This window comes from Lissotriton vulgaris, chromosome 7 (genome assembly GCF_964263255.1).
Source record: "Lissotriton vulgaris chromosome 7, aLisVul1.2, whole genome shotgun sequence".
Lineage (NCBI taxonomy): Eukaryota > Metazoa > Chordata > Amphibia > Caudata > Salamandridae > Lissotriton > Lissotriton vulgaris.
In genome coordinates, this window is record NC_141695.1 from 80,871,432 (window position 1) to 80,943,520 (window position 72,089).

The window sequence follows — 72,089 nt, forward strand, 5'->3', positions numbered from 1 at the left end:
CTCCGTGGCCGGCCCACGTGGTTATAGGCCCGTATTTGTATACTGACATTTTCACAATAAAGGTTTTTAAAACAAAACACGGTAGTAGTATTTACATTGGTAAAGTTTTTACTTTTAGTCACTGTTTTCGAATCAGTAAAAGGCAAGTGAAATAAAGCAGTCCAATTACATGACGGATAAAAGGTATAATATGTAGGAACGCAGTAAAGATAAATGGTCAAGGGCAGTTGTGTTTTTCATTTCTGCAACATAAAGTGATCGATAAGAATCTGATAATCAGGCGTATCGGCGACTAAGACAGCAGGCCGAATCTCTTTTACTCAACGGCTCCGTCATGGAAGGAAGAAACGCCCTTTTTCTCGAAAAAGGAATATATTTTACTTGCAGGACAGTTGTAAATTTTCCGGGAAAGTACATTAGCCTGGAATATTATAACATATGTTTAAAAAAAAAGAATGTTCGAAAACAATAAAAAGCGTAATTTTTAGGTCATATGACCAAGCTTTTCATCATTAAAATAACAAAAGTAAAATGAACCAATGAAAAGTTTTATTAACAAGTCACATGACCTGTTATGCTTACGTTACGCGCTGCGCGCCGCGCCTCGGATCACTTCCGGGTGTGCTAACGCGGCGTGTCATATAACGCATTACGCGACAACGTAGGTCAAGAATATAGTCAAAATGTCTCCACCAACCAGCGTTCGGAACACAACCCCTTTCAGCAGTCCAAAAAGTTCTGTTAAATGACAACAGAGGGGACAGGCAACAAGAACCATCAGTCAAAGAGGGGAGGGCAAGTTCTTCTCTTCCGGGTCATGATGGGGCGCTACCGGAACTGATCGAATTGGTAGTCTACAGTGTTTCTGGATGTTTCAGACTAAAGCTGGCGTCAGCATGAGAGCACTACCATCTCGTAGCTCCGTCGTGGCCATTCCACGAGCAATCATGGCAGCCGCTCCCCACCAGAAGCCTGCGGGAGTCGGAGGCCCCCAAGACTTTTGTAGAATCTTCACGGCTGAGGGGACGCTTTTCGAGAATGGAGCCCAAGCCCTATCAGGCAAGCGTCCGAGTTCAAAGGTGTCCCAGGGCCATTTTAGTGGACCAGGCCCAAAACCGAAGAGCCGGCCGCCATTTTGAGAGTCCTGTGGCAGCCGCCTATCGCTGCACCGCAAGAGCGGGAGCAACTCAACTACATGATGAGCGAGACGCTGTAGTCGCAAGAGCGGGCGGTAAACAGCTGAATGGCGGAAGAGGCACAGTGTAGCAAAAGCGGGCGGAATGGCAACTGAAACGGTAAAGGGGCGCCCCACTACAGCGTGTCTTCAGGTCAAACGGATTGTGGGACAAGGTCCAGAATTGAAGAGTCATCAAAAGGCAAAAAGTTCCGCCGGACCCCGGGAGCCGGCCGCCTATGTCGGGGGCGATCTCAGGCTACACCAGTGCTATAAGACTTGGGGAGGGTGTCGGAGCCAAGCGTCTTCTCCGAGTCCATGGCCATCACACCTCCCCTCAGGGGCCTCCGTCAAGCTGTTTAGGAAGGAAACATATCACATTGTTTTCTAATGCAGTCAGGTCCACAAACGACACTCACTTCACTTTGAGAATAGTGAAGCTGCAGTAGGTGGAAATAAGCTTCAGACAGTGTTACAAGCACTGCTCAGAACTCTTAACTATGGCACCCAACATCCAGAACTTATGCTATTTGAGAATGGCAGTGACATTGAAGCAACTCAGGGACCAAAACCATTAACGTACTTTCACGTATGAAAATCTTACTTGGGGAGGGGGCAGGAGCGAAGCGCCCCCTCCCAGTCCGCGCCACCACACCGTATGTTGAAAATCTGAAGCCATCGTTCTACAAAGTCAACCAACCTTGGATTGAAAAATCTAGAAAAATGTACAAACTGAAAACCAGTTTTGGTCTGCATAGCATCAGTAGCAACGCTTGCTATCAGAGTGCATGAGTTTCATGCTCGATCGATTGAGCTAGCCGGGTCGGGCAATAAAAAGTATAAAATAGTTATGTAAATAGTTATTTAATAAAATGTTTTACCCTGTTTCTTTGCTGGTGTGTTGTCTATATTTTTAATATTTGCATAGGGTTTGTCGTTATTTTGGGCGGGGTGGGTGACGGAGTCGAGCTGTCTTGCAGCCCTCATGGTGTGGAGCTCAGTTCATCTCAATATTTTCGTATTTCTCATGAAGGGTTGTTCCTAATATTTCTATTTTAGCGAGGTCAAAAAGAGATCCAATTAGTGGCCTACTGATTTTGCTCGATTACTTTTATTTTTTTACACGATTTTTCACTATCTGCAAAGACTAAACAGAGTATTGCGACTTTGTGCTTGTTTGTAAATAGAGAATGATCCAAAGAGAACCAATTCTAAAACAGTAAATGCTTGGATAACAATCAATCAAATGGAGAGACAAGCAGGCACGACGGATTACAACGGGGGCAAAGGCCTGCGTTAACTACCGTTCACTATCTGCAAAGAGAGAGTACTACTAAGAGAAAAGAGGGGAGGGGGGGGGGGCAGCGTTCAAAGCACATCAGCGTGCATAAATACGAAAATGTTTTTATCTATCACGTACTTGACATTTTAAAGCTTTTCATATTTGCTATTAAAAAACCAATGAAATTCACAGAAAAAACCATAGGTTATAGTGGATATATAGTTAGGAATTTGCATTTACAAAACCTTGAAAATTCAATGAAAAAACCATTGGTTTTAGGCCATATATAGTTAGGGATTTGCATTTACAAAACCTTATTTTACTCGCATAAAACCATTGAAATTCCATATATAGTTAGATGCGCTAACTATATATCGCACACCCGCAATCCACTGCTGATGATGTCACATATTACATCATTCATGACATGGTCAGTGACATCACTGATGACATCACTGATGACAACTCAAATGACATCACTGATGACATCTCAAATGACATCACTGATGACATCACTGATGACAACTCAAATGACATCACTGACAACATCACAGATGACATCATTCATGTGTTAATACGATGAACCTCTACAGACTCTGATATATCCTTAGATACACTCAGTGAAAACAGACACTCACAGATTGTCACTCATCCATGGAGTTACTCATACACCTAGACAGTCATGCAAAGAATCAATCACACCTCCAATTCCTCAACTATACAGTTATACACACCTTACTTATTGAAACATATTCTAACACATATTTACTCTCTTATATAATCCCTAATAAAAGTTCACAATGATCCATACAGTCACTCACACATTCACTGGCTCTAATGCACAGTTATTTATATATGTCAACTCTCACATGGAGTGTGTTTTACATATGTACTTACTTTGACATGTAGCACTGAGATATCCATTCACTCACCAATACACTCATGCACACAGTCAACCGCCCATACAGCTGTTTCTACATGCACTTTTGAAACCATACATCTAGTGAATCAACTGCTCACACATCTATGCACAGAGTCACACACCTCCCAGCCACCCCCACACACACACTTACTCTCCCATAGAAATACTTAGGCAACCAATCAATAACCCATATAGTTACTCATATAGCTACTGATTAACACATGCAGCACTTCATAGAACAACAGATATAATGATGCACAAATTAATACAGTTTAATCACTAACCCATGCACTCAGTGAGACACATTTAATCACTCCCTCATACAATCAGTCATGCACCTACTAAATCCTTCATCCAGACATTTATACATCCACTCATTCTTCAATATGTAAGACATATTTTAACTTTACAGAAACATACAGTCACTGGATGTTGTGATCAGTGATGTCATCAGTGATGTCACTGACCATGTCATGAATGATGTAATATGTGACATCATCAGCAGTGGATTGCGGGTGCGCGATATATAGTTAGCGCATCTAACTATATATGGAATTTCAATAGTTTTATGCGAGTAAAATAAGGTTTTGTAAATGCAAATCCCTAACTATATATGGCCTAAAACCAATGGTTTTTTCATTGAATTTTCAAGGTTTTGTAAATGCAAATTCCTAACTATACATCCACTATAACCTATGGTTTTTTCTGTGATATATATATATATATATATATAGAGAGGACCAGAAAACGCTTCTTCTGGAGTGCTGGGACCCGTGGGAGTTAGCGCAAATGCTGGCGAAGCAGTCCGGTAATTTCAATAATCCAATGGAAAACAGGTTAACGTTGCGCTCTCAGGAAAAAGACAAAGCAAATCCAAAGTGTAATAGTAGCAGTTTATTACACAACGCGTTTCAGCATAAAAGCCTTGTTCACGTGTAACATCAACACAAGTGACACCGGTATTTAAACATGAGTTTTCGCGCTATATCCAATCAACAACATAAGTGTAGGACTAATCCCCATGTGAGAAAGCTGAATGGCAGACATGTTGGAAAGGTCTAATAGTCCACTTAACAACTGAGTGTTATCTGCAGATATCATGTGTATGAGGATAAAATACAACATGATCACGGTGTGTTATAGCCCATTCAGATATCAAGCAAAAGAAGGGTATAAATATTTTGCGCGTGATATCAGTCAACAAAAGTGGCAGTATAGCAATATTGTGACTCCACAAAAGTATAAAACATATGGCAGACATCTTATGCTATGACTCCTTTGGGCTGCCTATAATATGTATAACCCTGATTCTTCTTCTGTCTTATGTCTCATGACATAATTTTATTATGCAGTGGATCTTATATACTTTATTTATGTTTTTTGTTCCACAGGAGGAAAGGTTGGGTCTATCTATGAATTCACCAGCACAGACTCAGTCTCCCTTTGCACTCCTGGAATCACTTTTTTTGCACCATGGGACTCACGATTTGTAGATTTATTTTTCTCCGGTCAGCTAACGCACTTTATCCTGTATTTTACCATCATGCATAAGTAAGAATTTGTGTACTATCTTGGCTACATGTTTTGGACTAATATAATACTGAGGTTCCATGACACTATCTCCTTGCCAGTCATAATAGGTGACTGTGAATTGTGTATTTCACATAGATTGTTGACGTTTCGGCCTACACAGAGGCCTTGATCACATGACGCACGCTGGGGAAAAGGCAATTTTTAAAGTGCTAGTGCTAAGTGGGAATACATTCCGATTGGTAGGTTTTTGGCCACGTGTTGCATACCATCATAGACATGGACAACAGATTGTAGGTTACAAACATCTCGGGATAATCCCAGAGTTAGCGCCATATTGTAACGGTCCACACTATAATATTAAAGTGCAAATGCAATTACTTTTATGTAAACAATGTTCCACAAGAATCACTGGATAAATCCAAATGTGAAAACCAATATCGTTGTGCAAAGTGCAATATGTGTCATGAGGATCATACTCAATATATATACAATACACATCCTGTACAAAGTCATGTATAACACCCAATTTTTGAACCAATATATACAAATATAAATTCATAAATAATATATCATAAATAAATAAATATATATGTTAAAATCATGACTGTACAGTATATTGCAAATAAATATACATATAAACACAGCACCATTGATGCGGGATGAGATCTATAGTGAACAAGAATAATGTCATAGCATAAATGCTTTCCCTAATACTAAGATCGCAGCATCCCATTGTTAATGCACAAATTTGTTTACACATGTGTATACACTGAGCCGGAAGGTTCACGGGCAGAGGAGATGTTGACCCCACCAAAGGAGGGGAAACCATCGCAGCCTCTGCCCTGCGACACTTCACTGTGCTCTCAAATTGCCTGGTTGGACCATACCTGAACCCGGATGTACTACGTGACTAGTGAGAGATAAGAGGACTAATATGTGCACTAGTTTTTATGTGAAAATTTTCAAGTTTTTTTGTGGATATGTGACATTGTTTTCTCCAACTCTTACTCTATAGAGCTTGCTGGCTGGTTCCTTTAAAAGTGAAAAAAGCTCTTAGTACATCCAAGTGCAACCTAAGCCTAGGCTGCACTCCACTTATGAACCATCCAACCCTCTAAGCTATATACTGTTAAGGCCAGAAACCGCAATGACAAGACAGACAGATACACCTACATTGTCCATTTGGAAGCATCAGGCTGCTCTACAGGGGAAGCATAAAACAGTGCACGACAGTATGTTAGTGTCATAAACACGTATAAAAATCTTCAGTGGAATTCAATCCCCCCGGAGCCCGGCAATCCATTTCCAGTATGTACCTGGTTTCTAACTTTCTCAAGGCCCCATCCCTGTCCCCTCCTCTCCTAAGAGGACCAACACAGTCAATAGCATAGTAGCGCAACAGGGAACTGTCATTGTTATGGTGTTCCTTGAAGTGGCGGGCCACCGGATATGCTGGATCACTTGTATTGATGGCCCTAATGTGCTGGAGTATCCTCTTGTGCACCTGCAATTTGGTACTGCCAACATAACGCAGGGCACACGGACACTCCAGCACGTACACCACATACTCACTTTTACACGTAAGCTGTTTTTTAATCTTGCGTGCAACAGAAGTGAATGGGATAGCATATTCGGTTTTATTCAATCCATGCTGGCAAGCCTTGCAGGATGAACACTTCCTGAAGCCCTTACTTTTCCCTAGCCAATTTTTACTGGTCAGGACTTCTGGGCTGGATTTGACTAGGGCATTCTGCATTGAATATGCTCGCCTGTATGTGATGGATGGGGTATTAGGTATTCTATCCCCTATCACTGGGTCACATTTCACCAGATTCCAATGTTTGGAAACTATTTTCCCCAGCGCTCCATGTTGCCTATTAAAGGCCCAAATCAATCTGACTGGTTGATCATTAGTGGTGGTGGACTTTTTGTGGACTTTAGGCTGAAGGGCATGGTTGCGTGGAATGGCATTAGCTTTGGTTATGGCTTTATCCACTATTGCGGCCTTATACCCCCTAGCCAGGAATCTAGACCTGCTGGCTTGCTGAGCCAGATTGCACTGGGCTTCTGTACTGCTCAATCGTCTTATACGCAACATTTCTCCATACGGAATGCTGCGTATAAGGTGAGCAGGGTGATGGCTGCTGGCGTGGAGAATCGTATTTCCAGCCGTCTCCTTACGATACAACCTTGTTTCTAGATTTGTTGCTCCTGGTGTAACTGTCATGTCGAGGAAGTGCACCTGATCCCTGCTGATGGTAGAGGTAAAGTGCAGATTGTAATCATTCCTATTGATGAGGTCAACAAAGTGCTCAGCCTCTTGGCGAGTGCCCTTCCAGACTAGGAACACGTCGTCTATATAACGATACCACCTAACAATAGATTGTCTGGAAATGTCAGCGTGCGTGCCATGGAGGACCTGTCTCTCCCAGTAGCCCATGTGAAGACAGGCATAACTGGGAGAGAAACAGGCCCCCATGGCCACACCCCTGACCTGCTGGTAATATCTATTGTTAAACAAGAAAAAATTGTGGTGTAAACAAAATGAAATCATCGAAAGTAACATGCGGTTATGGTCAGCCATGATTATTGGTCTCAATCCTAGGTAGAATTCTATGGCTCTCAATCCGTCTTGGTGATTAATACTGGTATATAAAGACGTGACATCTAATGTAATGAGCCACAGATCCATACCCCACTCTATATCCTGTATCTTTCTTACAAAATCATTGGAATCTTGCACATAAGATGGTAACTCCTGAACAAATTCCTGCAAGAAAGAGTCCACATACACTGTTGTTTTCTCTAATAAACCCCCGCACGCTGCAATTATCGGTCTTCCCGGGGGTTTATTTGGATTCTTGTGGACCTTCGGGATAAGGTATAAGACTGGCATGACTGGATGGTTATTCTTTAGATATTTAAGCTCATCCATGCTCAGTAGACCAAAGGACCTCCACCCCATAAGCAATGAGTGGAAGTCTTCCTGAGCTTTTTTGACCAACGAAATGTCACTATGTCTGTAGCAGTTCAGATCATTCAGTTGGGAGAGAGCTTCTTCTAGGTATAGTTTTCGTGGCCACAAAACTATATTCCCTCCCTTGTCAGACTGTCTGACAATAACATTTTCATTGGCCTGAATTTTTTGGATAAGACGCATGTATTGATCATTTTGTGTGAGTTTTTTCCGTTTGGAATTGAGCACCTTGGCGTGTAATGACTTAATGTCTTTGACAACTGCATCGTGGAAGATATCGAGATTGTCATAAATCATAACCGGTGTAAACGTTGAGCGTGGTTAAAAGACGTTAGCCCACCCACCCTGCTGGGCTCACCTCCAGATGTAGTTTGGGATGATGACTGCTCCAATCTGAGAGACTCTAGGGCTTCCAAACCTGGCAAATCACGGGCTTGTAATCCCTCATCTCCGGCTTCAACCCGCGTAACACTGCTACGTGTTTTTCCTCCAGCAAAATGTTTCTGTAATTTGATTTTCCGGACAAATTTGTAAAGATCAATTCTTGTGTCTGCATAATTCAGATCGCATGGAGGACAAAACGTGAGACCTTTAGATAGGATGTTGAGCTCAGAATCGGACAGAACCATGTCAGTCAGGTTAATAATGGAGGGGGCAACGTCCTTAGCTCCAGATAGCAGGTTCACTTCCTGTTCCATCTCTTTGCACTCTTTTTCTTCCTCTTCTGCTGATTTGGCTCTTGCTCTGGATCTGGCCTTGCGACGTTGGTAGCGTTTTGCGTTGATTTTTTTGTTCCTGAGCGTGACTGCGTTCTTGGGCGTAGGGTCCCTCGCCAGTCTTTCCTCACACAGTCCAATTCCTCTGCTGGCGTGAGCTTTGTAAACCCCAATTGCCTTCCTGATTGTACAGAATTGGAGTCTGAGTCGCTATTCATGCTTGAACTCAAGTTGGACTCCGAGGAGTCATCCTGCTGTGCTGTTCCCTGTGCTTGGTTTGAGCGATCCGCTGTGGCTGCAATTTTTTGGCCCCGTGAGGCTTTGATAGCGTCATATTTTTTCGCAAAAGTAAAGATGCGACCTTCCGCATAGTCTGCCTTGTCACGTTGGAATTTCCAGGCTTTCCTTTTGCTGATGGATTCTTCCTCCTTCTGTATTCTCGCCATCATATCGCCTCTGAGTTTAATACACTCATTGGGACAGTCCACACTGGCTGCTTCAATGACCAGATTAAGCTCATCAATCTTTGCCTGTGTCTTCAGCCGGTCACTCTCCGCATAGCGGACCAGTATTTGGACTAGTTTGCGTGATGATTCTAAATTGCAGTCGGCCCATTCACGGAGCATTTCCGGATCTGGGTCCTCATAACTTGGGGCCAGCATGACCCGCAGACCGCGTGGTATCCTATTCACTTCCAAATAGCGACTCAGTGAACGGTGCTCCCACCACTTGGAGAGTTCCCTTTTCATCAACTTTTCCAATTTTTTGAAGTAGTCACAAACGCTACCAACTTCATCAGCCAATGCATTAGAGGCGGATGGTTCAGCTGACCCCCCGGCCGGGGAGTCATCAAACGCATTTAGCGCTGCCTGTTCCCTCGCTTTGAGTGCGTCTGCCGACATGCCGCTTCCTCTCAGTCAATATTGCGCGTGATGCGCTCTCACAACTGTTTTAGGCGAACGCTGCTAATGCAAGCCGCCGTACAGTCACGCACACTCTTCCCTTACCGGTGTTTTCTTTTCCGTGCTGCTTCGCTGATCCCAGCCGAAGAATCACAACCAGAGCGGAACCCTCGGCAGGCTCCACGTCGGGTTCACAGGCAGCACAGCGTTAGCAGTAACCAGGGGCTGGAACAATTACTCCCTACCGGGAGAGACAGACGACTTCCGGGTCAGCAGAGGTCTCGGCTTCCTGTTGTTCCGCCGCAATCAAGGGGAGGGGTCATCCAAATACCGGCGAAGCACACTGCCGGTTTGGCAATATGAAACAATCCCTGCTGCCTCTCGCCCGGAGCCCAGTGCTGGAAACCGCTGCGCAGGAAGAAGAGAGGAGACCTCGGGTGCAGTGAGCAATATCCCTTTATTGTAACCTAGAGGAAGCGGCACACCACAGCATGACGTTTCGGCCTACACAGAGGCCTTGATCACATGACGCACGCTGGGGAAAAGGCAATTTTTAAAGTGCTAGTGCTAAGTGGGAATACATTCCGATTGGTAGGTTTTTGGCCACGTGTTGCATACCATCATAGACATGGACAACAGATTGTAGGTTACAAACATCTTGGGATAATCCCAGAGTTAGCGCCATATTGTAACGGTCCACACTATAATATTAAAGTGCAAATGCAATTACTTTTATGTAAACAATGTTCCACAAGAATCACTGGATAAATCCAAATGTGAAAACCAATATCGTTGTGCAAAGTGCAATATGTGTCATGAGGATCATACTCAATATATATACAATACACATCCTGTACAAAGTCATGTATAACACCCCATTTTTGAACCAATATATACAAATATAAATTCATAAATAATATATCATAAATAAATAAATATATATGTTAAAATCATGACTGTACAGTATATTGCAAATAAATATACATATAAACACAGCACCATTGATGCGGGATGAGATCTATAGTGAACAAGAATAATGTCATATATATATATATATATTTATTACCTACTGGCGGTCGCCAGTAGGTATATATAGTTAGGATTTTTTCCCTATGGGATTTCTGAAAATTCTATGTCTAATAACTTTGGCGTTTGTGGACGGAATCGGTTGAAATTTTCAGGAAAATGGCACATTTTGTTTCTGAGCAGCTCCTGGAAATTTGGGGGGGGTTCGTCAAGGGGGGGCTGAGAAAAAAGGGGGGTCCCAAAACGCGTTTTTAACATTGAGTTTTCCATAGGGCGGTTGGACTCACTTTTAGCCCGAACGGCTGAATGGATTTACACGAAACTTGGCAAAATTGTAGGGACTGTTAGCCCGATGTGCCTTTGCTAGGTCTCAATATATGTGCTTCAGTGGATTTTGTGAAATTAACGTTTAAATCAAGATATATATCTGTAACAGCGGTCCGGGCAGCGATCTGGTTCGCGTACTTTTTGCGTAACGGAACTTTGCGCACGGAAAGCTGATTGGCTCTTCGGTGTCTGTCAACATTCTAAACAGTCCGGTGCAGCCGCCATCTTGTCTCTCGGTAGGATCGAGAGATAAGAGGAGGCGAAAACAAAGGGGGAAATTTCCATAAGGGGGCATAGTAGATCCTCCCTGACCCCCTAGGTTTTATGTGGAGGTTTTAAAAGGGCCCAGCAGGGTTCAAAAAAATCTTTTTTTGTTTTTTTTTTCGCGTTGAGCGCCTAGTACGCGAACCGGAAAGCGTTCTAGGCAGCGTACTATAAGGATAATAGAATGATATACTTTTCAAAGACTAAATGTTAATTATTTGTTGTTTTGTTTGTTGTTTTTGTTGGTTTTTTTTGTTTTCTTTATTTTTAATTTTTTTTTTTTTATTTTGATTGTTTTTCATAATTTATTAAACTTTCTAACATTTCAGTGTCTGAAATGTCATTATTTTCTTGAAATATTGTTTGCAAGCTGTGAGCTTGTAAAATGTCCTCATTTGCAAGGAGGGCATCTACTGCTTGGACACATTGCAGCAGTTCATTATCCAAGCTTTGATCCATAAATTCCATGTCAATTTGTTCAATCAATTCCTGGCTGCTTTCTTGCAGTTCCATTTCAAAAGAAACTTGGTTTTCGCCTTCCATTTTGCCTGAAATTTGGATTAAAAAAATATATATTAGTAGAGATAGGGCACTGTTGGGATTATTTTTAGATAGTCAGTTAGACAGTTTTTATCAGTGAATTTATCTTTTGGCAGTGTATAGTATCAGAGTGGAAATAGGACTATAAAAAAGTGTATGTGATTTAACCAAGACAAGCCTAACTCCATTCATAACTATAACAGAGAAGTCTATCTAAATACATTACTAGTACAGAGGGATAGTGTATATGTAGCAGAAAAAGTCTACTATATTAAGTTATAGTGCACAATATATTTCATTTTTAAAAATTATAACTTACCTTCACAAAGAAGTTGAAGTTTTTGGAAGCTATTGAAATGTGATGTACAACAAGAAGTAGTAGTCAAAATGGCTGTGTTTTCTTCTCTTCCTTTATATATTCAAGTATATAACCAATCAGATGTCAGGTAATAAAAGTAGAAAATGAAAGTAACATTTTCATTGGTTGTCAATTCCAACACTTCAGATGTGTTTTGTGAAGTAATTTACCTCACGGTACTTGGAGAGGTCTACAGGCTAAATGGCTAAATTAAATTTCAATCAAATTTGTGAGAATGAAAGGGATTGTTATGTAGTATGAGCTAATGTATATTTGGTGAGAGTGTCTCCAGTCGTTTTTCTGTAAATTACTTTCCCACCTTTTTTTGGACCGCTTCCTGGAAAGCGGTCCGGTCCGCGAACTTGGAGCGTAACGGGAGTCCACCATTTTGTGTTTCGGTCGAATCAAGGTATAAAATGGAGGGTAAATAATGTTCTGAATGGGTAGAAGGGGGCATGGTACAAGTAGTTTGCCCCCCTACGTTTTCTGAGGGTGGCTGAGGAGGACTATATGTGCGAAGAAAAAACTTTTTTTTTTAAATTTTGCGCGGTTAGCTTCCAGTTCGCGTACCGGATAGCGCTCTTTGAGCGTAGTCTGTTGAAAATTACAGAAAAAAGTTAGAAAAAAATAATAATTGTGAGTGATCAGATGAAGGGTAGCTCTGAGAAGAGCTTTTGGTTTTATGGTACATTTAGGTACTTATAAGTAGGTACCAATGCACAGTCTTAAATTCAGAATGAAAATTCTGTTGCCCTCATCTGAGAAGTGAACTCCATCTCCTCTGTAGATATCTTGCATGTAGTAACGCAAGTTATTGTTGTACAGAGAGCCCATTCCATGGTCTCTCATGAAAGCTGAAACAGATTTGTTTACATGCTTCCTCGCTTTCTCAATTTGTGGAGAAAATTGGTTGGACCACCTCCATTTCTGTCTTTGGCATATATTGGAATATACCAAAGCAGTTTGAGGAAAAAGTGCCATTAATTGCTCAAAGGTGTCCTTTAAAAGCATTTCCAGACCTACCCCTGTCAAAGTGCCCAAATCATTACCTCCACAGTGCACTATTAACAGGTCAGGTTTTGGCAAATGCATAAAGGTTTTCACCAATGGTATCAATTGGTGACATTTTAATCCTCTTTGGCCCAACCACTTAATTTCCACATCCTGTAAATTGAGGTTGTGTAAATTTCTGTTCTCAGCATACCTTTGAGCCCAGTGGATGTAACTATGTCCAACAATCCAGACCTTAAACATGGTTGGAGAAGGTTGTGCTGCAGTCAGATGAAGTGTGGTAATGAAAGGGCAGTTGAAACAGTAGGAGTTTGTAAAGAAAAAAAACTGTGGATTTCCAATGCTAATGAATCATTAGCAGTGATTGGTGCATTTCCATTTCTGAAAACAGAAAGTTAGGGTGCATGGATGTGTTTTTTGAAAGATGTAATTTGAATGGTCAAGGAAGAAACATTTAATGAAAGATTGCACTGGATACGCAGGTGCACTGAGAGTTCAGAGTTCAATTGAAACATTGTTGTGTGAATTTGCAAACATGAGAGGTCTTCCAGGAGGTGGTTGCTATGGAAAAAAGGCAGAGAGGGCAGAGGGGGGAAGGGTTTTGATTTGAAAAAAGTGAGGGAAGAGTTATGATTGGCTAATATGAGAGATATGTGAAATGAATATCTGTATTTCTGTGCTTTCAATAGCTGCAGCCTCTGGAGTGCATCGTTTTTCTTCTGCTGAAGACAATTTGGTGTATTTCTGAGACTGTTTTCAAAACTCAAAAAGTATTTGCTAAGGTGAGAAAAGATTTATTTATTTTAGATAGAGAATAGTATGAATTAAGGAGAAAATGATGAAGAAAGCAGTGTTTTTAAACTGTGGCTTTGTCTGTAGTGATATAGAAATAGATTTTGTTACTTTGAGAAATTGTAATTGCATATTCGGTGTAGCATTCTGGCATGCAGTAACACAAGTTATTGTGGTACATGGAGCCCATTCCATGGTCTGTTATGTAAGCTGAAACAGATATGTTGTTTTTAAAAACGAATTTTGAAATCAATTATATTTCTGGATATGTACTGCTAGAGCTTCATAGGTTGTTTTGGGCCAATCCACTGCTGATGATCTCATTGACCATGTCAAAAATTATGTAATATATGACATGATCAGAAGTGAATTGCGGGTAACAGTATCTTTTCTTTACTCCCTATAGCTGTCTTTTTTGTAACATAACTGTCTGTTTCCTTTCCTTATACTTACTATTCCTTTTTTTAAAAAAAATTTTTTTGGTACGCTCAAAGTTCGCGTACCGGAGTGCGAACTGGGAGCGAACTAATAGAAATAGAGCTTGGCAGAGTTCAAAGAATTCTACCAATTTTTTTGAATAATGGGGAGGTAGTTCTGAAAAGAACTGTTTTTTTTGTTTTTGTTGTTTTAATTTTTTTTTATTAGTTTTCTGAACATTTTTTATATTTTTTTGTTTTTTTCTGAACATTTTGTATTTTTTTTTATTTTTTGGGGGGAGGGGGGAAACAAAAATGATTCATCGAAGACGGCTCAACAGGAGCAACAAAAAAAAGAAGAATTTACTTTTTGGGGCGTTTTGGGCACACATGATTGTTGATGGCTCTCATTATAAGGGTAATGCTACTTTCGCGGTAGCAAAGTGTCTGGTTGCACCACACACAGACTTGCTTCACTTCTCCCATGTTGATTTGGATGTTCGGGATCACCTCCCTCGCCTCCAGTCCCGATACCTCCTGAACAACAGATCTTCTTGCCATTTCTGGGGGATTTTGTTGTTGGTCGCGAAGCTGGGCATTACTGTAATTGTTAGGGTGCCACCGACTCATGTGCCTGTGCATTGTATGATTCCCATAGCTGTACTTTTTGTCTGTGCCCCTTGAAAGACGATAGCCGCAAATACGACAAAAGACGTATCTGGCATTAACTTTTTTTTGGTCAGCAGGAAATTAAAAAAATTGCCAGATGTAATTTTCTTTCCTGTTATATCTCCTGGGCTCCTCTGGCAAAAACTCTGGATGTTCTTCCTCTTCCTCCTCTTCTTGATTTTCCTCCTCTTCTATAATTAGTGAAGCAGGTGGTCCTTTCTTCCCATGAGGAGGTGGAGGAGGTGGTGGGGGCACACTGGCTGAAGCAACCATTGAAGCCATTGCTGAAGAATCAAAAAGGGTCTTTCTCTCACCAAGATGAAAGTCAGAGTGAGGAAAGAAGGAGGGGTTTTCATCATTTGGGAGAAGGAAAAATTCTAAACCAATGAAAAGTGTTAATTTTATATCACATGACCAAGTATTACATCATTAGGAAACCAAAAGTGAAATGAACCAATGAAAAGTGTTATTTTCGAGTCACATGACCTGCTGTGTTTACGTTTCGCGCTTTGCTCCGCTTTCCGGTCCACTTCCGGGTCCGCTAACTTGGCGCGTCCAATGACGTATTACGCGATAACGCAAAACGTCATGCAAACGTAACAGTTACGCTAAAGGAACGTTTACTGGTTCGCGTACTAAGCCGCGGCTTTAAATTGAGCAAACGGGAAGCTGACCGGTTCGCGGACTGGGAGCGAAACAAAAAAAAATGTTTTAAAAAAATTGTCTAAAGAACATGAAAAATATATTTCAAGATTTAAAGAAGAATATATTTTACAGCTACAGATATTAGCTTTTAAAAAACCATTGAAATTCAATGAAAAAACCATAGGTTATAGTCCATATATAGTTAGGAATTTGCATTTACAAAACCTTGAAAATTCAATGAAAAAACCATTGGTTTTAGGCCATATATAGTTAGGGATTTGCATTTACAAAACCTTATTTTACTCGCATAAAACCATTGAAATTCCATATATAGTTAGAAGCGCTAACTATATATCGCGCACACGCAATCCACTGCTGATGATGTCACATATTACATCATTCATGACATGGTCAGTGACATCACTGATGACATCACTGATGACATCTCAAATGACATCACTGATGACATCTCAAATGACATCACTGATGACATCACTGATGACATCTCATTTGACATTACTGATCACATCACTGATGATATCATTCATGTGATAATACGATGAACCTCTTCAGACTCTAATATAACCTTAGATACAATCAGTGTAAACAGACACTCACAGACTGTCACTCATCCATGGAGTTACTCACACACCTAGTCAGTCATGCAAAGAATCAATCACACCTCCATTTCCTCAACTATACAGTTATACAAACTTTACTTATTCAAACATATACTAACACATATTTACTCTCTTATACAATCCCTGATACAAGTTCACAATGATCCATACAGCCACTCACACATTCACTGGCTCTTATGCACAGTTATTTATATATGTCAACTCTCACATGTACTGTGTTTTACATATGTACTTACTTTGACATGTAGCACTGAGATATCCATTCACTCACCAATACACTCATGCACACAGTCAACCGCCCATACAGCTGTTTCCACATGCACTTTTGAAACCATACATCTAGTGAATCAACTGCTCACACATCTATGCACAGAGTCATACACCTCCCAGCCACCCACACACACACTCAGTCTCCCATACAAATACTTGGGCAACCAATCAATAACCCATATAGTTACTCATATAGCTACTTATCAACACATGCAACAGTTTACAGAACAACAGACATAATGATGCACAAATTAAGACAGTTTAGTCACTAACCCATGCACTCAGTGAGACACATTTAATCACTCACTCATACAGTCAGTCATGCACCTACTAAATCCTTCATCCAGACACTTATACATCCACTCATTCTTCAATATGTAAGACATATTTTAACTTTACAGAAACATACAGTCACTGGATGTTGTGATCAGTGATGTCATCAGTGATGTCACTGACCATGTCATGAATGATGTAATATGTGACATCATCAGCAGTGGATTGCGTGTGCGCGATATATAGTTAGCGCTTCTAACTATATATGGAATTTCAATGGTTTTATGCGAGTAAAATAAGGTTTTGTAAATGCAAATCCCTAACTATATATGGCCTAAAACCAATGGTTTTTTCATTGAATTTTCAAGGTTTTGTAAATGCAAATTCCTAACTATATATGGACTATAACCTATGGTTTTTTCATTGAATATATATATATTTAAAGGCACAAACATGGAGAGCGTGGCAGCAACTCACTGAAGTTTTATTTCGTGGCACTACATGGACCAGCAGGCTCAGTGCGAGCCTCTGCCCACAGGGGCAGGTGGTCTGAATTAAAATCACAAGTACTGCCTTTGCATCACGCTGTCTTGCCAGGAGCATGAAACGCGTCAGGCATCTAAATGTTACAGAAGCTTTCCTTCCAATGTACTGTTCCTCCGTGATTAAAAAACGAAAAACTTACCTTCCTGTTGTGGCTCTCCTTCATGGGCAAACTCTGTTTGATGGATGTTTAACGGCTGGTCCCGGTCGTGGGAGAAGCCCTGCTGCTGTAAAGTGGTCCTGGCTGGAGTCAACCGACGATCAGTGTGAAGGGCAGGAGGTCGTTTTCATGGTGAAATACAGTACAGCACAGTGAGTTTGGGACTCTTTCATACCCACTGGGGTTTTAAAGGCACAAACATGGAGAGCGTGGCAGCAACTCACTGAAGTTTTATTTCGTGGCACTACATGGACCAGCAGGCTCAGTGCGAGCCTCCGCCCACAGGGGCAGGTGGTCTGAGTTAAAATCACAAGTACTGCCTTTGCATCACGCTGTCTTGCCAGAACTGCCTCTGAAGAAATGCTAAGGAGCATGAAACGCGTCAGGCATCTAAATGTTACAGAAGATTTCCTTCCAATGTGCTGTTCCTCCGTGATTAAAAAACGAAAAACTTACCTTCCTGTTGTGGCTCTCCTTCATGGGCAAACTCTGTTTGATGGATATATAACTATATATATATATATATATATATATATATATATATATATATATATATATATATATATATATATATATATATATATATATATATATATATGACCACACACTCGTTTAGCGTTTAACTCTCGCCTCTTTCCTCAGCAGGCTCCCGGCGGGATCACCACCTCCCAAAACATAAACAGACTCCTGGCAGTTCTTCCGCTAATAAATCAGCATGACACCAGAGCCGGGGCCCAAATGTTCGTTCAAGGTGCAAATATTTATTGGCACACGGAAAACCCAACGCGTTTCAAAGCTTTCGCCTCTTGCTTACGGGTAAAGTGTTACGGTGGCCATTCCATATTTAAAGTGATACAAACATGAGTAATGTGCACGTGATCAACAATAGACATTAAAGAGATACTTTGTTGCAAACAAGGTTTTTCGATATCGTATTGCCGGGTTGCACAGCATAATACACATTTTGATGTAATTGGAACAAAAAATGAAAACGTGTTTATCACAATTCTTACAGAGACACCATCTCATGGTTTAGCATTTTAAACACCACGGAGTCAGTTTCTTAGTTGCAAATGAAATCATGCTGGTTTTGCATGACAACAGTCCATGAAATTCCGGTTGTAAATAAATGAACACTGATGTCACGCCCCAGTGGGCACAATGTAGAGAATTCATGCCAGTTTATGCGTGAAAACAATACTAAATGTTCATGTCCTGAGTAAATGGAAATAAACAAGGATGTATCACCCCAGTGGGTGTACATTTCACCAAACTTTGGGATGGTAGAAAAATGTCCATGATTCAAATTAGAAGGTGTCGTGCCCAAGTGGGCTAGGTGATTCCAAATATCTTGTGTATATGCTGCATACCTACAGAGTTAAAGATTAGAAAAACAATGTGTCAGTGATTTACTGTAAGTTTCTGGTCACGTGACAAAAAAGTGCATTTTTTTAAAAAAACAGTCAGAATGGAAAGAATATATGTACAGGAAAGCAGACATCTTATTGTGATTTATGATTGTAAGTATACTGATAATTCTTCCCCTATGTTATGCCCGAAGGGTTGTATGGTGTTGTACCGGATGATGTATTTGGATTCCAGTTTGCGTAATTCAAGTAACCTGTTGCCACCTCTCTCATTTCTATGGACACAGTCAATCACATAAAATTGCACAAGATTGGGGTTTTGCTGATGCTCAGTCGCGAAATGCCTTGCCACCGGGTACTGTGGATTCGCATTTTTGATGGCACGAAGATGCTCTAATGCCCGTAGTTTAGCCTTCTTGGTGGTCATTCCAATGTAAAACTTATCACACGGGCATTTGAGTGCATATACTGCATACTCGGTATTGCAACCAAGCATTTTAGTGATTTTGTGCTCAGTTTGATCTTTGCAAATTTTGAGGCTCTTACATTTATGGCTGTTTTTGCACGCTTTGCATTTGGTGCAAGGAAAAAATCCACTCACTTGGGGGGTTTTTACAGGGTGTTGTAGTGTGGCCTTACTCAGAGAGTTCTTCAATGATCTTGCCTTTCTGAAGGTAAGTGAGGGATTTTCACTAAGTACTTCATTAAGGTCATGATCCAATTTGAGGATACCCCAGTGTTTGTCTAGGCTCTTCCTAAGCTGCCAAGTTTGGCTGTCATAACCAGTTATGAACCTGATCTGTTCAGATTCTTTTCTTTCTTTGGGAACTAACAATTCAGACCTTTGCATGTTATCAACCTTGGAAATAGCCTGCGTGATGACTTTGTTGCTGTAACCCCTCTCCTTAAACCTGTTAAACATGGTGCTTTTCTCTGCCTCAAAATTTACCTCAGCACTGCAGTTACGTTTGGCTCTGATAAGCTCCCCTAGTGGAATGCTGCGTATTAATGATGGTGGATGGCAACTTTTGGCATGGAGCAAGCTGTTCCCAGCAGTGGGTTTACGAAAAAGGGAGCTAATTAATGACCCGTTGATAACTTCTAGACTCACATCTAGAAATTCCAATTTTTTGGTGCTCCTGTGGCTAGTGAATTGCAGGTTCAATGAGTTGTTATTCAGGATGTTTTCAAAATCACTGGCTTGCTCTAAGGTTCCCTTCCACACGCAAAAAATATCGTCGATGTAGCGTGCCCAGAGAACTACGTGGTCAGTGAAGTGGGAGATGTTATTCACCACTTGCTCCTCCCACCAGCCCAGGTATAACCCTGCAAAGCTGGGGGCGAAGCAACTGCCCATCGAAGTTCCCCGGGTTTGCTGGTACATCTGTTTGTCAAAAATGAAAAAATTATTTTTTAAACAAACCTCGATCATGTCAAGTAACATGTGCGTGTGGAGGAAGTGGGAAACAGATCTTTTGCCCAAAAAATGTTTGCAAGCATCAACTCCCAGGTCATGGGGTATACAAGTATATAAACTTGCAACGTCAAAGCTGATAAGTAGGTATTCCTTTTGCCAAACCAGGTCACTAATGACTTTCAAAAAATCAGAGGTATCCCTGATGAAAGAGGGAAGGGACTGTACAAGCGGCTGTAGGAAATAATCAATATACCTGGAGGTGTTTTCCAGCAGGCTACCATTGGAAGAAACAATGGGTCTTCCTGGGGGCACTTCCAAGTTTTTGTGCAATTTTGGGAGGAGATAGAGTGCAGGAATGCGGGGATATTTACACATAAGGAAATTATATTCTTCCACCTCCAATAGACCTCTGTCTCTCCAGTCACTTAGTTTAAAACAGTACATTTCCTTTGATGCGTTATATTCATGCATGGTAGACATTTTGTAATTTTCAGTATTATTTAACTGCATCAAACCTTCTTTTAAATACATATCTAGAGGCCAAATAACTACATTGCCTCCTTTGTCGGAGTTTTTGATAACCACATCCGACCAATCTTGCATTTCTTTTAATGCCAAGTACTGTTTTTTCTTTAAGTTAAAATTGCAATGGGAACCTTGTCTGTCAATCTTTCTCATCTCATTAATCATTCCTGTTTCAAAACATTCAATGCAGTTGCTATTGATTTGAGGAACAAACAAGGATTTAGGTTTAAAATTACTCCCACTGCCCTCTTGGCGGAGTTTGGCGTTCCTTGGAGAGAAGTACCACCTCGTTTAAAATACGGTCTTTTACATTTTGTGGTTCCATGTTGAGAGAGACATCACTTTCCACACTTTCCCCATCTGATTCATCAAGTGTGGAAACACCTTCTACTAATGTCTCATCCTGAGATGCCCGCTCATCTGCAGGTGGTTTGGTTTTTTTGGGTGTTTTTGTCAACCCTCGCAGTGCTTCATATTTTTTGGCAAAGGTGAGGATTTGTCCTTTGTTGTAATCGATTTCATCTCTTACAAATTTCCTATGTGTTTTGGCTTTTATTTCCTCCTCCACTTTTTCCAATCTCTTTTCCACCTTGTTCATTTCAGAAGTGAACTCACTTTCGGTAAGTTTTTCTTTCAATTTCACTATCAGCATTTCACTTTCAATAATGAGCTCGCCACATTCTTTTTCGGCATATTTTATTAGAATGTGGAGCATATTCATAGAGCAAGAGTGATTATTGGTCATCCACTCATTGATCAATTCGGGATTAGGCTTCTGGAAAGTAGGGATTATAAAATATATATATATATATATATATATATATATATATATATATATATATATATATATATATATATATATATATATATATATATATATATATATATCGAACAACTTCCCTCCACAACAGAAGAAAAGGAGGCCAGAGGGGATCAGCAGGTACAGTCAAGCTTTATTCGGCATGCATTCAGTGCTGGCGGCGAATGCATTTCGGCTCCTGGCCTTCCTCAGCGCCCTGCCATGCACAGTAAGTCCTCCACACAATGTCCCAATCCTGCTACCCTATAATGAAAGATCCGGAAGCTCCTCCCCCGGCTGATTTTTCTCACCTGTTGGTGTCCGAAATGGGACAGTGGACTCCAACTTCCAGAATGCACCGTGGGTGTGCAACTGGGTCGGCAGTATGGGTAGTGCCTCGTGGTGCGTAAATGGCTCCGTCCGGATCGTGCAAGTGGGTGGTGGGGGTCCCCACAGAACGCCGCCAAAGTCTGCAAGACCTCCCTGTGTCCCCTCGGTCCGCAGCTGCCTCGGCGTCCAGGAAGGAAATATCGGCAGGGACAGCCGTCGGGCATAATGTCCTAACAGAGGCACTTGCCTCCTTCTGCCTGGTACCTCCTGGTCAGTGAGGCGGACCCCGGACGTCTCGGTCCCCCGAGTCCATGAAATCGCTGACTGAACAACGACGTTTTGCCAAATTTAGTCCGGGTCACTTGATGCTACAAGGCCATCCTAACCTTTATATATATATATATGACAAACAAGTCCTTGAGAAGCAGCATACCAGTTATGCCTGTCTTCATATGGGCTACTGGGAGAGACAGGTCCTCTTTGGCGAACACTCTGACATTGCTAGGCGGTCAATTTTACGGTGGTATCGTTATATAGACGATGTGTTCCTAGTCTGGAAGGGCACTCGTCTAGAAGCTGAGCACTTTGTTGAAATGTTGAATTGTAATGATTACAACTTGAAGTTTACCTCGACAATTAGTAGAGAACAGGTACATTTTCTAGACATGACAGTTTCACCTGGAAGAGACAAACTTGAAACTAGGTTGTACCGAAAGCCAACGGCAGGAAATACAATACTCCATGCCAGCAGTCATCACCCTGCTCATCTCATACGCAGTATCCCGTATGGCGAGATGCTGCGTATTAGACGACTGAGCAGTACTGAAGCTCAATGCCATCTAGCTCAGCAAGCCAGTAGGTCCAGATTCCTGGTGAGAGGGTACAACACTGCAGTGGTTGACAAGGCCATAACTAAGGCAAATGCCCTGTCAGGTAGTGAAGCCTTGCAACGCAGGGTAACGGTCGCGCCAACCACCTCCCAGGATCAGAAAGTGAGATTGATCTGGGCCTACAATAGGCAGCATAGGGCGCTTGGTAAAATCATCTCTAAACACTGGGGCCTAATCAAATGTGATCCCATTATAGGTGACAAAATTCCAGCTACACCATCAATCACCTATAGGAAAGCATATTCAATGCAAGATGCATTAGTCAAATCCAGCCCAGAGGTTTCGTCATGAAAGAACTGGCTTGACAAGAGCAAAGGCTTCAGGAAGTGCTCTTCCTGTAAGGCATGCCAGCATGGGCTTAACAAAACTGAATATGCAGTCCCATTCACCCCCAATGCACGCAAGATAAAAAAACAACTGACTTGCAAGAGTGAATATGTGGTTTATGTGCTGGAGTGTCCGTGTGCCCTGCGGTATGTGGGTAGCACCAAGCTGCAGGTGCACAAGAGGATACTCCAGCACATAAGGGCCATTAACACCAATGACTCGGCGTATCCGGTGGCCCGCCATTTCAAGGAGCACCACAACAATGATAGCACCCTTTTACGTTACTATGCTGTAGATTGTGTGGGCCCTTTAAGAAGAGGAGGTGACAGGGATGGTGCCCTTAGAAAATTGGAGACCAGGTACATACTGGAAATGGATAGTCGAGCCCTGGGGGGATTAAATTCCACAGAAGACTTTTACACTTGTCTCTGAATTACCAACATAAGTGTACCTAGTGGTTCTGAACTATCCATTCCTAATTGATCCACCTAGTTTTTCTGCCAAGTTATCCAACTGGATGTGAATATATGACATTCTCTTTCCAATGACCAGTACATGTCTAGTGTTGCATATGGTTTCAGTGTGTAGTGTAGCCTAGGCTTAGGCTGCATGATGATGTATCAAATGCCAAGCATAACATCTACAAAGATAAAGTATGTTAACATAGAAAACAAGAAGATTCACAAAAAACTTTACAAAATACAAAAAAATGCACACAAAAACTTTTACTTCACTTTTTCACTTTTATGCTTAATGCTGGAATGGTGTTGTTTAATTCATGGTTACTTGCCTTAATATGGAGGTGAGGCTGCGATGTTCTCCAAACCTAGTGGTTGGTTTACATCTCCTCTCCTCTCTACCCTCTAGCAGAACATAGACACATGATTGGCTAGTGTGTAGAATGGAGTCAGGATGCTGCGATCTCGGTGTACAGGCTTAAAATGCATTTATGCAGCTATGTATTCTGGTCACCTGAGGTCTCATCTTGTGTAAATAGTGTATGTTTGGTGTCAAAATATTTATTATGAATATACTTGTACATTCATGTATATATATATATATATATATATATATATATATATATATATATATATATATATATATATATATATATATATATATATATATGTATATATATATATATGTATATATATGTATATATATATATATATATATATATATATATAAATAATTTATTTTTCTACACCTGATTGTAACATGATATTGTAGATCAAGTATATAATTGTTATTTATTGTGATGACAATTGTTTACATAACACTACTTGCACTTTACTGAAGTGTTGCACATTGCCAATTTTGCACTGCATTTTGAATCTCTTAATTTGGATTATCCCGTGATTTTTAACTTGTATTGCTAAAAATGACAGTATGGCATTAGCACTTTACTTACGGTTGTTTGCACATTGCGATTTAGGCTGAAATCAGGGATTATCCCGAGATGGGCTTTGCAATCAGCATTGAAATGTTGTCTATGTCTATGACACAAGATATTTTGCATGTGACCATGTTCCACCAATGATTTAAAACTAAGACCAGCACTTGCACTTTAAAAGTTGCCTCCTCCCTAGCATGCGTCATGTGATCAAGGCCTCCGTGAAGGCCGAAACGTCATGCTGAGGTGTGCCGTCTTCCCGACTAAATAAAAAACACTGCTCACCTGCACTTGGGTTTCCTCTCTTCTTCTGCGCTGTGGTATCCAGGATTGTGCTCCAGGTGAGAGCAAGCAGGGATTGTCTCATATATATATATATATATATATATATATATATATATATATGACAAACAAGTCCTTGAGAAGCAGCATACCAGGGCACAAATCTCCACCCAACGCTTCTTAACAGGAACGGACCACACAAAAGGTAGTTCTTTTAAAGTGCTGTTTTATTTTCCATCAACATGACGCGTTTCGACTAGGTCACCCCAGTCTTGATCACATCCATTACCTACTGGCGGTCGCCAGTAGGTATATATAGTTAGGATTTTTTCTCTATGGGATTTTTGAAAATTCTATGTCTAATAATTTTGGCGTTTGTGGACGGAATCGGCTGAAATTTTCAGGAAAATTGTATATTTTGTTTCCGAGCAGCCCCTGAAAATTTGGGGGGGGTTTCTCAAGGGGGGGCCGAGAAAAAAGGGGGGTCCCAAAACGCGTTTTTCCCATGTTAATTTCCATAGGGCGGTTGGCCTCACTTTTAGCTCGAACGGCTGAATGGATTTGCACGAAACTTGGCAAAATTGTAGGGACTGTTATCCCGATGTGCCTTTGCTAGGTCTCAATATATGTGCTCCAGTGAATTTTGATAAATTAACGTTCAAAAAAATGTATATATCTGTGACAGCGCTCCGGGTAGCGCTCCGCTTCGCGTACTTGACGAGTAACGGAACTTCGCGAAGCGAAGCTGATTGGCTCTCCGGTGTCTGTCAACATTCTAAACAGTCCGAAGCGGCCGCCATCTTGTCTCTCGGTAGGATCGAGAGATAAGAGGAGGCGAAAACGAAGGGGGAAATGACCATAAGGGGGCATTGTAGATCCTCCCTGACCCCCTAGGTTTGATGTGGTGGCTTTAAAAGGGCCCCGCAGGGCAAAAAAAATAAAAAATGTTTTTTTTGCGTGGGGAGTGCCCGGTACGCTTTTGTGCAATGGGCGGTGGTAATCTAAATGATGAGGGGGGGCAGCGTTCAAAGCACATCAGCGTGCATAAACACGAAAATGTTTTTATCTACCACGTACTTGACTTATCTCTCTGAGATGCATTCCCTTGTGTTTCAGCAATGGTAGTCTGTTCATTACATAGATCGCCCGAGGGCGGTAGTACAGACCGCGCGTAGGAGAGGGTCAAAAGCCAGGGGTATAGGAGTATGTAACAAGCGAGCCATTTAATTGAAAAAACTAAACGTGACAAACGGTTGCAGGATCAGTGAAGGTTGATTTTATAATTGAAAGTATAACAGGATCAGTTACAATGAAATCGTCCATACGCACACCATGGGCGAGTATCTTGGGTAACATTATTTCGAAGCTTTATTAATACAATAATCAATAATGAAAAATCGACATTAATAGGGTTGTCCGTATTCCCAGTCAGTACCCTTCCCCGCCCGCCATGTGCACAAAGACCGCATACATCCCCCATAACGTCAAGGCTAAGTAACTAGAACGTCATAAGGAGTTGCAAGTCGCTCCCATACTGGCACCATTTTGGTCGAGGCCAGGCAGGTCCAGAGTATAGTTCAATGTCTCCTATAAGTAGCGGCAGGACCAGAATCCCTTTCGGTAGTTCTGGCTTCGTCATTACGTGCACTAGAAAACAAGACATTCTGGGCAATACCACCCTTGACGCAGCCCTTTATTCTACAAGATGGTGTCTTTCAAAAGCCAGGGGTATAGGAGTATGTAACAAGCGAGCCATTTAATTGAAAAAACTAAACGTGACAAACGGTTGCAGGATCAGTGAAGGTTGATTTTTTAATTGAAAGTATAACAGGATCAGTTACAATAAAATCGTCCATACGCACACCATGGGCGAGTATCATGGGTAATATTACTTCGAAGCTTTATTAATACAATAATCAATAATGGAAAATCGACATCACTAGGGTTGTCCGTATTCCCAGTCAGTACCCTTCCCCGCCCGCCATGTGCACAAAGACCGCATACATCCCCCATAACGTCAAGGCTAAGTAACTAGAACGTTATAAGGAGTTGCAAGTCGCTCCCATACTGGCGCCATTTTGGTCGAGGCCAGGCAGGTCCAGAGTATAGTTCAATGTCTCCAATAAGTAGCAGCAGGACCAGAATCCCTTTCGGCAGTTCTGGCTTCGTCATTAGGAGCACTAGAAAACAAGACATTCTGGGCAACACCACCCTTGACGCAGCCTTTTATGCTACAAGATGGTGTCTTCCATTCAGAAAATATTGTTGGCAGCATTTTGAAAGGAAAGATAAACGGCGGTTCTCCTAGTGAGTCTCACATTGTTACATTTATGAATAATGTTGAAGAGTAGTATGTTGAAAATCTGAAGCCATCGTTCTACAAACTCTCAACCAGCCTTGGATGGAAAAATCCTGAAGAATGTACAAACTGAAAACCAGTTTTTGTTTGCATAGCATCAGCAGCAACACTTGAGTCAGCTTTGTGTGAAGCCGCCATCTTGATCCAATCAATATTGTCCCCATGCACACATTCAGGGACCAGGCCGCAGGACGTGTCTTCAGGTCAAACCGATTGTGGGACAAGGTGCAGAATGGAAGAGTCACCAAAAGGCAAAAAGTTCTGCTGGACCCCGGGAGCCGGCCGCCTATGTCGGGGGCGATCTTAGGCCACATCAGGGCAACAAGACTTGGGGAGGGGGCAGGAGCCAAGCGCCCCCTCCCAGTCCGTGCCACCACACTGCCCCTCGGGGGCCTCCGTCAAGCGGTCCAGGGAGGCACTGCATCACATTGCTTTCCAATGCAGTCAGGTCCTCAAACAGCCCCCACTTGGTGATGTACCTCTGGGGAGATGATGTTACGTTTAAACGTAGCCCGTGAGTGCTTAGTTCGCTTCTGTTCTCTGTCACTGTTGTTGATTTTGAGCCCCAAATACAAAGGCTTGTTGTTGCTTGTGAATCCCCAAGTGTATATTTGCCCATACTGATCCATAACGCCCCGGCCTCTCCATGTCGTAGGCCGCAAGAGTGGGCGGAACTCAGTTGGCTGAGCGAGACTTGGGGAAGGGGCAGAAGCTAAGCGCCCCCTCCCAGTCCACGCCACCACACCGCCCCTGGGGGGCCTCCGTCAAGCGGTTCAGGGAGGCACCGCAGGCAGCCGTTCTTCAGATCAGTGGCTCTCACTGGCAAGGCTCTCCTCCGTCAGCAGCAATCGTTGGCGCTGTGGTTGCGGCCGGAGGCCCCGCCTAGTCAACGCCTCGGTCTCTCCATGTCGTATACCGCAACAGTGGACGCAACTCAGCTAGCCGAGCGAGACTTGGGGAGGGGGCAGGAGCCAAGCGCCCCCTCCCAGTCCGCGCCACCACACCGCCCCTCGGGGGCCTCCGTCAAGCGCCTCAGGGAGGCACCGCAGGCAGCGGATCTTCAGATCAGTGGCTCTCACTGGCAAGGCTCCACTCCATCAGCAGCGATCGTTGGCGCTGTGGTTGCGGCCGGAGGCCCCGCCTAGTCAACGCCTCGGTCTCTCCATGTCGTATACCGCAACAGTGGACGCAACTCAGCTGGCCGAGCGAGACTTGGGGAGGGGGCAGGAGCCAAGCGCCCCCTCACAGTCCGCGCCACCACACCGCCCCTCGGGGGCCTCCGTCAAGCGCCTCAGGGAGGCACCGCAGGCAGCGGATCTTCTATGGCTGAGATACCCGCCACCCCCTCTCAACACAATCCCCAAAGAAGGGAAACCGGAAACAGTTCTTGAAGTTTTTGGAAGTGGGAGGGAGTGTTAAAGGTCGTTCGAAGACTCGTGTGAGGTATCTAGAAGGTATCGTAGACCTCCCCCCAACCCCACACAACTTACCGCATCTGCCGTCGCAGATGTCACTGGCCCCGGGAAATTCCCCAGGAGGGGGCTGTAACCCCTCCTACACAGGAAGGGGCCTTGACCGCCTTTCCTCTTCTTTCGGCGACCCATCCTTAGAAGGGACCGCCTCCCCGTTGAGGGGCCAAAGGCCACCTCCCCCGAGCGCTCCCATCCGTGTTGGGTGACGCCCACTCATAGGGATCTTCCAATTAGTGCTCACCGATCATGACCTTACCGCCCGACCAAAATAAATACGACAAATGCTAACTAAACGAAACTACATTGGCCACTATGACCGAAAAAAGCCTGTTTATAAATGGACCTTAAATCCGAAGTTCTTTAATCACAAACTTGTAAAATTAGACCAATCTTTATTACACATTCAACATCGACATAACACTAAAACAACCTGTAAACGAAATAGAATAATTGATCAATTTTATTAAAACAACTGGCTGTCCTCAGGGGCTGGTGGGTGGGTCAAAATTGGCTCTTCGTTCCGTCTCGAGCTCACGTGCAGCGAGGAGGTGCAGCTTCAGAGCACAGGAACAAGAGGATGTCTTCTGGTCTTGCGTCCCTTTTTATCCATCTTCAGGGCGGGCGTAAACCCGCCCCTGCCTGCCCCGAGGGCGTGGCCGGCCGCGTCAGTGTCTAGGCCAGCCCACTCTAGGGCGGGAAAAAGCGCGCCCCGGCTACGCCGCTTCGGGCATACCAGCCGAGACGCGCCTCCCGCCCAAAATGGCTTCCCGGGGGGATCGAGGCACTCTGCCATACGTTCGGGGGGACCGAGTGGTCGCCCCTTTCCATATGGCTGAGATACCCGCCACCCCCTCTCAACACAATCCCCAAAGAAGGGAAACCGGAAACAGTTCTTGAAGTTTTTGGAAGTGGGAGGGAGTGACCCTCCCGGCCGTATTTATTAAAACAAAAAATTAAAAACATTTAAACATTAATGTACAATTTCATACCACATTGCGATGTTTGGCTAACCTTAACAGATTCTCTAATACAGAGGTTCTCCTAGCCGAACTAACATCCTACAAAACATTTACTTGAAATATTGAAATTGTACATCCTAACGTTTAAGGGCCAACGGCAAGGTCGTAACCGGTGTCAAGATCCCTAACCAGACATACCCCCCCCACTTGGGAGGGGCGACAGCACTGAGGCGTACTCAAGTGCAACTACTACCAATTTCCCTTGACTTGACGGGGGCACTTATCAACTCGACGCCAGTTAAAGGTCGTTCGAAGACTCGTGTGAGGTATCTAGAAGGTATCGTAGACCTCCCCCCAACCCCACACAACTTACCGCATCTGCCGTCGCAGATGTCACTGGCCCCGGGAAATTCCCCAGGAGGGGGCTGTAACCCCTCCTACACAGGAAGGGGCCTTGACCGCCTTTCCTCTTCTTTCGGCGACCCATCCTTAGAAGGGACCGCCTCCCCGTTGAGGGGCCAAAGGCCACCTCCCCCGAGCGCTCCCATCCGTGTTGGGTGACGCCCACTCATAGGGATCTTCCAATTAGTGCTCACCGATCATGACCTTACCGCCACAGGCCGGATAGTTGACCGGCTATCCGGACCCCCCACAAAAAACTCCTACCTAAAGGTCATGTTTCAACGATTTTAACCATGCCAAGAAGTCTCCTAAGAGTAACTCATTCCCCACCCAAGACAAATGCACACCATCCCCCAAATACATACTGTCATCATTAATACAGCTATGAGAAATAGAATGCAAAGTCCTGGAACGGAACAACCTACTCACTTTATTGTTAAGCTTTCTAACAGAATGGTTCAAAGCAGGAATAGAGATAGCCCCCCGCCACACCTTTCGTGGAATCAAATGGGACCATGCAATCGTGCACCCCGGAACTCTCCTCGCCAACCAACTTACAGTGGAAAGCATTGCCTCCAGGAGTAGTCGTCTACCGATGGTGACCAAATCATTGCCCCCAACATGCACTATAACTATAGACGGCGGTGACCTTGTCCGCCCTAACAAACCCTCGAAAAATGTTTGAAACTGGTCAATACAGAGACCGCCCCTTCCGTAGAAGGACATCCTGTACCCGTATTCCCCAGCCACGTGAATCATGTCACCTGCTTTGAATACGTCTGCGGCACGCCTCACGTATGAGTGGCCCACGACCCACACCTCCTTTTTCACAGCCGGTGATGTCTGACCGCTGGCCCGGTGTAGGGTCGACTGCATAGTCCGCCCCGCCTCGTAGGCTTGCGTAACTGAAAACCAAACAAAAACAAGAAGCGTGAGTACATTATTACAGCTTCACAACATGTGCAAGCGCACGTATCTTTTATAACAATTGGAGGACCAACGCCCCACTCGTTTCACTTGCTCAACATTAAGACCCCTGGCTGTAGCTTCCGTAGCAGCCCCTATCCGAAAGGAATGGGTCCCAAATTCGCCCGGGTTCAAGCCCGCAGCGGCAATTGACATCGCAAGCACCCGCTGAAACTGAAATTTCGTCAGTGGGGTGGCGTCAGCGTGTCTTAACAAAGTCCCCCCCCATGATGCCACCCTTCGTGCTAGGTAATCCTCTAAACACTTTACCGGACATATGGAGGACCCAGGAATCCTGCGTATGATGACGCAGTCACCCATCCCATCTTGGTCAGTCTTGGATTTTACAAAGGAGACAGTCATTGTTTCTCCCCGTATCTGAACGTGTTCTTGGCACAAACCCCCCGCCACATCCAGTTTGTTCCTTGCAACCAATTCGCTTACCCGCATTGCTCCGTGAAATGCTAGCGTAAAAGCGGCTCGGAACAGCACCGCCTCAAACTGAGATGAACATGTGGCGGGGAGTGTGGCCAACAACTGGGACAATCTATCCAAACCTATCGGGCGCCTTTCATCTACTCTGCGACCCTCAAGGCGTTGCCACCCACGCAGCGCTTTCTGTACAACGAAAGACGCTGTTGGGTCCTGGATAGCGTGTGCTCTGGCAACAAAGGAAATGGCAGCACGATGCTTCTGGGCTGTAGCCACCGATTTCCCAGCCCTACGTAAGGACATCAGGAAATTCACTACCCACTCCTCGTGACCCCAAAGTCGCTCTCTATCACTCCCCAAAAAGGCTAAATAGGCCCGAAACGCCCCTTCGTATGCCTTCCTCGTCCTTGGTGCTAGACGCTCTCCCACGAGGTGACGAAGTTCGGGGCACCGAGAGACCAGAGAGCTTCGGGAAAGGGTGCCGGCTCTGGGTCCGCTGAGGGGAGGAAACCCGAGAAAGCCTGCATTTGAAAACGAGACAGTGCGTCAGCCGCCTGATTCATCACCCCTGGAACATGCTTTGCTCTGAATAGCACGTTCAATTGCATACACAGTAAAACAATGTCCTTAAGCAGTCTTAAAATCAGTTTACAACGTGCTGCCTGACTATTGATGCACTCGACCACGGTCATATTGTCAGACCAAAATATGACAGAGTGATCTTTGAACCCATCGGGCCATGTTCTCAAGGCCACCAGGATGGGAAACAGTTCCAGGAAAGCAATATTACTCGTCAGACCATTCTCATGCCACCATGTCGGCCATCTTTGTGCCGACCATTTCGTGCCGAAAATGGCGCCAAAACCTATGCTTCCTGCCGAATCTGTCCATAGCCCCAGCTCTTCAGAAGACACGGCTGGTTCATTCCAGACGATTCTACCATTGAAATCCGCCAAAAATGCTAACCAAATACGCATGTCCTGGCGGATCTCGGCCGATAGTCTCGTGCGATGGTGGCCCTCTTTAAGGCCGACCATCGCTTGGGCAATTGAACGGGAAAAGGGGCGGGCCATTGGTATTACCCTCAAGGCAAAATTCAACTGTCCCACCACCTGCTGTAATTGTTGCAGCGTAACTTTAGATGCATTTATACACATTTGCAGCGCAGCCCTGAACTTCAACACTTTCTCAGCTGGCAAACGGAAACACCCCTCAATGGAGTCCAACTCGATCCCCAGAAACTCGAGGCAAGTCGTAGGACCCACTGTTTTACCCGGCGCCAATGGCACACCAAACTGTTTCATTAACACACAAAATTCGGCCAAGGCCCGGCCACATTCAAGACCCCCGGCTGCCCCAAGAAACAGAAAATCATCAAGGTAGTGCATTACATCTTGGAAACCTGTTTTCCTTGTGAAGACCCATTGTAGAAAACTACTGAATTTCTCAAAATAAGCACAGGATATAGAGCACCCCATTGGCATACACCTATCCATGTAATAACAACCTTGAAACATGAATCCTAGGAGACGCTGGTCGTCTGGGTGTACCGGGAGCAATCGGAACGCTGACTCGATATCTGACTTTGCCATCAGCGCCCCGGGCCCCAGGCGATTCAAAATGGCTACGGCCTCATCGAAGGATGCGTACCGCACCGAACACACTTCTGCATCGATTGCATCATTTACGGAAAGACCTCGTGGAGCTGATAAATTATGAATCAGTCGGAACTCACCGGGGTCTTTCTTGGGGACTACCCCTAAGGGAGAACAAACAAAATTCTGGACCGGGGGTATACTAAACGGGCCGGCGACCCGACCTCGAGTCACCTCTTTCCGGATCTTATCCTGTACTACGGTCGTATGCTGCAGGACGGAAAGTTGATTTTTACACTTATCCACACCTTGAAAGTCCCCTACCGGGATGCGGAAACCATACGAAAAACCGTTCCGCAGCACCCCAGCAGAAGTACGATCCGGGTAGTCACTGAGCCAAGGAATCATCGCCAGGGTATCAATCGGAGTGGGTAAAGGCGCCCCTCGGACTATATTAGACCTGTTTGGCACCTCCTCTCCCCCCGTTATCACCCGTTCTGGCTCTGCACGAGGACTCAGGATGGGACGACCCACAACTACTACATTCATGTTTGAATTTACACGATCCCTGGGGTCTAGTACATCTACCTCTGTTGTAATTAAAGCAGAAACCCCTTTTTCCGTTATTGCCGGTAGGTTTCGAGTGATCGTCGGCACCCGTACCTGATCGAAAGGGCGTCCCCGCATATTGCCGGGAGTATTCGCCAACATTACTTCCCACCAACGGCATTTTTAACATTCCTGACTCCTTCATCTTATCCCAAGTCAAGGCATCATAACAATCCCAGGTTAAACTTTTATTATGCTCCTTTTCCTTTCTGAACAGATTATCGTAACAGAACCAATGATTACCCTGGTGCGATGTCGAGTACCCCATGATTCGTGATTGGTAGATTGGGAACTCGGAAAGCAACTCAGGTCTACGTTCCCCCAAGATTGATGTAAAGATTCCCCAAGCATTGCCCCAATTGCCGATATTCTCATTCACTTTAAAGGCGGCCATTTTTGCGCGCCAAACACTCGGATGCATGAGATCCTTCTGACTCTTTACATGCTCTACCTCATAATGATCAACAAGTAATGAAAAAATGTTCACATACTCCCCCGCCCAAATCTTTTCCTTAATTGCCAAAGGAACATGTTGCCCCAACTTTTCTCTCCGAGAGGGTGTTGACTCATCCCTCGCGATCGGCAATGGCCGCTTACCTGCACCTGACGCTGCCTCTGTGGTCGCAATCGTCCCTGGTGTCTTGTCCCCTACTGCAGCCGGCACGGGCACCTTGGCTGCTTCCCGTTTCTCCCGTAATTGTTTTATCAGCGCCTGCGCATCGACAGCCGTGGCGCCCTCGTTACCTTTACCCAACCATGCCGCCAATTGTGCTGCCAGCTCGGGCGGCATATCATCCTCGGACACGGGGGTGACCACAACGGGAATCGGATTCCCCTCCTCCGGCACGGGAGTTGGAGCCTCGAGCGGGGCACTGGGACCGGGGATGTCTTCACCCGCTGCCCCCCTCCTGGGCCTCTTGTTTTTCCCTCCCGGGGCTGCTCCCGCCAAAGGACGTTTTGGACCCCTTTCCTCATTCTTGTCCACCCGCTTCTTTAGCTCGGACATCTCCTTCATGAGAACACGCAGCATCTGGTCGGTATTCATGCGCTTTCCCACCTTCTTCGGCATTCTCCAACAAAGTAACTGTAAAACAAACAAGAACGATTAAAACGCTCAAAATTGGCTCTTCGTTCCGTCTCGAGCTCACGTGCCGCGAGGAGGTGCAGCTTCAGAGCACAGGAACAAGAGGATGTCTTCTGGTCTTGCGTCCCTTTTTATCCATCTTCAGGGCGGGCGTAAACCCGCCCCTGCCTGCCCCGAGGGCGTGGCCGGCCGCGTCAGTGTCTAGGCCAGCCCACTCTAGGGCGGGAAAAAGCGCGCCCCGGCTACGCCGCTTCGGGCATACCAGCCGAGACGCGCCTCCCGCCCGAAATGGCTTCCCGGGGGGATCGAGGCACTCTGCCATACGTTCGGGGGGACCGAGTGGTCGCCCCTTTCCAAGATCAGTGGCTCTCACTGGCAAGGCTCCACTCCATCAGCAGCGATCGTTGGCGCTGTGGTTGCGGCCGGAGGCCCCGCCTAGTCAACGCCTCGGTCTCTACATGTCGTATACGGCAACAGTGGACGCAACTCAGCTGGCCGAGCGAGACTTGGGGAGGGGGCAGGGGCCAAGCGCCCCCTCCCAGTCCGCGCCACCACACCACCCCTTCGGGGGCCTCCGTCAAGCGGCTCAGGGAGGCACCGCAGGCAGCGGTTCTTCAGATCAAAACAGAGTCTCATTCTCGATCGATTGAGCTGGCCGAATCAGGCAACAAGAAGGTGTGGGGGGGGCACCTCTTGCTCAACCACCACCTGAGGAGGTGGTACTCTCTTCCTAGGAGGTGGTGGGGATGCACCAGCTGAAGCTACAACACTTGCTATTGCTAAGTGATGAAAAAAGGTCTTCCTCTCACAAAGATGATAGTCAAAATGAGGAAACAAGGAGGGGTTTTCATCATTTGGGACAAAAAATAGTTCTAAACCAATGAAAAGTGTTATTTTTAGGTCACATGACTTAGCCTTACATCATTAGGAACCCAAAAGTGAAATGAACCAATGAAAAGTTTGATTAACAAGTCACATGACCTGTTATGCTTACGTTACGCGCGCCGCGCCCTGGATCGCTTCGGGAAGCTGCGCTTCGTGCCTCGCGCATCGGAGCACTTCCGGGTGCGCTAACGCGGCGCATCATATTACGCATTACGCGACAACGCAGGTCCAGAATATAGTCAAAATGTCTCCACCAACCAGCGGTCGGAATAGAACCCCTTTCAGCAGTCCAAAAAGTTCTGTTAAATGACAACAGAAGGGACAGGCAACAAGAACCATCAGTCAAAGAGGGGAGGGCAAGTTCTTCTCTACCGGGTCACGTTGGGGCTTCACCGGAACTGATCGAATTGGTAGTCTACAGTGTTTCTGGATGTTTCAGACTGAAGCTGGCGTCAGCATGAGAGCACCCCGTGGCTACGTCGTGGCCATTCCGTGAGCAATCATGGCAGTCGCTCCCCACCGGAAGTCTGCGGGAGTCGGAGGCCCCGGTGACTCTTGTAGGATCTTCAAGGCTGAGGGGACGCTTTTGGGAATGGGGCCCATGCCCTAGCAGTCAAGCGTCCGAGTTCCAGGGTTGCCCAGAGCCATCCTTGCAGGCCAGGCCCAAGTCTGTGGAGCGGACCGCCATTTCGTGAGCTCCGTGGCAGCCGCCTGTCGCTGTACCGCAAGAGTGGGTGCAATTCAGCCGGATGGCGGGTGAGACGCTGTAATAGCAAGAGCAGGCGCAATTCAGCTGGTCGAGCGAGGCACTGTGCCGCAAGAGCGGGCGCAACTCTGTTGGCCGAGTGAAGCGCTGTGGTGTAGCTGAGAAACTTCCACCTGGGGAGGTTCGTTCGCGCTGCCTCTCCCTTCCAGTACACCCCACGCCGTCTCCTGTTGCAGGTATATGTGATGGTCGGACCAGGGCACCGCAGGACGTGTCTTCAGGTCAAACGGATTGTGGGACAAGGTCCAGAATGAAAGAGTCACCAAAAGGCAAAAAGTTCCGCCGGACCCCGGGAGCCGGCCGCCTATGTCGGGGGCGATCTTAGGCCACACCAGGGCAACAAGACTTGGGGAGGGGGCAGGAGCCAAGCACCCCCTCCGAGTCCACGCCACCACACCGCCCCTTGGGGGCCTCCGTCAAGCGGCTCAGGGAGGCACCGCATGCAGTGGTTCTTCAGATCAGTGGCTCAAAACCGGCAAGGCTCCCCTCCGTCAGCAGCGATCGTTGGCGCTGTGGTTGCGGCCGGAGGCCCCACCTAGTCAACGCCCCAGCCTCTCCATCTCGTAGGCCGCAGAGTAGTCGGGGAGAAATCCCAGGAACGGCGGCATGCATTTGGATTGATGTTGCAGCATGCTGCCATGTAAATAGTTATTTAATACAACGTTTTACCCTGTTACTTTGCTGGTGTGTTGTATATATTTATATTATTTGCATAGGGTTTGTCGTTGTTTTGGGCGGGGTGGGCGGCGGAGCCGAGCTGTCTTGCAGCCATCATGGCGTCGAGCTCAGTTCCTCTCACTAGTTTCATATTTCTCATGAGGTGTTGTTCCTAATGTTTCTATTTTAGCGAGGTCAAAAAGAGATCCCATTAGTGGCCTACTGATTTTGCTTGATTCCTTTTGTTTTTTTTAACGATTTTTCACTATCTGCAAAGACTAAATAGAGTATTGCGACTCTGTGCTTGTTTATAAATAGAGAATGAACCAAAGAGAACCAATTCCAAAACAGTAAATGCTTGGATAACAATCAATCAAATGGAGAGGGAAGCAGGCACGACGGATTCCAACGGGGGCAAAGGCCTGCGTTACCTACCCTTCACTATCTGCAAAGAGAGAATATTCCTAAAAGAAAAGAGGGGGGGGCAGGGTTCAAAGCACATCAGCGTGCATAAACTCGAAAATGTTTTTACCTACCACGTACTTGACATTTTAAAGCTTTTGATATTTGCTATTAAAAAACCATTGAAATTCACTGAAAAAACCATAGGTTATAGACCATATAAAGTTAGGAATTAGCATTTACAAAACCTTGAAAATTCACTGAAAAAAACATAGGTTATAGACCATATATAGTTAGGGATTAGCATTTACAAAACCTTATTTTACTCACACAAACCATTGAAATTCCATATATAGTTAGTTGCACTAACTATATATTTCGCGCACCCGCAATCCACTGCTGATCATGTCACATATTACATCATTCATGACATGGTCAGTGACATCACTGATGACATCACTGATGACAACATCCAGTGACTGTATGTTTCTGTAAAGTTAAAATATGTCTTTCATATTGAAGAATGAGTGGATGTATAAGTGTCTGTATGAAGGATTTAGTAGGTGCGTGACTGACTGTATGAGTGAGTGATTAAATGTGTCTTACTAAATTCATGGGTTAGTGACTAAACTGTCTGAATGTGTGCATCAGTATGTCTGTTGTTGTGTAAGCTGCTGCATGTGTTGATCAGTAGCTATATGAGTGGCTATATGGGTTATTGATTGGTTGCCCAAGTATTTGAATGGGAGGCAGAGTGTGTGTGTGGGTGGCTGGGAGGTGTGTGACTCTGTGCATAGATATGTAAGCAGTTGATTCACTAGGTGTATGAGTTCAAGAGTGCATGTGGAAACAGCTATATGGGCGGTTGACTGTGCATGGGTGTGTTGGTGAGTGAATGGATATCTCAGTGCTACATGTGCAAGTAAGTACATATGAAAACACAGTACATGTGAGAGTTGAGATATATAAATAACTGTGGATAAGAGCCAGTGAATGTGTGAGTGGCTGTATGGATCATTGTGAGCTTGTATCAGGGATTTTATGAGAGAGTAAATATGTGTTAGTATATGTTTGATTAAGTAAGGTGTGTATAACTGTATAGTTGAGGAAATGGAGGTGTGATTGATTCTTTGCATGACTGACTAGGTGTGTGAGTAACTCCATGGATGAGTGACAGTCTGTGAGAGTCTGTTTACACTGATTGTATCTAAGGTTATATTAGAGTCTGAAGAGGTTGATCGTATTATCACATGAATGATATCATCAATGATGTGATCAGTAATGACAAATGAGATGTTATCAGTGATGTCATTTGAGATGTCATCAGTGATGTCATCAGTGATGTCACTGACCATGTCATGAATGATGTCATCAGTGATGTCATCAGTGATGTCATCAGTGAAGTCACTGACCATGTCATGAATGATGTAATATGTGACATCATCAGCAGTGGGTTGCGGGTGCGCGATATATAGTTATTGCATCTAACTATATATGCGAATTTCTATGGTTTTGTGCGAGTATATTAAGGTTTTGTAAATGCTAATCCCTAACTATATATGGCCTAAAACCTATGGTTTTTTCAGTGAATTTCAATGGTTTTTTAATAGCAAATATCAAAAACTGTCAAATGTCAAGTACGTGATAGGTCAAAACTTTTTCGTGTTTATGCACGCTGATGTGCTTTGAACGCTGCCCCCTCCCCCCCTCTTTTCTCTTAGTAGTACTCTCTCTTTGCAGATAGTGAAGGGTAGTTAACGCAGGCCTTTGCCCCCGTTCTAATCCATTGTGTCTGCTTCTCTCTCCATTTGATTGATTGTTATCCAAGCATTTACTGTTTGAGAATTAGTTCTCTTTGGTTCATTCTCTATTTACAAACAAGCACAGAGTCGCAATACTCTGTTTAGTCTTTGCAGATAGTGAAAAATCGTGTAAAAAAACAAAAGGAATCGAGCAAAATCAGTAGGCCACTAATGGGATCTCTTTTTGACCTAGCTAAAATAGAAACATTAAGAACAACCCTTCATGAGAAATACGAAACTAGTGAGATGAACTGAGCTCCACACGATGATGGCTGCAAGACAGCTCGGCTCCGCCACCCACCCCACCCAAAACAACGACAAACCCTATGCAAATATTATAAATATATACAACACACCAGCAAAGTAACAGGGTAAAACATTTTATTAAATAACTATTTACATAACTATTTTATACTTGTTGTTGTCCGATCCGGCTAGCTCAATCGATCGAGCATGAGACTCATGCACTCTAATCTCCTTGGCCTCAGTCAAGCATCAATACTAAAATTTTAATACACGAGTGTTCGTTCATGGTTTTGGTCCCTGAGTTGCTTCGATGTCACTGCCTTGCACAAATGGCATAAGTCCTGGATGTTGGGTGCAATACTTCAGAGTTCTGAGCAGTGCTTGTAACACTGTCTAAACCTTATTTGCACCTGCTGCAGCTTCACTATTCTCAAAGTAAGTGGGGGCCGTTTGTGGACCTGACTGCATTTGAAAGCAATGTGATATGGTACCTCCCTAAACCGCTTGACGGAGGCCCCCGAGGGGCGGTGTGATGGCACGGACTCGGAGAAGACGCTTGGCTCCGACCCCTTCCCCAAGTCTTATAGCACTGGTGTAGCCTGAGATCGCACCCGACATAAGCGGCCGGCTCCCGGGGTCAAGCTGTCTTTGACGTTTTGTAGCCTTTCGAATTCTATCCTTAGATGGCATTGTCTAATTTCCAAATAATCTGCAGTTGAATCTGTGGTGAAATATAATAAAAAATGTTATTAACCACTATTACCAAACAGTAAATCAATAACAGTAAGAACTAGATTCGACAATGCTATAAAAAAAAAAAAGTATGCACAAGGATGCAGGGGGTATCACTTTGACACCCTCTGACACCCTCAAAACAGGCACAAGTGCCATGTAGCAAGCAAACTAGCCCTAAGGGCAGGTCTGCCTTTCACATGACATAGATGTGCGAGCACACATGTGCATGCACACCGGAATCGGTATTTTACCATGAAGTTTGATTTCATGCTAAAATACCGATTCGTTAAGGGCCTTTGGGACTCAGAAGACTCCCCCCTACATAACAAATTAACAGAATAGGTAAAATTACCGATTCGGTATTTTACCGAACAAATAATTTTTCTGATTCTGTAAATGTAGATTTACCTACATGTGGCCTTGGATTTAAGCCCCTACATACCGATTGGCCATTTACCGGTCGGAAACGGCCGAAATTGGCCGTAACCGGTCGGTAAATGGCCCGAAACAACCACCTACATCGGGCCCTAACTGTGCATGCATTTGATTTCAAAAAAAGTTTTTAAACCTTTTATGTAAAACAATTATACACCTACATTCATGGGAAACTGACTTAAAATGCCCTAATACACATGAAAACGTTTTTTAAGGTACTTGCACCTTTTTTTCAATAACTTTTAACATGGCTATGTAACTCAAACAATCAATCATTCCTATGGACTTTGAAGCCCATAGGAATGATTAGGCATTACCGATTCGGTATTTACCGAATCGGTAATTAAAGAATTCACAAGGGTGCAAGGGGTGTCACTTTGACACCCTCTGCCCCCCCAAAACAGGCACAGGTGCCATGTGGCAGGCATACCTGCCCTAAGGGCAGGTCTCCCTGTCACATGACATAGGTGTGCATGCACACATGTGCATGCACACCGGAATCGGTATTTTACCATGAAGTTGGATTTCATGCTAAAATACCGATTCGTTAAGGCCTTTGGGACTCAGAAGAGTCCCAACTACATATGGAATTTACAGAATCGGCCGTAACCGGTCGGTAAATTACATGGAACGACCACCTACATCGGGCCCTAAGTGTGCATGCATTTGATTTCAAAAAAAGTTTTTAAACCTTTTATGTAAAACAATAATACACCTACATTCATGGGGAACAGACTTAAAATGCCCTAATAAACATGAAAACGTTTTTTTAAGGAACTTGCACCTTTTTTTCAATAACTTTTACCATGGCTATGTAACTCAATCAAAATGAAAATTTGCCAGGCACACATGGGGGCGTATTTACAAGGGCCTTGCACTACGAGGAAAGTGACTTCATATGACCAGACACACATGGGGACGTATTTACAAGGCCCTTGAACCCGGGGGAAGTGACTTGAAATTGCTAAGCACACATAGGAGAGTATCTACAATGCCCGTGCAACACTTATGCATCATTTTTTACATGTACACCGTAACATTAACAACACAATTGCATCATATATCTGTTCCACAAAAGCGACGCATTGCAGGAGTCACATCATTTTACCATCAAAAACAATTTCACCGATTCTGTAAATGTAGATTTACCTACATGTGGCCCTGGATTTAGGCACCTACATACCTTTTCGCCATTTACAGGTCGGAAACGACCGAAATCGGCCGTAACCGGTCGGTAAATGGCCTAAACGACCACCTACATCGGGCCCTAAGTGTGCATGCATTTGATTTCAAACAAAGTTTTAAAACATTTTATGTAAAACAATAATACACCTAGGACCAGATGTAGGTAAATCACATTTACCGATTTTGAAATACCGAATATTACCGAATTTTACCGATTCGGTATTTCAAAATCGGTAAATGGGATGTAAGTACCAACATCTGATTTATTACCGATTCCTTAAAAATTCGGTATTTACCGATTCGGTAAATACTGAATCGGTATTTCCTATTGAATCCTATGGGCCTTGAAGCCCATAGGATTCAATTCAAATACCGATTCAGTATTTACCGAATCGGTAAATACTGAATTTGTCAAGGGTGCAGGGGGTATCACTTTGACACCATCTAGCACCCCCAAAACGGGCATGTGTGCAATGTGGCACACAGACATGCCCTAAGGACACGTCTATCTGTCACATGGCATATGTGTACATGCACAGATGTGCATGTACACAGGAATCAGTATTTTACCATGGATTTGTATTCCATGGTAAAATACCGATTCTGAAAGCCATGTGCCAATGGAAAATTGGCTACCCACATCTCAATCTTGCATTTTCGGTAAAATTACCGAATCGGTAAAATTACCGATTCGGTAAAATTACCGAAAACGCAACATTTAAGGGCAAAGTAATTAATTTTACACATGGGGGCGTATTTACAAGGGCCTTACACTACAAGGAAAATGACTTCAAATGACCAGACACACATGGGGACGTATTTACAAGGCACATGAACCCGGAGGAAGTGACTTGAAATTGCTAAGCACACATAGGAGAGTATCTACAATGCCCGTGCAACACTTATGCATCATTTTTTACATGTACACCGTAACATTAACAACACAACTACATCATATATCTGTTCCGCAAAAGCGACACATTGCAGGAGTCACATCATTTTACCATCAAAAACAATTTCACCAATACCTTAAGAAACATGGAAGTGGTGAAAAAAGCCAAGCTTGACGTTACGGCAGCCACGAGGTAGCTAGGCTCCGCCACCCCCCCACTGCTCCAAGCATGTCTGTCCCACCGCCCGCCACGCCCATTAACGGTAACATGAAATAGATACAAATCAGCAGATACCTACCCCCATTCCGGAAACTCCCGAAGTGCAACAGGACCACGGTTACGCCCATCCGGAAGATGAGGCCTCGACACGTGCACGGCGGGGCCCGGCTAATCGCCATCAGCCGTGGGGTGGATGGCCCAAAATGTACTGGTCTCCCGATTCCCTTCTTCTGCCGCCTTGCAGGCCATGGGGGGGGGATGTCTTGCCTCTGCCTCCGACCCCCCCCTCTTATCGCCTGGTCCGGACATCACGGATATCAACGCCAGGTGTCAGCGTGGGGTGCGTTGGGAGGGAGAGTCGGCGCGAACGAGCCTCTCCCACCCCCCCAGGTGGGGGCCCCTCAGCTGCACCCCCAGCGCTCCACTCACCCGACAAGGGTTCCTCCACTCTTGCGATGCAGCGGCGCTGTACTCACCCGACAAAAGGTCTCGTCCACTATTGCGAGGCAATGATGCTCCGCTCACCCAGCGGGGGCCTCGTTCACTGTTGCGGTGCAACGACGCTTCTAGTTTCCTGCGTCCAGAAACCTTCTCCTCAACTTTGAAGATTCTATAAGAGCCACGGGGGCCCCCAACCCCGATGGGGAATGACTGCCATGATCACCCACGGAACGACCACGACGTAGCCGCGGGATGTCGGCGCGCTCATGCCGGCGCCGGCCTCAGTCTTGAAATCACCAAAATCCTGCAAGACTACCAACTTGATCAGTTCCGGTGGGACACCAGTATGACCCGGTAGGAGAGATTGTTGCCTCCCACCCCACTTTGACTGATGGTTCATGTCGGCAGTCCCCTCTGCTACCCTTCAATGAAAACGTTTGGACTGCCGAAAGAGGTCCCGGTCCAACCACGAGTTGGTGGAGACATTTTGACTATACTTGGACCTTCCTGACCTCACCCAAAATGGCGCCGGTACAAATGAAACTCTCAACTCCTTTTTGTGCCCCGATTGCTCAGCCTTGATATCATGAGATATGTATGCAGTTTTAAGCACATGAATTGATATGGGATAAGACTGATTACATGTTCGAACAATGAATTGATATTAAGTTCTAATGCATCATTGATTACTGTATTTATTATTGAAGGTTCGAATTGTCGACACTTTTGGTACTTGCTCACAATGAATTATCGATATGATTTTGTTGCACTTGTCGCACTTTTTACTATGAAATCAACGACCACTGACTCTCTGTTATGTTTTCCACAAATAAACCCCCCCCCCCCATTTACAGTTCCAGCCTGCTCCGTGGCCGGCCCACGGGGTTGTAAGCCCGTATTTGGGCACCAACATTTTTATTAAAGGTTTTTGAAAAAGCAAACATAGTTGTAACGCGTAGATTGGTAAGTTTCGAAGAAATGGCCACTGTTTCCGATTTTATTTTTTGTTAAAAAAAAAGCAGGTGAAATGAAGCAGCTCAATTAGTTAAGGGTTAAAAACTATAGTATGCAGAAACATTGAAAATATGAATGGTCCAGGTTTGTTGTGTGTTTTTCATTTTTCTACAGCATAAAGCAATCGATAAAGATCCTGGTATTTAGCCTCTACTTTATATGCTACCTGTATCAGGGAAGTTGTTTTAAATGCCCCTAAGCCACCCTGAACGAATGTAACCTGGCCCCCCTAGTACGAACGAAAACGACCCCGTACCACTGTAGGTTATCTCTCTTCCTCAAAAATGACAAAAATTACTTTCTAGAACGTTTTGGACATTGATGATTTTCATATGATCTATTTATTAAAGTAATGCTCATCTCTCCGCATGAAATTAATTTTCCACATGCTACACAAGTCAATCTCATCTGCCTAAAGTTCTTTTACAGATTTGGGACCATTTCCCTTGCCTCTGACTCACTTATTGCTAAGTCATTGGTGGATGTTTTTGCCGGTCGGGGATTATCCACCAAATCTCGAAGTTGTGCTTTAGAATAATTAAAAGGGTGCCACCTCTCCATGTGCCAATGCATGATATGATTACCATAGCTATATTTTTTTTCGGTCACTCTCGAGAGTTTTTTTTTGGCAGATGAGGCAGGTAACGAACCTGGCATTAACTTTCTTTTCATGAGAAGGAAAAGAAAAAAATTGCCAGATAAAATTCACTTTCACATGGGACGTTCTTGGCATTTCTTTCAGAAACTTTTACATCACTGTGTCATTTCTTTGTCTATCCTGCTTAAAGCAATGTCATGTAAATAGTTGTTTAAAAAGTTTTTTTTAACGTGTTTACTTTGTTGGAGCGTTGTATATATTTATAAGTTATTAAAGTGTTATAATCCTACAACTTTGTTGGAGTGCTATATATTTTTAATGTGACACATAATTGTGAAGACTTTGATGTACAAAAAGGCATCCCTAGAATATTCCGCTTCAGGCTCGGACCCACACACCCTCACAGTGAGAATCCCCTCCCCAAGCACAATACAGGATGGTTATCAAATAGTAGGAACGCGTGTGGTGTGACGGATCTCATCAGGTGGGGGCCTTGATCTACTGTAACTCCTTTGAACAGGGGTGATTCTCTACAGCTGGAGCCATAAACTACATCTGCAGGGCTAAGTGATAGCCTGAGACCGGCCTGCACAATCAGACACAGAGGAAGAGGAGTGTCAGAGGGTGCGGTAGTGAATAGGGTGAAAGGGAGGTGTCGGGCGGGCACAGGGTGTGATTCTCAGGGAAGAGCAGCGCAGATGGGGGGAGGTTTATGGCCCATGCACGAGAGAGAGAGCGGGGGTGACCAGTGCGTGGGGGAGATGCTTGCAAGGGTGGGGAGCCATGCTGAGGATCGGCGGCGTGCAGAGAGTGGGTCTGGTCAAGGCACCTAAAATGGCTGCCGTGCTCAACAAAAGTGTGGCATTGCAAAAAAGGCAAGATGGCGCAGACAATGTTTATCAATAAGGATTAATTTATAACAATTATTTTTAACAAAATATTTACTCGCAGTGACAAAATGGCGGTCAACAGTTCCTGATTTCCATCGAATCGAACGTTAACAGACGTCACGCAGCAAAAAAAAAGAAAAAAGCTCACGCACAGCCGCTGGAAGACATGTATCAACATATATGAGCCTCCTCAGCCACCCTCAGAAAACATAAGGGGTCAGGATACGTCTCCCGTACCCCCTTATACCTAGTAATTTAATTAAATCGAAACACAAAATGGCAAATTCCCATTTCGCTACCAGTTTGCGGCCCGGTTCGCGAACCGAGAAGCGCTTCTACCGCGAAAAATCAAATTTTAATTATTTGCCCCACGGGACCCTTTAATAACCCCAACATCATTCCTAGGGGGTCAAGAGGAGTCTACCTTGCCCCCTTTCATTAAATTCCCCCTTCGTTTTTCTCCTCCTCTTGTCTCTCGATCCTACCGAGAGACAAGATGGCGGCCGCACCGGACTGTTTAGAATGTTGACAGACACCGGAGAGCCAATCAGCTTCGCTACGCAAAGCTCCGTAACGCGAAAAGTACGCGATCTGGTGCGCTATCTAGGACGCTGTCACAGATATATCTGTTTTTTTAAACGTTAATTTCTCGAAATCCACTGGAGCACATATATTGAGACCCAGCAAAGGCACATCGGGCTAACAGTCCCTATAATTTTGCCAAGTTTTGTGTAAATCCATTCAGCCGTTCGAGCTAAAAGTGAGGCCAAAGGCCCTATGGAAAAATGAATGGGAAAAACGTGTTTTGGGACCCCCCTTTTTCTCGGCCCTCCTTTAACGGAACCCCCCCAAATTTTCAGGGGCTGCTCAGAAACACATTGTGCAATTTTCCAGAAAATTTCAGCCGATTCCGTCCACAAACCCCAAAGTTATTAGACATAGAATTTTCAAAAGTTCCATAGAGAAAAAATCCTAACTATATATACCTACTGGCGACCGCCAGTAGGTAATATATATATATATATATATATATATATATATATATATATATATATATATATATATATATATATATATATATATATATATATACACACATATATATAGATATATCTATCTCTATATATCCATATATCCATATATATATATATATATCTATATCTATATAGATATATATATATATATATATATATATATATATATATATATATATATATATATATATATATATATGGATATATAGAGATAGATAGATAGATAGATAGATAGATAGATAGATAGATAGATAGATAGATAGATAGATAGATAGATAGATAGATAGATAGATAGATAGATAGATAGATAGATAGATAGATAGATAGATAGATAGGTAATGTATGCATTTTTATTACATTTTGAAAAACATGAAGCTTGTGGAACAGCTGAAGCTGTCTCTAGGCCAATCTAAAAAATGAATTTGCCAAACCTTTCCTGGAATGTTATTTCACCGATATTGAACATCAATGATAAATATCCATGTAAAAACTAAAAATTATCAGTCTAATCAGGAATATATAATGTTCAACATTTAGCTGTTTTTGTCTTGCTGACACTTTTTTTGGATAATAAACTATTCTGTCTCTTTAATTTCAGATGGTCCTAAGATCCCTTCATGAATGACTTTATCGCCAGCCAAATGGAAAGAGAAAATCAAACTGAAGCAAACACGTTTGTTATTGTGGGTTTGGTGGGTGTGCCACAGCTGCAAGCTTTTTCTTTTGCTACTTTGCTGGTGGCTTATCTGATTACTTTAATTGGAAATCTTCTTATCATTGCAATTGTTTATTCAAATACACATTTGCATACACCTATGTACTTCTTCCTCACAAATTTGTCATTCCTTGACATCAACTGTACAACAATTATTTTACCTAAGTTGCTGGCAAATTTCTTTCAGGAAAAAAATGTACTTTCCCTCACAGAATGCCTGCTGCAGATTTATTTTTTATCAGCCACTTTGTCTACAGAACTCATTCTCCTTGCAGTCATGGCTTATGATCGGTATGTAGCAGTCTGCAATCCCTTACGTTATATGACCATCATGAGCAAAGCTGTCTGCATTCAGCTGGCTGTGGGAACCTGGATGATTGGCCTTACTGACCCAATAATGCATACTGTGCTGCTGTCAGGCCTATCCTTCTGTTCGTCTCACACAATAAACCACTTCTTCTGTGATGTGACAGCCCTCATGACGCTTTCTTGCAGCAGCACTAGATTTATAGAAATATCAACCTACATCCTTGGTTCTATTATAGTTGTCTTGCCCTTTTTATTAGTGGTAGTATCTTATGCCAACATCTTCAGGGCCATCCTTAAAATAAAATCAATACAGGGGAGGAGGAAGGCCTTCTCCACATGCACCTCCCACCTCACTGTGGTTATTCTATTCTGTGGGTCTCTGAGTTCTGCATATATACCACCAAAATCAACTTTTTCCATGAATGAAATCAAACTATTGTCTTTATCATATACTGTGCTTACTCCATTCTGTAACCCATTTATATATACTCTGAAAAATAAAGACTTTAAAAATGCCCTCCGGAAAGCAGAGTCAACAATGTAGGAAACTATTCTTAAATTCATTTGTCACTTGGTTGTGTTACAGAGCAGATCAACAGAACTAAATGTAAAGTTTCAGCCACAGTTCTATGAATTGAAATGCTGAATTATGGACCATGCTAAGGAGTGCGTGTTAGGTACATCAAAGTGGTGGAGTGCAATAAAGACGGGAAAAATGTGCACAAACCTGCATGGAAAAAATAAACAAAAAAACACAAAAAAATAGACTATATTCTTTGGATGGACAGGGTCCCAATTGGTAATGGACCAGAACATATTTGTGGTATACCCCAAACTTAAGCTTGGTCGAGTTAATGCATGCCAATGTCTATTGACCGTCCAGGATAATCACAAAAATGTGGGCTTCAGTCAGACCCAACCACAGTCTGCAAACTGTCCTCATTGCTACCACAGATGATTTCTGCATGACTTTGTACAGAGGAGACATGGTGATCCTAATTCTCCTACACCAATCTGCAGCATGTTCTCCCACCCATCCTCATCCAATGCCTATACAAAATTGGAATCCAAGGAACCAAACTCCAATATATCAGCTTCTTCCGAGCTGGAAGAACCCAGTCAGTCAGTATGGCATTGTATATCTCGGATGCCCATGACCTAATCTGTTTAGTTTTGCAAGGATCCTCGATTAGACCAACCCTTTTCAATGTATACATGATCCTTCTAGCAAGCATTATCTACTCTCACAACATCAATGCCCTCTCCTATGCTGATGACATGCAACTTATTCCCTCCCTCACAAACAAAACACCTGGTACCTGGATCAAGTTCAATGCATACATGACTAAATCGCGTACTGGATAAAGACTAGCTGACCTCGACGAAAGCAAAATTGTGATCCTCAGGAAGAGAACTTCACCCTGGAACTCCACCTCCACCAAAAACCTCAGGATTGTCATTAACAGCAAACTTGACATGAACCCCCAAGTCAACTCTGTAATTGAACCTAACCCATTTAAAGTATCCAAAGGTAGTTTCTCGTAACAGACACCCCCAATGGTGCTCCCCAATCAATAATTGGAAGGGAGAGGGCAACTCTGTAGTGTAGGTATCAGGTTGTTCTTTTATTATCTCAGAGCTGTATTGCATGACCGTGGCCCAATAATACAAGGTGATATTGGGAAAGGCCCAGCCTCCTCGGTCTTTTGATAAACATTGTTGTCTGACTGCCCTCCTGGGTTGTGAGTATGCCCAAATAAATTGTGTATATATTTGTTGGAATTTCATAAGATTGATTTTGCTAAATTTTAGAGGTATTGTGCGGAAATAATATAAAAGCTTGGGAAAATAAGTCATTTTTATGACATTACATCTGCCAACTAAAGTGAGATGCAGGTTATTTATTTGCTTCAGTGCTTTCCTGGTTTGTGTGGCAAGCGGGAGTAGGTTGTTGGAAACAACTTCATCCAGGTTAGAAGAGATAAGAACTCCTAAATATTTGGCTTTAGGTACCACCCCATGGTCGGCCCAATAGATTTGGATATTTGGTATTATCTGGGTCTTGTTTTTATTAAGACCGTAGCCAGAAAGCTTCCCAAATTTGCTTGCCTCCATTTCGAGGCCAGCTATGGCTCTTAAGGGATCTGGTGAGGCAATGGCCAGATCTTCTGCATAGGCTAGAATTTTGGTACTGCAGCCTTGGTAGCTAACCGGTTAGATACTATGGTTGCTTTCGATCTGTTTAATAAAAGGGTCCAAGTACAGGGCAAACAGCAGAGGAGAGCATGGGCAGCCCTGCCTGGTGCCTCCAGTTGCTCGGTTAATTGTCCATTTATAGAGACACACGCAGAAGTTTTTAGATAGAGCGCTTGCACAGCCTGCATAAGATTTGGCCCAAAACCCATCCTCTTCATGACGGCCCACAGGTATCTCCAGGAGACCCGGTCAAAGGCCTTTTTGGCATCCAGTGGTGTTAAGGACATCGGGTCTCCTGCTGCCTGTGCTGCATCAAATAGGGTAATAGCTCTCCTAACATGCTCTTTTGTGCCTTTTTTGGGATAAACCCATGCTGCCACACTGATGCGAGGGATTCCACCACTGAGGAGATTCGGCTTGCGAATATTTTAGAAAAGTTCTTGGAATCACAGTTGATGACCGTTATTGGCCTATATGAACTCATATCAAGTGGGGATTTATCTTTTTTGGGGAAAATTGCTATCCTGGCATTAGACCAAGAGGATAGGGGCGCGGCCCCACTAAAGATGGATATAACTAACTATGTTAATGTTTGTTGGAGTTGAGGTGCAAAGACCTTATAAAATTCCTCGGGGATGCCATCCAACCCAGCGGCTTTCCCATCAGGAAGGGAATTAAGGGATAAATGTATCTATTCCCAGTTAGGGATTAGGTCTAATACATCGCTGGTGTCGGCGGAGAGTGTTTGAAGATTGATCTCATTCAGATATCTAGAGATGTCATTCTCAATTATATCAGCCGGGTCTGTATTCTCCTCAGTGTATAATTTTACATAAAAATCCTGAAAGCCCTTACGTATCAGGTCGAAATCTTTGGTCTCTTCTCCTGATTGGAGTTTAATTGTATGTATCTCGTAGCTCGAGACCTGCTGACGGGTCCTAACCGCCAAGTGGTGCCCTATGCGATCCCTGCATTCATAATTTTCATGCCGTGTACCTGCCCATTTTACAGCGGATTTTTCCGAAAAAATCGCTCCTATTCTAGCTCTGGCCAGGACAACCTCGTCTTGAATACCCACGGTGTTTAATCCTGCAAGGATAGCTTGGGTTAGTTTAGTTTCCGTAATCTTGAGCTTCTCCTGAAAATCGCTTATCAGAAGCCTCTCCTTTTTGTTTTTCACCACTGAAAAAACACAGAGTCTCACCCCTGATGCCAGCTTTAAGTGTGTCCCAGACAATCGCTAAGGAAGCTGACCCCCTGTTTATTTCTAGGAAATCCTGTATCCAACCCCACATATGTGTCTGATATGTTAAATCCTGTAGTAAAGCTTTCTCAAAGCTCCAGGTGGATGGTGTTCTAGGTTTTCCCAACCCCTTGATGTTAAGAATAAGAGGGTTGTGGTCAGACATGAAGCGCGGGGCTATCTCAATAGCGCTGTTGTTAATAATAGAGGACGATATAAAGAAATAGTCTAGTCTGACAAGGGTGTGGTGAGGGCTAGAATAGAAAGTGTAGCAGGAGAGGGAAGGATTCAGAAAAGCCCAAGCATCTTTTAGTCCATGCGTCTCAGCTAGATTAATCAAGGCCTGAAAAACCAGGGGCTTTCTGCCCTTGTACTTCCAGCTGTTATCGATTGCCCATTTACTGGGCAGACATAGATTGAGGTCGTCAGAAAGAATTATGGGAGTGGGCCAGTGGGCTAGTTCCCCTGATACAAAGTTGATAACTCCAGGATCATCCATATTACTGCGATAGATTGAGCATAATGTAAAGGGGGAACTACCAGGAAGAAGACTATAGGTTATAGCCAATCTACCTAGAGGGTCCGCTTTGACCCGAGGAGTATTAAGAAGGAGCCTTTTTTCAGCCAGGATGCCCAACCCCCTAGTTTTAGAACCTTGAGAAGTTGCCCCCAAAACTTTGAACCCTAAGGAGTCAAGCAGGTATTTCTGGGAGCCTTCAATTCGTGTTTCCTGCAGGCAATAGATGTCACCCCTCAACATTCTGAGACCCTGAGACACACTTTGCCTTTTGGAGCGATCATTAAGCCCACAAATGTTTACACAAGCGATTCTTAATGTGTCTATGTTATCCATTTAAAAAAAAGAATTTGCAGTTGCCATTTGGTGCCGTAAGAAAAAATACAATCTACTTGTATGTACAACAAATTGTATCTACAACAAATTGCTGTGCCCATTTTTCCAATAAAAGTGTGTGTGCCCCCCTCCCCCCTCCCTCCCACCCCTTCTTTGAGCAATCAGGTAAACCCTGAATGATGGCAATCTGCATGAGCCCCGGCCGTCATCCACGCCGGAATGAGAGAGGAAAAGGAAAAAAAGAGAAAGGAAAAGACAAAAAAAAATTCCCTAGGTAAATTCCTACTCTAAATGGCCAGAAGTCCGAAAAAAGAAAAAAAAACCTTCTCATAGTTTAATGTGTATAGGCTAACAAGGTAAGAGAAGGACAGAGAGAAGATCAGATGATAGTGACAGAGGTGTCAGTGCGTGTTAAAGAAAAAGAAGAAAAAGACAAAAAATAGTCTGTAATAGTCTATTTAGGCATCCTGGGGCGGGTTGCTACAACTTAGTTCATCTGTTACTTCTTTTGGACTTCAACTCGTCCAGGTATTCCCCAGCTTTTACTTCAGAGAGGAATATTTTGGTTGATCCATTGGAGATGACCTTAAGTCTAGCGGGATTCATGAGATACACGTCCGCCCCTTGTTGCTGAAAAGGTAAAATTAATTGTCTTAGGCGCCATCTGCGCTCCACTGTTTGATGACAGAAATCTGGTTTAGCAAAGAAAGTTATTCCATTGGCACCTTTTTAGGTTGAGTTATTTATGACTCGGAACCTATTATTACTGAACGAAAATCTCTGAAACCAACCGGATTTCGTACAATGCATGTTGTGCACTCAACCATGAAGCTTCCCCAGGTGCGCGCTTGGCCTCACAAAGGCTTGAAAGCTTGAAGGCAATCTGCTTCCCCGCCCCCCTGGTGTTTATGGCTTTTCTCATTCTCTAATGCGTTTTTTCCCCTCTCACCCTTCCTTTGATGGCCGCCGCGCGTGGCCTGTGCCGGGCGCCTCTCTGTCCTTCACAACCCCTCTCTGTCGTGGAATCTCAAATTTGGGGACTACATCTTCAAAACAAGCATGTTCATGTTGACACTTGCAATTAGAATCCGTTCTTTCTTTCCTTTTATCCTTTCATTCCTTCTTTTCTTTCCTTCCTTTCTTTCCTTCCTTTCCATCCTTCCTTGCCTTCCTTTTATTTCTTCCATTCCTTCCTTCCTTTCTTCCCTCCCTTTCATTCCTTTCTTTCTTTCCTTCCTCCCTTCTTTCTTCTTTCTTTCGTTCTTTATTTCTTTCTTCCCTTCCCTTTCACATTATCACTGAGCACCACCACAGCATCACTCAGCACCACCACAGCACCACTCAGCACCACCACAATACCACTCAGCACCACTACAGCATCACTCAGCTCCGCCCCAGCATCACTCAGCGCCACTCCAGCATCACTCAGCACCACCACATCATCACTCAGCGCTACCCCAGGATCACTCAACGCTACCCCAGCCTCACTCAGCACCAGCACAGCACCACTCAGCACCACCACAGCACCACTCAGCACCACCCCAGCATCACTCAGCGCCACCACAGCACCACTCAGTACCACCACGACACCACTCAGCACCACCACAGCATCACTAAGCGCCACCCCAGCATCACTCAGCACCACCACAGCACCACTCAGCACCATCACAGCACCACTCAGCACCACCACAGCATCACTAAGCACCACCCCAGAATCCCTCAGCACCACCACAGCACAACTCAGCGCCACCCCAGCATCAATCAGCACCACCACAGCACCACTCAGCCTCACCACATAATCACTCAGCGCTACCCAAGCATCACTCAGCGCCACCCCAGCATCACTCAGCGCCACCACAGCACCACTCAGCACCACCAGAGCACCACTCAGCACCACCACAGCATCATTCACTGCCACCCCAGCATCACTCAGCACCACCACAGCACCACTCAGCACCACCATAGCACCACTCAGCATCACCACATCATCACTCAGCGCTACCCCAGCATCACTCAGCACCACCACATTATCACTCAGCTCCACCACATTATCACTCAGCACTACCACAGCACCACTCAGCACCACCACAGGATCATTCAGCGCCACACCAGCATCACTCAGCACCACCACAGCACCACCCAGCACCACAACAGCACCACTCAGCACCTCTACAGCATCACTCAGCGCCACCCCAGCATCACTCAGTACCACCACAGCACCACTCAGCGCCACCCCAGCATCACTCAGCACCACCACAGCACCACTCAGCATCACCACATCATCACTCAGAGCTACCCCAGCATCACTCAGCACCACAACATTATCACTCAGCTCCACCACATTATCACTCAGCACCACCACAGCACCACTCAGCACCACCACAGTATCACTCAGCACCACCACAGCATCACTCAGCACCACCACAGCATCACTCAGCGTCACCCCAGCATCACTCAGCAGCACCCCAGCATCACTCAGCACCACCCCATCATCACTCAGCACCACCACATTATCACTAAGCATCACCACAGCACCACTCAGCACCACCACAGCATCACTCAGCACCACCACAGCATCACTCAGCCCCACCACTTATCACTCAGCATCACCCCAGCATCACTCAGCACCACCACAGCATCACTCAGCACCACCACAGCATCAGTCAGTACCACCACAGCTCCACTAAGCACCACCACAGCATCACTCAGCCCCACCCTAGCATCACTTAGCGCCACCCCAGCATCACTCAGCGCCACCACAGCATCACTCAGCACTACCACAGCATCACACAGCACCTCTACAGCACTACTCAGCAACACCACAGCATCACTCAGCATCACCACAGCACCACCACTGCATCACTCAGCACCACCACAGCACCACTCAGCACCACCACAGCATCACTCAGCACCACTCAGCACCACCACAGCAGCACTCAGCACCACCACAGCACCACTCAGCACCACCACAACACCACTCAGCACCACCATAGCATCACTCAGCACCACTCCAGCATCACTCAGAAGCACCACATTATCACTCAGCATCACCACAGCACCACTCAGCACCACCACAGCATCACTCAGTTTCAGTTTCAGTTTCAGTTTATAGTTTATTGCACAGTTAATTAAAACCAATGCAATACAGTAACACGCAATAAGGAAGTTAAAATAGTCATAAAAAAAACATGCGTTTAAAATCAATTCTATGCTATAGTACAATAAGCATAAACAGTTCAACATAAAAAATGATTTTGTTTGCTGACCGCCCACATTGGCCGTTCTGTACTTCTCTTCCACTTGTAGGCCTGTTAGTCTATTCATGTTTCCCATAGAATTCATTAAAATTTGCAACATAGATAGTTCATCTATGTAAGTTAAATCATATGTCCTGTTGGGTGGGACACCCCCGCGCCGCACGGCCACCAGCTGCTGCGTGTGCCCCTTGCCTGCCCTCTGCCTCGCTGCTGCCTCGTTTTGCCGGTTGCCGGCTGGCGCCGCTGCGTTGTTTTTGCCCTTGTTTTGTCTAAAATTTGTGCCTGTTTTGTATAACTTTGATTTTTTCCCTGTTTTGTCGAGAATTTGTGCCCCTTCTGTTTAATTTCTATTTCCCCCGTGTTGTGGTTTCCTTCCTTGTTGTCCGCCTACCTCGCCGCCCTCCGCCCTCCCTTCCCGCCACCGCCGCTTTTCCCCGCCCCTTTTTCTATTCTGTACCCTCCCCGCTCCCGCCTCCCAGCTGCTCCGCCCACCCGCGCACTTCGCCTTCAATGGCGACCGTGCGAACGCGCAGCGGTCACGCGCAGCGGGCGCGCCGATTGTGCGCCGAAGGCGCGCCAAAGGTAAGCCCGTCTACGCCCGTCCGCGCCTGGACCGTGCCCAGTGCCAGGACCCCTGGCCCACGAAGACCCCGACCGACCCGCCTGACGTACTCCGCCGCCACCCTCACCGCTCTCAACACCGGCCGACTCCCAGAATGCCATCAAGCCACTCCACGACGTACCCACGGACCCTTCAGCTGCCACGCCTGCAAGTTCACCTGCATCCGGACCTGCCTCGCACCAGCACCCACCAAGCCGAACACCAGCAGCACCCACCTCAAGTGCATCCTGCTCAACACCCGCTCCGTCCACAGACATGCCATCGAACTCTGGAACCTCCTCGACACCACAGCTCCAGACGTTGCCTTCCTCACGGAGACCTGGATGAACACCTCATCAGCTCCCGACATCGCCATCGCCATCCCAGAGGGCTACAAGATCGTCCGGAGGGACCGAAACGCCAACCAGATGGGAGGAGGCATCGCCATCATCCACAGGAGCACCATCCGTCTCACGACCAGCACCGACAACTCCCTGACCACCGCCGAACACCTGCATTTCCAGATCCACACCAACCCGAACACCACCCTCAGAGGCACCCTGATCTACCGACCCCCTGGACCACGCACACAATTCAGCGAGGACATCGCCGACTTCGTCAGCCCACATGCCCTCCCCTCCGCTGACTACATCCTCCTGGGAGACCTCAACTTCCATCTGGAGAACAACAACGACCGCAACACCAGCACCCTGCTCGACAACCTCGCCAACCTGGGACTCAAGCAACTGGTGTCCACCCCCACCCACCTCGCCGGACACACACTCGACGCTGTCTTCTCATCCAGCAAGGACATCGACTTCAGCCACGCCACAGAGCTTCAATGGACGGACCACAGCTGCGTCCACTTCACCTTCAAGAAAACAACGACCCACCACCACCAGCAACAGGCCGCCCGCAGAAGCTGGAACAAGATCACAGCAGACCAGCTCGCCACCTCCCTGAGCCAGCACCCTCCTGCCAGCTCAGCGAACCCCAGCCAGGCCGCCGACAACCTCACGAAGTGGATCAGCAACTGCGCGGACGAACTCGCCCCACTGAGGACCCCGGCCAGCAGACCCGGCAGCAAGAAAGCCCCATGGTTCACCGACAAACTCAAGAGCTCCAAGAAGAACTGCCGAGCCCTCGAGAAAGTCTGGAGAAGGGAACCGACACCGGACAACAGGACCTCCTTCAAACTTGCCACCCGGAAACACCACCAGCTGATCCGCGCCGCCAAGAAAACAGCATTCAAGGACCGGTTGGACAACAACGCACACAACTGCAAGGAACTCTTCAACATCGTGAAAGAGCTTTCCAACCCCAGCGCAGGAAACAACGACATCACCCCATCGCAAGACCTCTGCAACTCCCTCGCTTCATACTTCCACAACAAGATCGCGGACATACACAACAGCTTCAACAACCAACCAACGCACACCATGACCGAACAACCACCCCCCACCACCACCCTCCACGCCTGGACCCCGATCAGCACCGAAGACACCATCCGCACGATGAACTCCATCCACTCCGGATCACCGACCGACCCCTGCACTCACCACGTCTTCAACAAGGCCGACGCTGTCATCGCACCCCACCTGCGAGACATCATCAACACATCCTTCGACACCACCATCTTCCCTGAGAGCTGGAAACACGCCGAACTCAGCGCTCTACTCAAGAAACCAACAGCGGACCCCACCGACCTCAAGAATTACCGCCCCATCTCGCTCCTCCCGTTTACAGCCAAAGTCATCGAGAAGACCGTCAACAAGCAGATGGCCGCTTTCCTCGAGACGAACGGATCCCTCGACCCCTCACAGTCCGGCTTCCGAGCCAACCACAGCACCGAGACCGCCCTCATCGCCGCCACCGATGACATCCGAGCCCTGATGGAAAACGGAGAAACAGCGGCCCTCATCCTCCTAGACCTCTCCGCGGCATTCGACACGGTCTGCCACCGCACCCTAGTACGGCGCCTCAGCAACGTCGGAATCCAGGACAAGGCGCTGGAATGGATCATCTCCTTCCTCGACGGAAGAACACAGAGAGTCCGCCTACCACCGTACAAGTCAGAGGCCACCGAAGTCATCTGCGGCGTCCCCCAAGTATCATCTCTGAGCCCCACCCTCTTCAACGTCTACATGAGCCCCCTCGCGGCCATCGTACGCAAATACAACCTCAGCATAATCTCCTACGCCGACGACACCCAGCTGATCCTCTCCCTGACCAACGACCCCGCCGCCGCCAGAGCCAACCTGCACGAAGGGATGAAAGAGGTAGCCGAGTGGATGACGACCAGCCGCCTGAAACTGAACTCGGACAAGACGGAGGTCCTCATCCTGGGCTCCTCTCCCTCCGCCTGGGACGACTCCTGGTGGCCTCCCGCCCTGGGCACCGCACCCGAACCGACAGACCATGCACGCAACCTGGGCTTCATCCTGGACTCCTCCCTCTCCATGACCAGGCAAGTCAACAACGTCTCCTCGGCATGTTTCAACATCCTACGCATGCTACGGAAGATCTTCTGGTGGATCCCCACCGAGACCAGGAAGACCGTCACCCAGGCCCTCGTCACCAGCCGACTGGACTACGGCAACGCCCTCTATGCCGGTACCACCGCCAAGCTCCAGAAGAGACTCCAGCGGATCCAGAACGCCTCAGCCAGACTCATCCTCGACATCCCACGAACCAGCCACATCTCCGGACATCTGAGAGACCTTCACTGGCTCCCCGTCAACAAAAGAATCACCTTCCGCCTCCTCACCCACGCACACAAAGCCCTACACGACCAAGGCCCGAGCTACCTCAACAGCCAAGTCAACTTCTACGCTCCCAAACGCCACCTCCGATCAGCCAACCACGCCCTCGCCGCCGTCCCCCGTATCCGAAGAGCGACTACAGGAGGAAGGTCCTTCTCCTACCTGGCCGCCAAGACCTGGAACTCCCTCCCGACCGACCTGCGCCTGACCCAAGACCACCTCTCCTTCAGGAAGAAGCTGAAGACCTGGCTGTTCGAGCAGTAGCGGCTCCCCCCCCCCCCCCAGCGCCTTGAGACCCTACGGGTATGTAGCGCGCTTTATAAGTGTCACTGATTGATTGATTGATTGTTTGATGAATTATTCATGGGTCAATTTTTGGTCGTTTTTTTTCCACTGCTTTTAAAAATTTCACAAATCTGCAGCTCAGCTGAGGGTCCTGTGCTGAGAAGCAGGTTAACACTGCATGCCTTCGTGTGCGTACCCCCTGTAGAATGAAATGGCGTTTCAGCAGGAGCTTCCTTTCTTCTTGCACTTCCTCACACGAGCATAGCAGGTGCAACATGTCTTCTGCCCCAATGCCGCATAACCTGCATAATATTCCTGCTTTCGATCTCAGCAAGTGAGGAAGATGTAGGATGCATGGTAGCAGGCCCAATCTATATCTTAAAAAGCACAGTTTGATTTTTTTTGTGTAACCTAGGGCAAGGTAAGGCTGGGAGGCTTGTGTCAGGTATGTATTTAATACCATCCATGCATGAGATCTTTTTGATAGGATGGCTTTATCCTGAATCCATGACTGTAGCTTGATCGATTTTTTCACCAATTTGTTTAGTGTTTTATGGTCTGCAGCGGACGCCCAGAGCTCCGCCAGCCCGGTGTTCACTATGCTTTTTTCCAGGTATTTTGCAGCTGGTGAGTTTTGGGTCTGCTCTAGCTCTTTCCATAAATATTCGTTCAGCGTCCCTTCGGTCGTTTTTCTTACTTTATCCCAAGAGCAGATATATGCCCCCTGTCGTGCACACACAGCATCATTCAGCACCACCACAGCATCACTCAGCACCACCACAGCACCACTCAGCACCACCCCAGCATCACTCAGCGCCACCACAGCACCACTCAGTACCACCACGACACCACTCAGCACCACCACAGCATCACTAAGCGCCACCCCAGCATCACTCAGCACCACCACAGCACCACTCAGCACCATCACAGCACCACTCAGCACCACCACAGCATCACTAAGCACCACCCCAGCATCACTCAGCACCACCACAGCACAACTCAGCGCCACCCCAGCATCACTCAGCACCACCACAGCACCACTCAGCCTCACCACATAATCACTCAGCGCTACCCAAGCATCACTCAGCGCCACCCCAGCATCACTCAGCGCCACCACAGCACCACTCAGCACCACCAGAGCACCACTCAGCACCACCACAGCATCATTCACTGCCACCCCAGCATCACTCAGCACCACCACAGCACCACTCAGCACCACCATAGCACCACTCAGCATCACCACATCATCACTCAGCGCTACCCCAGCATCACTCAGCACCACCACATTATCACTCAGCTCCACCACATTATCACTCAGCACTACCACAGCACCACTAAGCACCACCACAGGATCATTCAGCGCCACCCCAGCATCACTCAGCACCACCACAGCACCGCCCAGCACCACAACAGCACCACTCAGCACCTCTACAGCAACACTCAGCGCCACCCCAGCATCACTCAGTACCATCACAGCACCACTCAGCGCCACCCCAGCATCACTCAGCACCACCACAGCACCACTCAGCATCACCACATCATCACTCAGAGCTACCCCAGCATCACTCAGCACCACCACATTATCACTCAGCTCCACCACATTATCACTCAGCACCATCACAGCATCACTCAGCACCACCACAGCATCACTCAGCACCACCACAGCACCACTCAGCACCACCACAGCATCACTCAGCACCACCACAGCATCACTCAGCACCACCACAGCATCACTCAGCGTCACCCCAGCATCACTCAGCAGCACCCCAGCATCACTCAGCACCACCCCATCATCACTCAGCACCACCACATTATCACTACGCATCACCACAGCACCACTCAGCACCACCACAGCATCACTCAGCACCACCACAGCATCAGTCAGCACCACCACAGCTCCACTCAGCACCACCACAGCATCACTCAGCGCCACCCTAGCATCACTCAGCGCCACCCCAGCATCACTCAGCGCCACTACAGCATCACTCAGCACTACCACAGCATCACACAGCACCTCCACAGCACTACTCAGCAACACCACAGCATCACTCAGCATCACCACAGCACCACCACTGCATCACTCAGCACCACCACAGCACCACTCAGCACCACCACAGCATCACTCAGCACCACTCAGCACCACCACAGCAGCACTCAGCAACACCACAGCACCACTCAGCACCACCACAACACCACTCAGCACCACCATAGCATCACTCAGCACCACCCCAGCATCACTCAGAAGCACCACATTATCACTCAGCATCACCACAGCACCACTCAGCACCACCACAGCATCACTCAGTTTCAGTTTCAGTTTATAGTTTATTGCACAGTTAATTAAAACCAATGCAATACAGTAACACGCAATAAGGAAGTTAAAATAGTCATAAAAAAACATGCGTTTAAAATCAATTCTATGCTATAGTACAATAAGCATAAACAGTTCAACATAAAAAATGATTTTGTTTGCTGACCGCCCACATTGGCCGTTCTGTACTTCTCTTCCACTTGTAGGCCTGTTAGTCTATTCATGTTTCCCATAGAATTCATTAAAATTTGCAACATAGATAGTTCATCTATGTAAGTTAAATCATATGTCCTGTTTGATGAATTATTCATGGGTCAATTTTTGGTCGTTTTTTTTCCACTGCTTTTAAAAATTTCACAAATCTGCAGCTCAGCTGAGGGTCCTGTGCCGAGAAGCAGGTTAACACTGCATTCCTTCGTGTGCGTACCCCCTGTAGAATGAAATGGTGTTTCAGCAGGAGCTTCCTTTCTTCTTGCACTTCCTCACACGAGCATAGCAGGTGCAACATGTCTTCTGCCCCAATGCCGCATAACCTGCATAATATTCCTGCTTTTGATCTCAGCCAGTGAGGAAGATGTAGGATGCATGGTAGCAGGCCCAATCTATATCTTAAAAAGCACAGTTTGATTTTTTTTGTGTAACCTAGGGCAAGGTAAGGCTGGGAGGCTTGTGTCAGGTATGTATTTAATACCATCCATGCATGAGATCTTTTTGATAGGATGGCTTTATCCTGAACCCATGACTGTAGCTTGATCGATTTTTTCACCAATTTGTTTAGTGTTTTATGGTCTGCAGGGGACGCCCAGAGCTCCGCCAGCCCGGTGTTCACTATGCTTTTTTCCAGGTATTTTGCAGCTGGTGAGTTTTGGGTCTGCTCTAGCTCTTTCCATAAATATTCGTTCAGCGTCCCTTCGGTCGTTTTTCTTACTTTATCCCAAGAGCAGATATATGCCCCCTGTCGTGCACACACAGCATCATTCAGCACCACCACAGCATCACTCAGCACCACCACAGCATCACTCAGCGCCACCCCAGCATCACTCAGCACCACCAAAGCACCACTCAGCACCAGTCAGCACCACCACAGCCTCACTCAGCGCCACCCCCACATCACTCAGCACCACCACAGCATCCCTCAGCGCCACCCTAGCATCACTCAGCGCCTCCACAGCATCACTCAGTGCCACCCCAGCATCACTCAGCACCACCAAAGCACCACTCAGCACCAGTCAGCACCACCACAGCCTCACTCAGCGCCACCTCCACATTACTCAGCACCACCACAGCATCCCTCAGCGCCACCCCAGCATCACTCAGCGCCTCCACAGCATCACTCAGCGCCACCCCCACATCACTCAGCACCACCACAGCATCCCTAAGCGCCACCCCAGCATCACTCAGCGCCTCCACAGCATCACTCAGCACCACCCCAGCATCACTCAGCGCCACCCCAGCATCACTCAGCGCCACCACTGCATCACTCAGCACCACCACAGCATCACTCAGCACCACCACATTATCACTCAGCACCACCACAGCACCACTCAGCACCACCACAGCACCACTCAGCACCACCACAGCATCACTCAGCACCACCACAGCATCACTCAGCACCACAACAGCATCACTCAGCGCCACCCCAGCATCACTCAGCACCACCACAGCACCACTCAGCACCACCACAGCACCACTCAGCACCACCACAGCATCACTCAGCGCCACCCCAGCATCACTCAGCACCACCACAGCACCACTCAGCGCTACCCCATCATCACTCAGCACCACCCCAGAATCACTCAGCACCACCACAGCACAACTCAGCGCCACCCCAGCATCAATCAGCACCACCACAGCACCACTCAGCCTCACCACATAATCACTCAGCGCTACCCAAGCATCACTCAGCGCCACCCCAGCATCACTCAGCGCCACCACAGCACCACTCAGCACCACCAGAGCACCACTCAGCACCACCACAGCATCATTCACTGCCACCCCAGCATCACTCAGCACCACCACAGCACCACTCAGCACCACCATAGCACCACTCAGCATCACCACATCATCACTCAGCACTACCCCAGCATCACTCAGCACCACCACATTATCACTCAGCTCCACCACATTATCACTCAGCACTACCACAGCACCACTCAGCACCACCACAGGATCATTCAGCGCCACACCAGCATCACTCAGCACCACCACAGCACCACCCAGCACCACAACAGCACCACTCAGCACCTTTACAGCATCACTCAGCGCCACCCCAGCATCACTCAGTACCACTACAGCACCACTCAGCGCCACCCCAGCATCACTCAGCACCACCACAGCACCACTCAGCATCACCACATCATCACTCAGAGCTACCCCAGCATCACTCAGCACCACAACATTATCACTCAGCTCCACCACATTATCACTCAGCACCACCACAGCACCACTCAGCACCACCACAGCATCACTCAGCACCACCACAGCATCACTCAGCACCACCACAGCATCACTCAGCGTCACCCCAGCATCACTCAGCAGCACCCCAGCATCACTCAGCACCACCCCATCATCACTCAGCACCACCACATTATCACTAAGCATCACCACAGCACCACTCAGCACCACCACAGCATCACTCAGCACCACCACAGCATCACTCAGCCGCACCACGTATCACTCAGCATCACCCCAGCATCACTCAGCACCACCACAGCATCACTCAGCACCACCACAGCATCAGTCAGCACCACCACAGCTCCACTAAGCACCACCACAGCATCACTCAGCGCCACCCTAGCATCACTTAGCGCCACCCCAGCATCACTCAGCGCCACCACAGCATCACTCAGCACTACCACAGCATCACACAGCACCTCCACTGCACAGCTCAGCAACACCACAGCATCACTCAGCATCACCACAGCACCACCACTGCATCACTCAGCACCACCACAGCACCACTCAGCACCACCACAGCATCACTCAGCACCACTCAGCACCACCACAGCAGCACTCAGCACCACCACAGCACCACTCAGCACCACCACAACACCACTCAGCACCACCATAGCATCACTCAGCACCACCCCAGCATCACTCAGAAGCACCACATTATCACTCAGCATCACCACAGCACCACTCAGCACCACCACAGCATCACTCAGTTTCAGTTTCAGTTTCAGTTTATAGTTTATTGCACAGTTAATTAAAACCAATGCAATACAGTAACACGCAATAAGGAAGTTAAAATAGTCATAAAAAAAACATGCGTTTAAAATCAATTCTATGCTATAGTACAATAAGCATAAACAGTTCAACATAAAAAATGATTTTGTTTGCTGACCGCCCACATTGGCCGTTCTGTACTTACATTCCACTTGTAGGCCTGTTAGTCTATTCATGTTTCCCATAGAATTCATTAAAATTTGCAACATAGATAGTTCATCTATGTAAGTTAAATCATATGTCCTGTTTGATGAATTATTCATGGGTCAATTTTTGGTCGTTTTTTTTCCACTGCTTTTAAAAATTTCACAAATCTGCAGCTCAGCTGAGGGTCCTGTGCTGAGAAGCAGGTTAACACTGCATTCCTTCGTGTGCGTACCCCCTGTAGAATGAAATGGTGTTTCAGCAGGAGCTTCCTTTCTTCTTGCACTTCCTCACACGAGCATAGCAGGTGCAACATGTCTTCTGCCCCAATGCCGCATAACCTGCATAATATTCCTGCTTTCGATCTCAGCCAGTGAGGAAGATGTAGGATGCATGGTAGCAGGCCCAATCTATATCTTAAAAAGCATAGTTTGATTTTTTTTGTGTAACCTAGGGCAAGGTAAGGCTGGGAGGCTTGTGTCAGGTATGTATTTAATACCATCCATGCATGAGATCTTTTTGATAGGATGGCTTTATCCTGAATCCATGACTGTAGCTTGATCGATTTTTTCACCAATTTGTTTAGTGTTTTATGGTCTGCAGGGGACGCCCAGAGCTCCGCCAGCCCGGTGTTCACTATGCTTTTTTCCAGGTATTTTGCAGCTGGTGAGTTTTGGGTCTGCTCTAGCTCTTTCCATAAATATTCGTTCAGCGTCCCTTCGGTCGTTTTTCTTACTTTATCCCAAGAGCAGATATATGCCCCCTGTCGTGCACACACAGCATCATTCAGCACCACCACAGCATCACTCAGCACCACCACAGCACCACTCAGCACCACCCCAGCATCACTCAGCGCCACCACAGCACCACTCAGTACCACCACGACACCACTCAGCACCACCACAGCATCACTAAGCGCCACCCCAGCATCACTCAGCACCACCACAGCACCACTCAGCACCATCACAGCACCACTCAGCACTACCACAGCATCACTAAGCACCACCCCAGTATCACTCAGCACCACCACAGCACAACTCAGCGCCACCCCAGCATCACTCAGCACCACCACAGCACCACTCAGCCTCACCACATAATCACTCAGCGCTACCCAAGCATCACTCAGCGCCACCCCAGCATCACTCAGCGCCACCACAGCACCACTCAGCACCACCAGAGCACCACTCAGCACCACCACAGCATCATTCACTGCCACCCCAGCATCACTCAGCACCACCACAGCACCACTCAGCACCACCAAAGCACCACTCAGCATCACCACATCATCACTCAGCGCTACCCCAGCATCACTCAGCACCACCACATTATCACTCAGCTCCACCACATTATCACTCAGCACTACCACAGCACCACTCAGCACCACCACAGGATCATTCCGCGCCACCCCAGCATCACTCAGCACCACCACAGCACCACCCAGCACCACAACAGCACCACTCAGCACCTCTACAGCATCACTCAGCGCCACCCCAGCATCACTCAGTACCACCACAGCACCACTCAGCGCCACCCCAGCATCACTCAGCACCACCACAGCACCACTCAGCATCACCACATCATCACTCAGAGCTACCCCAGCATCACTCAGCACCACCACATTATCACTCAGCTCCACCACATTATCACTCAGCACCACCACAGCATCACTCAGCACCACCACAGCATCACTCAGCACCACCACAGCACCACTCAGCACCACCACAGCATCACTCAGCACCACCACAGCATCACTCAGCACCACCACAGCATCACTCAGCGTCACCCCAGCATCACTCAGCAGCACCCCAGCATCACTCAGCACCACCCCATCATCACTCAGCACCACCACATTATCACTACGCATCACCACAGCACCACTCAGCACCACCACAGCATCACTCAGCACCACCACAGCATCACTCAGCCCCACCACTTATCACTCAGCATCACCCCAGCATCACTCAGCACCACCCCAGCATCACTCAGCACCACCACATTATCACTCAGCACCACCACAGCATCACTCAGCACCACCACAGCATCAGTCAGCACCACCACAGCTCCACTCAGCACCACCACAGCATCACTCAGCGCCACCCTAGCATCACTCAGCGCCACCCCAGCATCACTCAGCGCCACTACAGCATCACTCAGCACTACCACAGCAATACACAGCACCTCCACAGCACTACTCAGCAACACCACAGCATCACTCAGCATCACCACAGCACCACCACTGCATCACTCAGCACCACCACAGCACCACTCAGCACCACCACAGCATCACTCAGCACCACTCAGCACCACCACAGCAGTACTCAGCACCACCACAGCACCACTCAGCACCACCACAACACCACTCAGCACCACCATAGCATCACTCAGCACCACCCCAGCATCACTCAGAAGCACCACATTATCACTCAGCATCACCACAGCACCACTCAGCACCACCACAGCATCACTCAGTTTCAGTTTCAGTTTATAGTTTATTGCACAGTTAATTAAAACCAATGCAATACAGTAACACGCAATAAGGAAGTTAAAATAGTCATAAAAAAACATGCGTTTAAAATCAATTCTATGCTATAGTACAATAAGCATAAACAGTTCAACATAAAAAATGATTTTGTTTGCTGACCGCCCACATTGGCCGTTCTGTACTTCTCTTCCACTTGTAGGCCTGTTAGTCTATTGATGTTTCCCATAGAATTCATTAAAATTTGCAACATAGATAGTTCATCTATGTAAGTTAAATCATATGTCCTGTTTGATGAATTATTCATGGGTCAATTTTTGGTCGTTTTTTTTCCACTGCTTTTAAAAATTTCACAAATCTGCAGCTCAGCTGAGGGTCCTGTGCTGAGAAGCAGGTTAACACTGCATTCCTTCGTGTGCGTACCCCCTGTAGAATGAAATGGTGTTTCAGCAGGAGCTTCCTTTCTTCTTGCACTTCCTCACACGAGCATAGCAGGTGCAACATGTCTTCTGCCCCAATGCCGCATAACCTGCATAATATTCCTGCTTTTGATCTCAGCCAGTGAGGAAGATGTAGGATGCATGGTAGCAGGCCCAATCTATATCTTAAAAAGCACAGTTTGATTTTTTTTGTGTAACCTAGGGCAAGGTAAGGCTGGGAGGCTTGTGTCAGGTATGTATTTAATACCATCCATGCATGAGATCTTTTTGATAGGATGGCTTTATCCTGAACCCATGACTGTAGCTTGATCGATTTTTTCACCAATTTGTTTAGTGTTTTATGGTCTGCAGGGGACGCCCAGAGGTCCGCCAGCCCGGTGTTCACTATGCTTTTTTCCAGGTATTTTGCAGCTGGTGAGTTTTGGGTCTGCTCTAGCTCTTTCCATAAATATTCGTTCAGCGTCCCTTCGGTCGTTTTTCTTACTTTATCCCAAGAGCAGATATATGCCCCCTGTCGTGCACACACAGCATCATTCAGCACCACCACAGCATCACTCAGCACCACCACAGCATCACTCAGCGCCACCCCAGCATCACTCAGCACCACCAAAGCACCACTCAGCACCAGTCAGCACCACCACAGCCTCACTCAGCGCCACCCCCACATCACTCAGCACCACCACAGCATCCCTCAGCGCCACCCCAGCATCACTCAGCGCCTCCACAGCATCACTCAGTGCCACCCCAGCATCACTCAGCACCACCAAAGCACCACTCAGCACCAGTCAGCACCACCACAGCCTCACTCAGCGCCACCTCCATATTACTCAGCACCACCACAGCATCCCTCAGCGCCACCCCAGCATCACTCAGCGCCTCCACAGCATCACTCAGCGCCACCCCCACATCACTCAGCACCACCACAGCATCCCTAAGCGCCACCCCAGCATCACTCAGCGCCTCCACAGCATCACTCAGCACCACCCCAGCATCACTCAGCGCCACCCCAGCATCACTCATCGCCACCACTGCATCACTCAGCACCACCACAGCATCACTCAGCACCACCACATTATCACTCAGCACCACCACAGCACCACTCAGCACCACCACAGCACCACTCAGCACCACCACAGCATCACTCAGCACCACCACAGCATCACTCAGCACCACAAAAGCATCACTCAGCGCCACCCCAGCATCACTCAGCACCACCACAGCACCACTCAGCACCACCACAGCACCACTCAGCACCACCACAGCATCACTCAGCGCCACCCCAGCATCACTCAGCACCACCACAGCACCACTCAGCGCTACCCCATCATCACTCAGCACCACCCCAGAATCACTCAGCACCACCACAGCACAACTCAGCGCCACCCCAGCATCAATCAGCACCACCACAGCACCACTCAGCCTCACCACATAATCACTCAGCGCTACCCAAGCATCACTCAGCGCCACCCCAGCATCACTCAGCGCCACCACAGCACCACTCAGCACCCCCAGAGCACCACTCAGCACCACCACAGCATCATTCACTGCCACCCCAGCATCACTCAGCACCACCACAGCACCACTCAGCACCACCATAGCACCACTCAGCATCACCACATCATCACTCAGCACTACCCCAGCATCACTCAGCACCACCACATTATCACTCAGCTCCACCACATTATCACTCAGCACTACCACAGCACCACTCAGCACCACCACAGGATCATTCAGCGCCACACCAGCATCACTCAGCACCACCACAGCACCACCCAGCACCACAACAGCACCACTCAGCACCTTTACAGCATCACTCAGCGCCACCCCAGCATCACTCAGTACCACTACAGCACCACTCAGCGCCACCCCAGCATCACTCAGCACCACCACAGCACCACTCAGCATCACCACATCATCACTCAGAGCTACCCCAGCATCACTCAGCACCACAACATTATCACTCAGCTCCACCACAGCATCACTCAGCACCACCACAGCATCACTCAGCGTCACCCCAGCATCACTCAGCAGCACCCCAGCATCACTCAGCACCACCCCATCATCACTCAGCACCACCACATTATCACTAAGCATCACCACAGCACCACTCAGCACCACCACAGCATCACTCAGCACCACCACAGCATCACTCAGCCCCACCACTTATCACTCAGCATCACCCCAGCATCACTCAGCACCACCACAGCATCACTCAGCACCACCACAGCATCAGTCAGCACCACCACAGCTCCACTAAGCACCACCACAGCATCACTCAGCGCCACCCTAGCATCACTTAGCGCCACCCCAGCATCACTCAGCGCCACCACAGCATCACTCAGCACTACCACAGCATCACACAGCACCTCCACTGCACAGCTCAGCAACACCACAGCATCACTCAGCATCACCACAGCACCACCACTGCATCACTCAGCACCACCACAGCACCACTCAGCACCACCACAGCATCACTCAGCACCACTCAGCACCACCACAGCAGCACTCAGCACCACCACAGCACCACTCAGCACCACCACAACACCACTCAGCACCACCATAGCATCACTCAGCACCACCCCAGCATCACTCAGAAGCACCACATTATCACTCAGCATCACCACAGCACCACTCAGCACCACCACAGCATCACTCAGTTTCAGTTTCAGTTTCAGTTTATAGTTTATTGCACAGTTAATTAAAACCAATGCAATACAGTAACACGCAATAAGGAAGTTAAAATAGTCATAAAAAAAACATGCGTTTAAAATCAATTCTATGCTATAGTACAATAAGCATAAACAGTTCAACATAAAAAATGATTTTGTTTGCTGACCGCCCACATTGGCCGTTCTGTACTTCTATTCCACTTGTAGGCCTGTTAGTCTATTCATGTTTCCCATAGAATTCATTAAAATTTGCAACATAGATAGTTCATCTATGTAAGTTAAATCATATGTCCTGTTTGATGAATTATTCATGGGTCAATTTTTGGTCGTTTTTTTTCCACTGCTTTAAAAAATTTCACAAATCTGCAGCTCAGCTGAGGGTCCTGTGCTGAGAAGCAGGTTAACACTGCATTCCTTCGTGTGCGTACCCCCTGTAGAATGAAATGGTGTTTCAGCAGGAGCTTCCTTTCTTCTTGCACTTCCTCACACGAGCATAGCAGGTGCAACATGTCTTCTGCCCCAATGCCGCATAACCTGCATAATATTCCTGCTTTCGATCTCAGCCAGTGAGGAAGATGTAGGATGCATGGTAGCAGGCCCAATCTATATCTTAAAAAGCATAGTTTGATTTTTTTTGTGTAACCTAGGGCAAGGTAAGGCTGGGAGGCTTGTGTCAGGTATGTATTTAATACCATCCATGCATGAGATCTTTTTGATAGGATGGCTTTATCCTGAATCCATGACTGTAGCTTGATCGATTTTTTCACCAATTTGTTTAGTGTTTTATGGTCTGCAGGGGACGCCCAGAGCTCCGCCAGCCCGGTGTTCACTATGCTTTTTTCCAGGTATTTTGCAGCTGGTGAGTTTTGGGTCTGCTCTAGCTCTTTCCATAAATATTCGTTCAGCGTCCCTTCGGTCGTTTTTCTTACTTTATCCCAAGAGCAGATATATGCCCCCTGTCGTGCACACACAGCATCATTCAGCACCACCACAGCATCACTCAGCACCACCACAGCACCACTCAGCACCACCCCAGCATCACTCAGCGCCACCACAGCACCACTCAGTACCACCACGACACCACTCAGCACCACCACAGCATCACTAAGCGCCACCCCAGCATCACTCAGCACCACCACAGCACCACTCAGCACCATCACAGCACCACTCAGCACCACCACAGCATCACTAAGCACCACCCCAGTATCACTCAGCACCACCACAGCACAACTCAGCGCCACCCCAGCATCACTCAGCACCACCACAGCACCACTCAGCCTCACCACATAATCACTCAGCGCTACCCAAGCATCACTCAGCGCCACCCCAGCATCACTCAGCGCCACCACAGCACCACTCAGCACCACCAGAGCACCACTCAGCACCACCACAGCATCATTCACTGCCACCCCAGCATCACTCAGCACCACCACAGCACCACTCAGCACCACCAAAGCACCACTCAGCATCACCACATCATCACTCAGCGCTACCCCAGCATCACTCAGCACCACCACATTATCACTCAGCTCCACCACATTATCACTCAGCACTACCACAGCACCACTCAGCACCACCACAGGATCATTCCGCGCCACCCCAGCATCACTCAGCACCACCACAGCACCACCCAGCACCACAACAGCACCACTCAGCACCTCTACAGCATCACTCAGCGCCACCCCAGCATCACTCAGTACCACCACAGCACCACTCAGCGCCACCCCAGCATCACTCAGCACCACCACA